This window comes from Ranitomeya imitator, chromosome 3 (genome assembly GCF_032444005.1).
Source record: "Ranitomeya imitator isolate aRanImi1 chromosome 3, aRanImi1.pri, whole genome shotgun sequence".
NCBI classification, from domain to species: Eukaryota; Metazoa; Chordata; class Amphibia; order Anura; family Dendrobatidae; genus Ranitomeya; species Ranitomeya imitator.
In genome coordinates, this window is record NC_091284.1 from 549,483,086 (window position 1) to 549,538,597 (window position 55,512).

The window sequence follows — 55,512 nt, forward strand, 5'->3', positions numbered from 1 at the left end:
TAACCTCTAGCTCTCCAGATTACTCCAAAATCAAACACAATACCATGTGCATACCTAGAATCAGTGTATATATTAGCTGTCTGATTCTCAGCTATTTTTAGAGTTTCAATCAATGCTGTTAGTTCTGCTTCTTGTGCAGATTGTTTCGGTTGAAGCGGTTCTGCTTTGAGAGTTTCAGATTCTGACACAACTGCATACCCTGTATGGAAGTTACCTGTGTCATCTGCAAACCTACTACCATCTATAAACAGCTCTAAATCTGGATTTTGAAGTGGTGTTTCGGATACATTGGGTAAGCCTACCGTTTCTTGTAAAATGAGCTCTGTACAATCATGTGTATCTGTAGGGAAAAAATTTGCGTGTGGATCAGTGTCCTTATTCCCCCCTTTAGACTCGAGAGGTAGCAGTGTAGCTAAATTGAGAGTCTGAAGCCTTGCAAATGTGATAGTAGAGGGGAGCAGCAAAGAACACTGCAGCCGCAAATGTCTGGCCATGGAAATGTGTTTTGGTTGGACCTGGTTTAATATCCCATAAACATCATGTGTAGTTTGAACTGTGAGTGGATGCTCTAGGACAATTTCTGATGCTTTGTCCAACAATAGTGAGACAGCAACAACTACACGTACACAGGTTGGCGCTGCTCTAGCTACGGGATCTAACCTTGCTGAAAGATATGCAATTGGTCTTTGTTTCCCTGCATGCTTCTGGGTAAGAACTCCTGTAGCATGGGAATCAACTTCTGCAGCCATAAGCTGAAATGGTTTGGTGTAGTCTGGTAGCCCTAACGCTGGAGCTGAAACAAGGGCATCTTTTAATTGTTGGAACGAAATCTGACCTTCTTTTGTCAACAAATAAGGTTCACTTTTTACACAGTCATACAGTGGTTGCATTAGTTGACTGGCATGTATAATCCATTGTCTACAATGAGACACTATTCCTAAAAATGCTCGTAGCTGTTTATGATTTCTAGGCTCATTCATCTGTCTTATTGCTTCAGTTCTTTGAGGTGTAAGATGCTTTTTACCTTGAGAAATGCAATGACCTAGAAAGACCACTTTGGTCTGACAAACTTGTAGCTTTTGTCTATTCACTTTACACCCTTCTTTTTCTAGAAAACATAGTAAACTCACAGTGGACCTTTCTGCAGTTTCTAGATCTGGGCAGCAAAGTAGTAGGTCATCCACATACTGCAAAATTACTACCTGTGGTTCGGGTTCAAACCTCTGGAGGACTGTTTGTAGGGCATTTGAATAAAGAGTAGGGGAGTGTATCATTCCCTGTGGAAGGCGTGTCCACGCCAACTGTTTGCCCTTAAATGTAAATGCAAACAAATGCCAACTGTCTTGGTGTAAAGGAACCGAGAAAAATGCATTTGAAAGATCTATTACAGTAAACACTTGAGAACTGGCTGGTATCTGTGATAGTAACGTATGAGGATTGGGTACAACTGGGGTGATTGGATCTAGAACTTTGTTTATTTCTCTTAGATCATGTACCATACGATATTTGGGCATAGAACCCTTATCAAGAGTTCTCTTCTTGACTGGATACAGAGGAGTGTTAGCAGGTGATTGTATCTCTACCAAAACTCCTTTCTCTCTATATCCCTCTATCTGTTTTGTAATCGCTAGTTCCTGCTGGGCACTCACAGGGTATTGTCTGAGCTGTGGGAGAACAGTTCCTGGTTGCACAGATAGTTTTACAGGAGAGATATGCAATAATCCCACATCAGTGTCACCCTGTGCCCACAGTGTTTCTGGGACCGTTGAGAGGTCTAGATCTGTGGTGTACTCTTTTTCTTCAGTATAATCCTCAAAAGCCTGAATTCTGACATATTGTTCTAATGTTTCTGCATCATCAGGGATAGTCAGCATGACTGTGCCATCTTCCCTAAAATTGATGTTAGCTTCTAATTTCTTCAAGACATCAGTTCCCAACAAACATGTTGGGGCACCTCTGGCATACAAAAATCTGGATGCAAAACATTTAGGTCCTAATGAGACCTCTAGGGGCACAGTATATGGTAGTGTTCGAATTACCCCATCATAACCCTCAGCAAAAGTTGTTTGTTGTGAAATATCTTCCGGGTTTGGAAGAAAATCTTGATTCAAAATTGAGGAAGTTGCACCTGTATCTATCAAGAATGGAATCTCTCTCCCCCCTACATTCACCTGTATTATAGGTCTTCTAGCTGGTAGGGAAGTTTGTAACACATTGAGTCAATCTGAATCTGGTATGGGACCATCCACTATGGATGTCTGTTGGATGTCTGAGGGCTTATTCTTTGGTACAAATTTTCCTGATTTTATGTCTGCCTGCTTCTTTCTACATTCTTTCTGGAAATGTCCTGGTTTCTTGCAGTAATGACAGGGAAAATTATGTCTTGCCCTTCCACCTGTTGTGTTTGCTTGCGCTATTCTGACAGGCTTATGATTTTCTCTTAAATCCAACTCTATCCCTACGGCTTTTTGCCTGGCCAAGTGTGGGTCTTCCAAGGTTCTCCAATCAGGAGTTGCAGCCTTAAGTTTTTCCTTTACTTTTGGAGACAATCCATCTATAAAGGTTTTTGTAATTAACCTCATCATTCCTGGAGCGGTTAGATCTATTCCTTCATCTCTAAAATTATTCTCTACCCCTAGATAATATTCATCTACCGATTGTCCAGGTCTCTGAGCCACCACTCCCGTTGTTCCTCTCTGCCTCTGTTTCTGCCTCATGAAAACTATTAAATGGTCTACAAATTGTGTTCCTGATTCTATCGTTTGTAAGGCACCTTGTCCCGCTTGTCCCTCTTGTAGCTCCTGTCCCACCTGTGGCCTGTGTCCCTGTAGATGTGTTAGCAGTTCCTGGAAGAGACCAGGAGTCATTTTCATTCTACATAATTCCTCTCCATCTGCCCAGACTCCTGCATGAGTCTGCATAATTTGCTGTATATACTGTGCGAATCTAACTGGGTACTGGGTAGGATCTGGTGCATTATGTAGAAGAGACATTCCTTCAGCGGGGGACCAAGGGAAGTATTGTCGGGTTTGGTGATATCTAGTTGCCATTGCTCCATCTACACCAGTTTCTCTGAAGGGTTTCGGTACTATCCTAACAGGAGCTAACAATTGATGACCTCTGGGGGCCCCACAGGCAGAACATTCAGTTCTCCAGTCTGGATTCTGCTGGCCACAATTTTTGCACACCCATCCTTCCACCCCATTTAACCCAGGATATAAATTTGGTTTGGTTTGTCCTCCTTCAGAAGGTACAAATGGTTGAACATTCGGATCTAGGTAAGGAGGAGGAACTGAATGAGTCGTGGCACAACATTTTCCCGTACCCATACTCCATTTGGAAGTGTCTGGATCATACTTCCAATTCTCCTCTTTAGCTGTTTTTGAGACCTTTATCATACAGTGTATGATTTCTTCCCACCCATTGTCTTTGATAATTCCACCTCGTTCTTTACTCAGTCTTTCCCATTCAGTGCTAAACATAAGTGCTTCTGAAATTCCCAATTTTTCTCTTACCCTTCTGATCTGCCTTCTGACTGTCTTTCCACATCTTTCCTGTATGATATCTTTTGCTTCTACTTGTCCTAAGACGGATTTTGTCTGTTTATTTCCCATTTTTCTTTTCAATAATAGCTGTATCTACCCTAGGTGACGTTTGGACAACCACCTCTCTGGAGTGATGTCTCGTTGCCTTCTCTCCTAGGGAGCTAAGATATTGAAGGGCTGATCTGCTCCGTTCTTTCTAATGTGCAGAATAAACTTGATTCCTACAATGCACGCAAACAGGATCAGCAACACCAAACAGATCACCAAACTTTCCGTCTCTGTTATCATACTTGTCCCAGGCTCATGGACTCGTGTCCTGGGCTCATTCTATCAAACTCTTATCCAAAAATGAAGGAACAAGTTTCTCAAAGAGAGTCAAGCATGGGCGGAGGTCTCCCCGAAAGGACGCAACCACATGACCCAGTTAGGCTGACTTCACTAATAAGACTTGTCCTAACAATTTCGGCTTATTGTTCTACGTACTTTTATCCTTCTTTCATAACATGCCACAACCTTCACACTTGTTCACACACTGCCAGGGACAGGACTCATAAATCTATACAATATGGTAACCCGAGTTTTATAGGTATCTACTCACTACTAGACTAACCCAGCGTGACACGGCTCGTAGAGATCTTTCGGATAATACAGGGCAGATAAAAGAGAACTAATAATGTCTCTTACCTGGCCAGGTTTTTCAGTTCATTTGCCGTCCATTATCCCAGATCTCCGTTGTCCGTATCCGTAGGTGAATCTCGAGTAGACACTCTCGCCTCGGGTCCCTGTTTCGGGCGCCAAGAAATGTTGAGTCCTCTTCCGTCCCTGGCTTCCTGGATTGAGGAATCCAAGTAAATGACACGCAGCACAAAGGTTGTGTGTTCATAAACAGGGGTAGCCCCGGAGCACGCCTGCCTCACTGGGCGCTGCCCCTTCTTTATATAGTAAGAAGTTAGGCATTTACAGACATGCGCACAAGCGCTCATATTTCATAATCACTTACAAAGCAAATCTATACTAGTGAAAAGTTACAATATCTGGTATGTGGGTGAAAGGCTACAATATCAAGGAGAAATGCGCGCGTGATTACTTCTATAAAAGGAAATGTCAAGTTTGCTGTGCAGAAGCAGATTTCATCTGAGAGACAAAATGGATCCTTTGGTTCAGTCTGGTCTCCACAATTTCTAACCCTACAAAATAGTGTTACAGAAAACAAAGCATCCCCTACATAACAGCAGAGCTCCCCAGGGATTAGGTCCCAGCCTCCCGCCACAAGTTGCTCAGGATCACAACACCCCTTAATATGTTACTTCTATCACCAGAGACCAATACTCTCTATTCAAGCACAATACATACCTTGTCAACTGATTGCCATGGAATCTTCCTCATGCTAGTTCCAGGTTGAACTTAAAGGGGAATCTGTCAGGTGTTTGCTACCTCATTTGAGAGCAGAATATTGTAGGAATAGAGACCCTGATTCCAACAATGCATCACTTAGTTTGCTGGGTGTATCAGTTGTGACACAATCAGAGTTCTTAGATGGAACATGAAGCAGAGCTGAAAAAGCTGCCCCCGCCTCCACTAGACTCTGTATGTACATTTGTGCAGGTTACATAGAATATATTTACCACTCCTTAAATCTCATAGTGGCATAGATGGTAAGTTCAACTTTGCCTATTTGATGCTTCATGATAAAGGGAATCTGTCAGCTGGCTTTTGCTATGTAAACTGACAGCAGCATGAGGTAGAGACAGAGACCCTGATTCCAGTGCTGTGTCAGTTTACTGGGTGCAGTAGTTATTATATAGTCACAGTTTACTCTGCTACAGATCTAGCAGAGCTCAGTTGTTGAGCGGTGTAACGGTGTTGGAGGCAAGGGTAGACTAGGAAGCATGAGGCCAGTTGTCCTATATTGATAATCTACTGCTGATAAAACACTGTGTTAAAACAGCAAAACACAGAACAGTTAGTGACACATCTGGATCGCCCCCAAGGGCCGTGGGGTACTCGGTATAGGGTCCCTCTGTAGTCGATGGGGATGTCACGGCGGCCAACCCGGTCCGTGGTCCTCGGGAGGTCCGTTGATGGAATGGGGAAAGGTCTTTGAAGGGATAATGTCCGTGACTCCACCTGTGGTATTCGGTCAGGGTGACCGACGCTACTTAGGGGTCTGCTGAGGTGATGTTATGGCAGCTAGATGGTATACCTTCCCACAGGTGAAGTATGTCCCCAGGGCTTATTAGTGTGTAGATGGTGGATGGTGTGAGGCGCAGTGAATAACGAGGACACAAGGTTGCAGTCTCTTTACCTTTTACTGAAGGTTCAGCATCCACAGTCCAGGGTAGGGACCACAGGGTAGGCAGAGTCCGGCCGGTCTGAAGGCAAATCCAGAGTCCCCTTGTCCAGGAGGAATTCAATAGCCTTCCCCTTGCGCATAGTAACATAGTAGGTCCCTACTTGCATAAGCTACCATAAGGTCCTCACTGTTGTTACTTCTCTCTCTGTCCCCCAGATGGTACGGATAGGACAAAACCCGTATGACTGATGGCCTGAGGCTTATTTATAGGGACCTTAGAGACGCCCCGACCCCCACAAGTTGCCACCGTGTCTTCTTAGGTATAAAGGTCGGACAGCCAACTTGGAATTAACTGCCCTGCCAGTCTCTGAAGTAATGGCATAGAGCTCTTTACTCCCTCGGTATTCTGGCCACCGGATCTGCGCTTCAGATGGAGGCAGCCTGCTTCTAGCTGGTCTCCCACTGATATTTCACTCCTGTTGCTACGACTTCTTTTCTCACTCACTACAGCACAATTCCTTTCTTGTCCTTTCTTAGGATGCTGCTGCATGGGTTGCAGGTGCAGCTCCATGTCCTTCTTTCCTTCTTCCTCAGACTTCAGTCTGGATCTGACCAGGGATCACCCCAGCCAGCTCGACTGGGAGACCTTTCCTCGTCTGGCCCCAGCCAGGAACTCTCCTCTCCTCCTTCTGATCTCACTAACTTCCTAACCAACCCTCCAGTTTTACCCTATGTGAGGAGTGGCCTAATAGATAGAACCCTTAGCTCCCCCTGGTGGACTGGCGTGTGAAGTGTGTGTGTGGCTGTGATACCTGGACAGCAGATCTCCTTCATTGCCTTCAGACGTAACATCACTCTGGTGGAAGAAAAACATTACTGCAACAAACCAGGACTCTGGGGCGCTGCACATCCATGTAATCAGGCTATCTGCTCCTATATTATGGTGCTCTCAGATTACATAGCAAAAACTTGATGACAGATTCCCTTTAACATCAAGAGTAAATTAACAAAAGGCATGTATTTGTGTCAAAAAGTTTTGTATATATCAATATGTTTTATTTTGCTTTAAATAATGATCTTTATAGAACAGTTAATGTATGATAATGGGAAGGAAACCTCCAGATACTCTTTCCTGGTTTTTCTTTTTAGGGCAAAGAGGTAAAAAAAATATTATTTTTACCGCAAAAGGGAGAGACATCTATGAAACTAGCTGTTACCTGCTGTGATGAAGAGTTTTCCTTAAATGTCTATAGTGTTTGCTGAGCTCATGTATAGGTAAATGTTGAAAACATTCAAGAATTACAATAAACAGGAGCCTAATCCACAAAACTATTTGTAGTTGAAATGGCAATTAAACGGATGTACGTTATTACAGGCTGTTACAATTGACACATTCAATGTTTATAGAACATGTTTGGAGAATATAAAAAACTTGGAAAAGTTGTAGAAATCATCAGTTTGGGATACCTGGAACCTAGACTAAAATGGATTTCCTAACTTTTGGATAACCCTTGTATAATATGGCTAGAAATGAAAAACATTCAACATATAATTGCTATTGAATCCTTCATCGATCTGACTACAACTGTGGCCAAGAAATTGAACACCTGACTCAAGAGATGAGGGTAGGAGAATGGCTTTTCTTTTTTACTTCTCTCACTTGCAATTAGTATATGAAAATATCCTCTCTAGAGAGACAGAGGACTGAGCTCTACCCCCAACTATTGGATAAAGCAAACCTACAAGTCAATACTGACCCTTTCACTAGCCTTGCCACATGGCTTAGGGTAAGAAGTGAAACCAGACATACCATTTGCAGACACGTGTTTCGGGGTGTTTGCCCTTCATCAGTGAAAGGCATAATAGCTGATTTGGTAAGGTATGTAACAGATTTAGCTGGTCTGAATGCAACTCTTCTCCTGAATCTGGTGAGGTTTTTTTTATTATTGAAATTCTCTTTTTTCAAGGTAAGGCACCCTCTTTATTGTAAGTAAATATAGTCTTGGTAGCCAAAGGGTCATGGTCCTCAACATGATGCTTCCTTGGCTAAATAGACTAGATTTACATGCAAAAAAAGGTAGATCTCAGGAGTGGAGGGGTCCAGGAACACAAAAAAACAAAAACAACAGATCCAGGAGTAAAGTGGTACTTAGACCAATTTAAAGGGAACCTGTCACCCCCAAAATCGAGGATGAGCTAAGCCCACCAGCATCAAGGGCTTATCTACAGCATTCTGGAATGCTGTAAATAAGCCCTTGATGTATCCTAAAATATGAGAAAAAGAGGTTAGATTATACTCACCCAGGTGCAGTCCCGGTCCCAGTCCGGTCCGATGGGTGTCGTGGTCCGGTCCGGTGCCTCCCATCTTCATCAGATGATGTCCTCTTCTGGTCTTCGTGCTGCGCCCGCCCAGGTGAGTATAATCTAACCTCTTTCTCTCATCTTTTAGGATACATCGGGGGCTTATCTACAGCATTACAGAATGCTGTAGATAAGCCCCTGATGCCGGTGGGCTTAGCTCACCCTCGATTTTGGGGGTGACAGGTTCCCTTTAAAAATGTACCTATTTTTGCTAAATGACAGGTCCACTTTGAAGGGATAAGTATAATACTTAACCCTTTAAACTAAAATATACAGTACGATTTTCTGCATGTTATATAATATTTTATCCGTAATTCAAATCAGAAGAGGTCAAGATTCATTAGAGCCTCTCAACAGAGTGGTTGCAGGCTCTGGCACTGTAAGTTCAAGCAATCGAACAATATCTCAGCATAGAAGTAATATGTTACATTGTTTTCAGATATTTATGCTGCTAAATAGCTCTTTTTCTCCTGGTAATGGTCAATTAGCTGGAATCTTGCTTCATGTTCTCTGTCAACCAATCTGCATACCGAGATACTCTTGTATACACCCCATAGGTATTTACTTTGGCACACCCCAAGCCCCAACTGACAATGCCAGTTAGATAATAGGTGTCTTTATACTTTGTGGCATAAGGGCCACCACTGTCACCCTTACACGAATCCTTGCTGCCATCAGTGAAGCCGGCACAAAACATATTGGCGGTAATATTCATCTTGGTCTTCTCTATACATTCTTGCGTCATCACGCGGGGCAGGATTACTCTCCTAAGTACGTCTGGTGTTACTCCACCTTCTAGAAGGCGACCCCAGCCGCTCACAACAGAGAAGGAGCTTTGGTGTAACAGCTGATTTTTAGCGAACTGGATGTCGGGCAGGCATAGAGGAACCACGTAATCTGTATAGTTCACTGTACTGTTCAGTCGGAGGAGAGCTATGTCGTTATCGTTGTTTGTTGCAATCCCAACAAACTTTTCGTGAATTATGATTTCAACAACTTTGTGCTCTTTTTCAGTTCCTTCAGCTTTACTAATTCTGTGATCACCTATAAGGTTAAATAACATAATCACCATCATGGTCATCATTAAAATGCTATTGTTTCTTAAATATTTTTTTTTAATAAAAGTAAATGTTCAACTTTTATGGGAAACCTTTCGTGAAGGAGTTGACCAAAATTGAAATATTTTTGTTGGGTCATCATTTTCAGATTGGTGTGGATCTGACGCCCGGAGCCCTCACTGATCTGCTGTTTTCAGCTCACAGTTGCGCTTCAGAGATACTGCATCTCAGCTCAGTGAATGACAACCTAGATGCAATATCCAGTAAAGGCCACAACACGGTGTGTGACGCTCTGTACACTGTGTATACATGGGCACCATTGGAGTTGCAAACAGCTGAATTTCTGGGGTGCTGGACACCCACAGATCTGATATTGATGACCTGGGTCATCAATATGAATAAAGACCTGGCATATTCTTAGAGAGTCGGTGCTCAAGTAGGATTCCACTCCAATAATATGGTAAACAGGGAACCTGGCATGCCAACGTAGATGCGAGCATTACTGTTACTCATAATTTCATAACAGCAATCAATTGTATAAAGAGAATTGACGTTTCACCCTATTTGGCCTTCATAAGAGCTGAAATAGAAAAAAAGAAAAAAAAGACATTTTTTTTGAACAACTATGCTCAAGATCTTAATATCAGAAAAATAATAAATGTACATGCAAAATTCTGAACAAAAAATGCGTCAAGATCCAAAGATAGGATTTATTCCAGATCACGTCTTCTAAATTAGAAACATATTTATGTGAGTATACAGCATAAGATAAATATAAGCATTTTTCTTTATTTAGCAAAATATTTGATTGCTGTTATGAAATAAAATTTCTAAAATCCTCACATCCACATTGGAGTTCCAGGTTCCCTGTTACCATATTACTTGGTCACCAATATGTCAGCGCTGGACGGCCCTCGTGTAGGCCACATTTGCAACCATTTTTTTCTTACCTAAATGCACACATTTTTGACTAAAGGTCATTTTTGTAAAGGTAAGTACAAAAGGTCATGCATGTAAGTAAAAAATAAAACTTGCCCCGAAAGGTGACCACCCCTGTATTAAAAATGGGTTTTCTCGGCTGTCACAAATGACAAGGACAGGAATGAAGAAGATGGAGAATTATTTTTCCATCTTCTCCACATCCAAGAAAATCGGATCACACTGTGATGAAATGCTGATCTGAATGTGATTAGCATAATAGTCCCGAATCTCTCTGATGAGAGAAAATATGGTCATGTGATCCAAGCCGTATTCTTGCACGAATGGGTCCCCGTAGAGATGAACTTCTGCAGATCTAAGTGCAAAGCTGACAAGTAGTTTTGGTGGGTTGTTTTTATTACTGAATTTCGCGAGGCTGGAAGTGATAAGGAATTTGAATTTATAGGATGAATATGTTCCCAAGTTTTTTTGACAACATGACACTAAGTTAAAGCTTTCTATAATTACCGTATATACTCGAGTATAAGCCGACCCGAGTATAAGCCGACCCCCCTAATTTTGCTACAAAAAACTGGGAAAACTTATTGACTCGAGTATAAGCCTAGGGTGGAAATGCAGCATTTACCGGTGAATTTCAAAAATAAAAATAGATCATTATTTCCCCATAGCTGTGCCATATAGTGCTCTGCACCGTTCATATTTCCCCATAGCTGTGCCCCATATAGTGCTCTGCACCGTTCATTTTGTCCCATAGCTGTGCCCCGTATAGTGCTCTGCACCGTTCATTTTGTCCCATAGCTGTGCCCCATACTGTGCTCGGCACCGTTCATTATTGCCCCATATCTGTGCCCCATATACAATGCTCTGCACCGTTCATTATTGTCCCATAGCTGTGCCCCATACTGTGCTCGGCACCGTTCATTTTGTCCCATAGCTGTGCCCCATACTGTGCTCGGCACCGTTCATTATTGCCCCATATCTGTGCCCCATATACAATGCTCTGCACCATTCATTTTGTCCCATAGCTGTGCCCCATACAGTGCTCTGCACCGTTCATTGTGCCCCATATCTGTGCCCCATATAGTGCTCTGCACCGTTCATTGTGCCCCATAGCTGTGCCCCATCTTCGGTGCCGCAGCCTCTTTCTCTATCAGCGGTCACCGGCACCGCTGATTAGAGAAATGAATACGCGGCTCCACCCCTATGGGAGGTGGAGCCGCCTATTTTTTTTTTTTTAATGAGCGGTCCCACGTGACCGCTGAAGAGGGGAAGACGCTGCAGCACAGAAGACCGTGGGACGGCAGGGGGATCGCCAGGACTAGGTAAGTATGCCTCAACGCCCTCACCCCCTCACCCGCCGACCCTGCCACCCACCTTGACTCGAGTATAAGCCGAGAGGGGGCACTTTCAGCCCAAAAATTTGGGCTGAAAATCTCGGCTTATGCTCGAGTATATACGGTATTTCATATTAATCCTTCATCATGAATGCTCCAAGTTCTGCTGCACACGAACACGCACACACATATGTGTATCTGTAGATACTTTCTTCACTTTTCTTTACATGTGTTGTTTTTCTACTTACCAAGGACGACTGTTAATTTATTTTTCAAAGAGGGTTTTAAGCAATGAGCAGCAGTAACCACCCAATTTGGTGCAATTAGTGTCCCACCACAGATTGTCATTAAAGGTTTATCTAAGACGACTCGAGCCTGCAAATATATTTTTAAAAATAACGATTAGTTTTGAATCCCTTATAATAGCAGCGGTTGAGTATTCATTACACTGGTAGACACAAAAAAAATCATCAGCAAAGGTAATATTTCTGTTTTATGGAGTTTGATGTGCTGATTCCAAAAATATGCTTAGTTTTGCTCTATCACATAAAGTTTCTGAGATAGAAGTATTTTTGTTATTACATTATTCCTGCATTTTCAATGTATGTGGTTTTTCCTATGTTATTTCCATTTCTTTGCATGTCTTACTTAATTGTGAATTTTCTTACAGGGACAACATCAGTAAAGGTTTTAGTGAGTTTTATGGGAAGGAGTATTGACAGTGCAGTCAACCAATGACTGATTCTCGGAACGTCACGTGTTATGGGGAGGAGCTAACTGTTATAAGACAGTATGATTTGAGTCAGTCTGAAAGCAGCCAATATCACACTGAGAAACTGCCTGTCTGCAAATGTTTATCTGTAAAGAATAGGCTGACCCATTTACCTCACAACTGTATATAGTTATCTACCAGATTAAATCCAGTAAAATCAGTTCTAAATACAAGCTGCCTCTGTCATCTCTGGGGAAATATCTACATATAGTCGGTTGGCTCATCACATTTTTATTTTTAGTTTGTCAGCACCATTGAACCGAACTTACTCTACTGTTTGATCTGATTTAAAGGAGAAAAATGCCCCGACAGTGTATCAATCATCCGAACAGATTCTGCTATGTGTGTGGTTCTTTAACACCGAAAGGCCAAGTATGTTCAATCACTCATGATATTAAAAGATGTACCAGATGTACTTTAAGTGTCCATTTGGCAATCAAGTCAAAAGCTGGGCCCCTCATGTGATATGCTCAAGTTGTTCAAATGGTCTTCATGACTGGTTGAATATGAGGAAAGTGACTATGCAATTTGCTGTTCCCATGAATTGGACAGAACCCAAAACTCATAGTGCTTTTCTACAAAGAACAAACATAAGATTAATTACCCTGAACTTGAATCTTGGATTAGGCCAGTTCTACATGATGGTACCTTGCCAGGTCCTGTACCACCGTTGTCTGGATTGGATGAAAATGAAGTAGAATATGAAGACTATGGAGCTGAAGCTACTGGCGAAGACATGGAGACCTCAAGTCAAGGTGAGTATGTACCTGATGGAGCAGCCAGAATGCTTTACTCAATATGAATTAAATGATCTCATCAGAGACCTTTCATTGTCAAAAGATAAAGCTGAACTTCTTGCATCTAGGTTGAAACAGAAGAATCTTCTTCATGATGATGTCAAAGTGTGTTATTACTGAAACACCAGTAACATTTAACACAATTTTTCAAAGTTGATGGACCAATAGTGTACTGTAACAATGTGAATAGCCTATTTGAAGAACTGAATCAAGAGTATTTTGTTGCAGATTGAAATGAAACCATCAATCCCTATTGCTCACTCATGTCATCTAAAGGAAAGCTATGAAAATCTGTCAGTTGTTTTGGATGCTATACAATATAAGCATCATCAATGGAGGTTTCACAAAATATTGTTGCTTCTTGTGTTTATGGTACAGTAGAAATACAGTAGAGCATTATGTTCGTCATGATTGGGGACAGAGAAACATCTATGCTCCAGGTAGAGACAATGTTCAGCATAATCCTTAAGTTGCTTCAACAAAAATCTTTCTTCCTCCACTACATATAAAATTGGGATTGATTAAAAACTTTGTGAAAGCCATGGCAAAGACAAATTCACAAGTGTTAGGGCTAGCGGAATGCGCCAAGTATAGATAGGAAGAAACAAAGTGCGTTTGTAGGCCGGGGTCCACCGTGCAGAGATATCTGCTGCAAAGTAATGGCGGATAAACTCTCAGCTCACACTTGGGTTAAGCTTCACCCCATGTGAAGTGAAAGCAATCTCTGTTGCCACACAGAGTCGCGCTGTACACAAAAACTATAGCCCTAATTAGGGTTGTGCTTGCAAGCAAGCCAATGGCTAATTGTCCGCACTGACACTAACTGCCTGCCTGAGTGTACAGTCCCAGTGCTACAGTCTCACAACATATGTATAAAGAGTGGTATAGTATCCACTGGCCTAAGCCATACACATTTGATACTAGTGCATGGCCGTGCGGCCATGCAAATGTTTTATAGTTGCAGCTCTTCAGGACCTTCTTGGAGAACCAATAGGAGCTGCTACAGGGCCTGAGCGTGTGACGCTCGACCTCCAATGAGAGGTCCTCCCGTGGGCATGCTCAGTGTGTGCAAAGCAGGACTTAGTCCCAGAAAAGCACACTCGCCACTGACCAGTTCTGGCTACAAAAGCAGAGCCTGGAAAGGCAGCAGTATCAGGCTGAGCGAGACACTGGGACCGACGTCTCCGCTGAGCAGGCTCCACTGCGGCTGATGTAGAATGGGAGACCGCAGCAGACATGGTTCCAGATTCCCCCTGTGCAGCGGCGGGAACTCAACACCTAACATTACCCCCCTCCTAGGGCCCCCCCTTGGGCCTCGCCATGCTCAAAGGCTGCAATGAGCAGCGAAGCCCAAATGTGCTCCACAGGTTCCTAGGTTCTGTCCTCTGGGCCGTGACCCTTCCAGTCACACGAAGTCGCCAGGCGCAAACCCTGTTTCTCTCCTTGGAGGCCCGGATGGCATCCTGTGTGTGGTCCCAAATGTCATGTGCCTCCACCACCCAGTCTGCCACCCTACAATCGGTGGATGACACGGGCATGGGCACAGGGACACGCGGATGCTGGCCGTAATTATGGAGAAATGGAGTCTGCCCGGTGGAGTCAGCTACGGTGTTGTTCAAAGCAAATTCCGCCCAAGGTAGCAGAGATGCCCAGTCATCCTGCCTAGCAGAGACAAAATGTCGCAAATATGTCACCAGAGTCTGGTTGGCCCTCTCTACCAACCCACTCATCTCGGGATGATATGCAGAAGAGAGATTCAGTTCTATGTTAAGTAAATGGCAGAGCTCTCTCCAAAACCGAAATGCGAACTGGGGACCCCAGTCACTCACAATTTTGTCAGGCATGCCATGTAGACAGAAAATATGTTTTATGAACAACGCCACCAAGGCCCGTGCAGAAGGTAGCTGTGGAAGTGGCACCAAGTGCACCATTTTAGAGAAATGATCGGTGACTACCTAGATAACGGTGCAACTATGAGACTTAGGTAAGCCCACCACGAAGTCCATCCCAACCATCTCCCAAGGCCTGTCTGCCACCGGCAGGGAGTAAAGTAGCCCAGCAGGCCGTTACCGAGGAGACCGATTCTTGGCACAGGAGACACACGCCCGAATATAGTCCCCGACGTCACGGGCCATATGCGGCCACCAGTACGTCCTTGCCAAAAGCTCAGATGTCCCCTTGGTCCCAAAATGTCCACCCACCCTGGACAAATGAGCCCAAGGGAGAACCTCTGGTCGCAAATTAGATGGAACGAAAGTCTTGCCTGGGGGCACAGACTCTAGCGAAACTGGAGCCACAATTCTCAGGCTTTCCGATGGGCCTCTGAAGAGGCTCCTCCTCTTCAGATGACACTACGGAGCGGGAGAGAGCGTCGGCACGAATGTTCTTGTCCCCGGAGAGAAAATGGAGGGTGAAATGGAACCGGGAGAAGAACAGGGACCATCTGGCCTGGCGAGGATTTAGCCGCTGGGCTGTCTGTAAGTAGACCAAATTTTTGTGGTCAGTAAAAACTTGGAAGGGAAAACGAGCCCCCTCCAGGAGGTGTCTCCACTCTGAGAAAGCCAACTTCATAGCTAGCAACTCCCTGTCCTCGATGGAATAATTCCTCTCCGCAGGTGAAAAGGTCTTGGAAAAGAAGAAGCAAGGATGCTTCCGACCTTGCGCATCCTTTTGGAGAGGACTACTCCAGCACCAATGGATGAGGCATCCACCTCTATTATAAACAGCTTATCTACATCAGGGCGATGTAGAATGGGAGCTCTAGCGAAGTGTGACTTAATACAGAGAAAGGCCTTGGAGACCTCCTCCGACCATATTTTGGGATTTGCTCCTTTCTTGGTGAGGGCAACCAAGGGAGCTACTAAAGTTGAGAAGTGGGGAAAGAACTCGTGATAAAATTAATGAACCCCATAAAGCGCTGCACCGCTTTAAGAGAATGGGGTTCCTGCCAGTCAATCACAGCCTGTAGCTTGGCAGGATCCATAGCCAATCCCTGGGCAGAGATGACATAGCCAAGGAAAGGCAAGGACTCCTGCTCAAACACACACTTCTCTAACTTAGTGTAGAGGGAGTTTGCCCGTAAGAGGTCGAAGATTTTGCAAACATCTCTCCGGTTGGAGTCAATATCTGGAGAGTAGATGGGAATATCATCCAGATAGACTACGACCGAGGTGGTGAGCATATCCCGGAAGATGTCGTTCACAAAGCCTTGGTAAACGGAATGAGTATTACAGAGCCCGAAGGGCATCACCAGATATTCATAGTGCCCATCTCTGGTGTTAAAAGCCGTCTTCTATTCGTCCCCCTCACGGATGCGAATCAGGTTGTAAGCACCCCTCAGATCTAATTTAGTAAATACTGTTGCTCCGCGTAGCCTATCAAAGAGCTCAGATATCAGGGGTAGTGGATACTTATTCTTAATGGTGATGGCGTTAAGACCCCTGTAGTCTATGAATGGACGTAGTTCCCCACCCTTCTTCTGCACGAAGAAGAACCCAGCCCCTGCAGGTGTCACTGACTTCCTAATGAATCCTCTTGCCAGATTCTATCGGATGTACTGGGACATTGCCTCCGCCTCCGGAAGAGATAACAGATAGACTGGACCCCGGGGAGGCTCAGTGGCAGGCAAGAGGTCAATAGGACAGTCATAGGGGCGGTGAGGCAGAAGGGTCTCTGCAGTTCTTTTGGAGAACACGTCCGCATAGGGCCAAAAGTGCTTGGGGAGAGAGGAGAGATCTGCGGGTACCTTAGTTGTAGCAACCTGAACTCACTCCCACTGACATCTACCCTCACAGGATTTACTCCATCCCAGAATTCTCCCAGAGGACCACTCTATATGAGGAGAGTGGTAGCGTTGCCATGGTAACCCCAACAGGACCTCATCAATTCCCTCGGGAATGACTAATAGGGAAATAATTTCCTGATGAGATGGAGACATGGAAAGAGAAAATGGAATGATTTAGTGAGTAATCTGTGAGGGTAGTGTCGACCCATTTACCACTCAAACGTTCACTGGTTTGGCGAGCGTCACCAGGGGTAATGCGCGTCGTTGGGCGAAAGCAGATGACATAAAATTGCCCTCCGCACCGGAGTCCACGCAAAACTCTACCATAAGAGTGGATGGACCTATGGTAATTGTCCCCTTGAAGGGCAATTTGGAGGAAAACATCGCCGTGTCTAGTGTACCTCCTCCAACTACCACTAGAAGCTGCCGTTTTCCCGACCGCTGAGAACACCTGGAGGCAAGGTGTCCTGACTGCCGGCAAACATGACAGACCTTAATTGCACGAGTGGTCCGGGATTTAGACCCCGCTCGTGACACCTCCATGGCCTCATGTGACTCGAACTCCTGGACCGGAGATTCCTGAGGTTTGGCGAAGGTGGGAGCCAGCCGAAACCTCTGCCTACACTGGGCTCGCTCCAACCTTCACTCGTTAAAACGAAGGTCAATGCGAATTGATACAGCAATGAGCTCCTCCAGTGTGGAGCGAATCTCCCTAGTGGCCAAAGCGTCCTTCACATGGTCAGCCAGCCCCCTCCAAAATACCGGGATGAGAGCTTTATCTGGCCAATCCAGCTCAGATGCTAAAGTCCGGAAGTGGACGGCAAAATGGCTGACCATGGACATACCCTGAGTCAATGCCATCAGTTGGAGCACCGTATCATGGGTGATTTGAGATCTTAAAAAGACCTGTTTTAGAGTGCTCAAAAACCGAGGAGCACTCTGCATCACATGATTGTCGCGCTCCCACAGCGGCGTAGGCCACTCCAATGCCCTGTCCGACAGAAGAGAAATAATGAATCTCACCTTTGCCCGCTTTGTGGGAAAACGTGCTGCCAGGAGCTCGAGGAGAATACCGCACTGGCTCACGAAACCCCTACATGACTTACTGTCACCAGAGTATTTCCCTGGCAGAGGGAGGTGGGATAAGGTCGGAACAGGGGTGGCAGTGGTTAAAGTTACTGCAGCCACGCTAGCAGCCTGAACAGCTATTGCGGTAACATCCACTGCTGAGGTTGCACGCTCAAGAGCCGCCAACCTGCCCTTCAGCAGCTGGATGTACCCCTGCAATAGCTGTTCATCCGCCATTACTTAGCCAGACCCTGTTGCTAGTATACTGTTAGGGCTAGCGGAACGCAGCGAATATAGGTAGGAAGCAACAAGGTGCGTTTGCAGCCTGGGGTCCACCGTGCAGAGATATCTGCTGCAATGTAATGGCAGATAAAATCTGAGCTCACAAGTGGGTTAAGCTTCACCCTGTGTGAACTGAAAGCGATCTCTGTTGCCACACAGAGTTGTGCTGTACACAAAAACTATAGCCCTAATTAGGGTTGTGCTTGCAAGCAAGCCAACGGCTAATTGCCCCCACTGACGCTAACTGCCTGCCTGAGAGTCCCAGTGCCACAGTCTCACTCCACAAGTATAAAGAGTGATATAGTATCCACTGGCCTAAGCCATACACATTTGATACTAGCGCATGGCCGCCGAACATTTTATAGTTGCAGCTCTTCAGGACCATCCTGGAGAACCAATAGGAGCTGCTACAGGGCCTGAGCATGTGACTCCCAACCTCCAATGAGAGGTCCTCCCGTGGGCATGCTCAGTGTGTGCAAAGCAGGACTTAGTCCCAGAAAAGCCTGCTCGCTACTGACCAGTTCTGGCTACAAAAGCAGAGCCTGGAAAGCCAGCAGTAACCCTTTGCACAGTATCAGGCTGAGCGAGACGCTAGGACCAATGTCTCCGCTGAGCAGGCTCCACTGCAGCTGATGTAGAATGGGAGACCGCAGCAGACATGGTTCGAGATTCCCCTTGTAGAGCGGCGGGAACTCGACACCTAACACATAAGGGTTCCAGTACATTTCATTTTCAATTCTCCGCATTTCACCAACAAAAGTGAAGGAAGGGGTATTTGTTGGTCCTCAGATCTTATGAGAGATGATGTGTTTGAAGGAACTCTAAATGATAAGGAATTGAGATCTTGGAAAAGCTTCAAGTGGATCTGTGAAAACTTCTTAGGAAAACAAAAATCTCCAGAATTTGTTGAAGGTGTTGATGAATTGCTAAATGCATACCAGTGTCTTGGATGTCGCATGTCTCTGAAAATGCACTTTTTGCATTCACATTTAGATTTCTTCCCTCAAAATCTTGGGGATGTAAGCGATAAATAAGGCGAGTGGTTTCACCAGGACATTAAAGTAATGGAACACCGCTACCAGGGTTTTTGGAATGACTCAATGATGGCAGATTACTGTTGAATGTTATATTGGGTCAACCCTGAAAAATCGTATTAACGACAGTCTAATGTCAAGTACTTTTAATTTCTGCTCATATTTTGGTTTCTATTTTGCATGTGAAATTATTTTGATTCAATAAAAAACTGTTTTGTAAGGTGAAGCATTTTTTTCTGATATATAGATTACTGTTCTCTTAATGTCGCCAGTATATTTCATATACCTTATAATAATGATGGTGCTCCATGGAAACTATACGTGCTGCAGAAAAACTATATACATTTTTAAAATCAGGACAAAAAGATGATTCAGAAAAGTACAAAGTCACCTGAGACGATTACTAAAAAAATTTTTTGTAGACCTGTGTTCAAAAGACGGGATGAAGCATTTATGTCATATCCTGTATGAGAAGGGAATATCATCTATATTTCCAATTTAGAGGATGGTGTGAAGCAAATCTCTAAAATGTGGTTACAATTAAACCACCTGCAATCAGATAAAAGTTTTTAGAAATATTCTTTTCTATATTGTATTGATTAGTAGTAATATGGGGTATATATTTAAAGGTGATTTCCTTCAAGATAGTAATCAGTAGATTTCCCTGAGGGGTGTAATTTCAAAATGGTTCACTTGGGGAGAGGGTATTTCTGCTGTTCTGGCATTGGAAATGGTGCATATAAACGCTTTCAGAAAAATGTGCAATTCAAAAAATCAAACAGCAAACCCTAGTTTCCAACCACATATGAGGTACTGAGGCATTTAGAAGAAATTGTATAACAAATAGTAGGGTCCATTTTCCACTATCAAAGCTTGTGAAAATGAAAACTCTGAGGGTAAAACAATATTTTAGTGGAAAACAGGTCATTTTTATCTTTACAGCCTTAAAGAGAACCTGTCAGCAGGATTGTGCACAGTAACCTACAAACACTGTCGGGTTGGCGCCGTTATATTGATAAACATGATACCTTGGTTGATAAAATCCGTTTTGTGGTTGTTGTGTAGTCTTTATTTTCAGTTTTGAATTAGTGATATTCCCGTGCTGAGAAGTGCCCTGAGATGATCTTCATGCGGTGCTCTGATTAGGTATGGCTTCTGACATGTCACTGATCCCTCAGTCTTCTGCCCCGTAGTTTACAATGAATATTATATACACATATTAAAAAAGAAAACTTCTGCAGTCAGGTGCCAGTCGTGGCGACTGAGCTGTGGCATAATCATACGTGTAAGCGTGTAAGGTGCACAATTAATTCACCTGATATTAAAAAAAAATCCATTTGAAAATGGCGGCTGCCACGCCTACAATTACTGATAGCTACTACTGCGCAGGCATTGCTATCTTGCTAGAGAGAAAAAAGTTTCCATCTCCAAGATGGACTGCGCAGTAGCAGCTATCGGATCACTGATAGCTGCTACTGCGCTCGTGCAGTGGGCGCCATTTTCAAACAGATTTATTTTTAATATCAGGAGAACCTCAAACATAATAATTATATGCATATTACACATGCGATTATGCTGCAGTATATCAATAGCTCAAAACTGAAAATAAAGATTAAACAGCAACCACAAGATAGATTTAATCAACCAAGGTATCATTTTAATCAATATAACAGCACCGACGTTACACTGTCTGTAGGTTACTGTGCACAATCCTGCTGACAGGTTCCCTTTAAAGTATAAAATGCTGTGAAAAAACTGTGGTGTCAACATCTCACTACACCCTTAGGTTAATTCACGGAGAAGTGTAGTTTGTAAAGTGGGGTCAAATTTGAGTGAATTCTACTGTTGTGGCACCCCAGGGGTTATGTTAATTTGATGTGACATCCACATACTATTCTGGCAAAATCAGCACTCCAATTTGACCTTCCATTTTTTTTTTTGCCCAGCCATGCGCCAAAACAGTAGTTTCTGACCATATTTGAGGTAACAGCATTCTTAGGAGGAATTGCACAAGCAATTATGAAAATAAAAAACTTGGGACTAAAGCAACATTTTTCTTGGAAGAATATTTCAACCCCAATTCCCCAAAAGTTGGAATATTGTGTAAAATGTAAAGAAAACAAGAATGCAATGATTTGGAATCCTCTTCTAGCCATATTTTATTCACAATAGAACATAGAACACATCACAAATTGTAAGTTACACATTTTCCAACTACATTTGAAAAAATTAACTCATTAAAAAATTGATGGCAGAAACACATCTCAAAAAATTTGAGACTGTGATAACAACAGGCTGGAAATGTGAATGGTACTAATAAAAATAGGACGAGTGTCAATTTTCAACTAACATGAATGCATTTTCTATACAGTGATGTTACTTAATTGAAAATCAGTCCTAAGTCTTTTGGTATGTGTTAGACCTTGTTAGACAAGTAGAGTTTCTCAGAAGCAAAAATTATAATAGCAATCAACAATCTGTAAACAGTAGCATCTAGAAATAGGGAAACAATTTCAGAAAAATGTTCCTCAGTGTAAAATTGCAAAGACTTTGAATATTCCACCATGTACAGTACATAATATCAAAAGGGTCAGAAACTCTGGAGAAATGCATTTCCCCGAAAAGAAGCCGGACAGTCACTATTTCATGCTCATGGGCTCAGTAATACTTCCAGAAATCATCATCTGTGAACACAGTTCTCTGTGCAATCCACAAATGCAAGTTAAAGCTTTAGTATGCAAAGAAGAAGACATGTATCTATACAATCGAGAAACACTTCCATCTTCTCTGGGCCAAAGCTCATTTAAAATGGATTGAGGCAAAATGGAAAACTGTTCAGTTGTCAGATCAATCAGAATTTGAAATTCTTTATGGACACCATAAACGTCTCCTGTGGACTCAAGAGAAAAGGGACCATCTAGCTTGTTAGCAGCAAACAGGTTAAAACATTTGAATCTCTGATGGTATGGGGCTGCATTAGTGACTACAGCATGGGAAGTTTACACATCTTGAAGGGCACCATCTGAGCTTTATATAGAGGTTTTAAAACAACGTATGCTCTCATCCTGTGCTGACAACATCTATATCAGGGGTGGACTTGCATATTTCAGATAGACAATGCTAAACTATATACTGTGTCCATCATCTCAACAGCATGGCTTCACAAAAGAAGAGTTCGAGTGATGAACTGGACACTTGCTTTTCAATCCTTTCACCAATAGAAAACACTTGACGCAAAATAACCAGCAAAGAATACTCAGGACTGTTGAGCAACTAGAATCCTACATCAGACAAGACCTCAAGATCTCAAACCTTCAGCAATTGGCCTCATTCGCTCTCACTTCAAAGACATTTACCGACTGTTGTAAGAGGAAGAAGTGATGCTACACAATGGTAGACCTGGGCCTGTCCCAACTTTTTTGAGAAATGTTGCTGCCATCAATTTTTAAATGAGTTATTTTTAAAAATATTATTAAAAATGAAAAAGGAAAAATGTGTAACTTTCACCTTCTGCTATGTGTTCTAATTTAAACATTGTTTTATTAACACTTTTCATCGTGTCCCAACTTTTTTTTGGAATTGAGGTTGCAATATCCAAAATAGAGTCACTTCTTGGTGGAAATATCGAAGGATTAATATTTTTCTAAGTTCTATAGTTTGTGTAGCATTGATAAGTCTCACAGTCTCATATTATGTTTACTAATTTCTTAAGGTCTAATATTTGGTCTAATATTTTCCTATCTCATATATAATGTTTTGTGTTATGGGTAGTTAGTTAAGAAAAAGACATAATAATAAAAACTCAGAACATGTTTGTCAGAAGGGGGTGGCAAATAGAAATTTCCAATTCGAACCTCGTTTATCTTTAAATAGTATAAGAAAAACTACTTGCAGAAGAATAGACAGAATTGATTTGCTCACAGATCATGTGTGCATTCCTTTCTCCAAGTGATTGCAATGATAAGGATCTTAATTTGGCCTCCCTGGCGATCCCACAAGCTACAACGCGATTTCTGCTGTTTCGCAACCTCCGTAACTCTACAAATGTGACGTGGCGTCCACAATCTATTCCAGCCAAAATCGTGCTCCAAATAGTTGAATAGTGTTCCTTTTCTTCTAAGCTCTGCCATGTTCCCAAAGAGTGGTTTTTTGTACACATATGGGGTATTGCAACGTTTGTGAGTAATTGTACCAAATTGTGGAGTCAATTTTCTCCAATTACACCTCGTAAAAAAATGTATGTACTGATAAAGCAATATTTTAGTAGAAAAGTATATTTTTCCGTTTTCACAGTTAAATGTTATAAAATTCTATGAAGCACCCATGATCTCAAGATGCTCACAACACCTCTAGGTGAATTCCTTAAGACGTATAGTTTTTAAATAGTTCACTTGTTAAAAATATCTGTTGTTTTGGCATCTCAGGGACTCTGAGAATCATGACATGGCATCTGCAAAATTATCCACCAAAAGACAAGTAGCACTCTATTATTGAGCCATGCCATGAGCCCAAACAGTAGTTTCCGATCTCATTGGGATTGCTGCATTTCGGAGACATTACGTAATAAATCGTGAGGTCCAATTTCTTCTACTATCCTTTGTAAAAATTAGAAAATTGAGATTAATGTGTAAAAAATGTTATTTTTAATTTTTTCCATTTCATTTTGTGTTTATTCCAGTGAAGCACCTGAAGGGATAACAAACTTGCTAAATGCAGCATTAAAATCTTTGAGGGGCACAGCTTTTAAAACGGGATATTGGTTGGGGATTTTCTGACATATAGGCCCCTCAATGTCACTTCAAAAGTGAATTGGTCACTAAAAAATAGGGAATAGGGAATAGGTTTTGTACGCTAAATTTTTAAGCTTTCTATCATTGTAACGATTAAAAAATGTTTTAAAAATGATGCTATTGTAAAGTAGTGATATAGGAACTTTTATTTATTAACCATTTTTGTGTGGTATGATGGATGTCAGATTTTAACAATTTGGCCTGAGGAGGAAAGTGAATGGAGTTAAAAGAACTTTATACCTGCCATGGACACTCTCCTTTTGGACACTCTTCACCTCCAACTATTCGCCCTTTTATTATTTTCTTTTTCAACACTGGTATCTGTCCACATGGATATTCCACTGTTAAACAAGCATTGGAAACATACTGGTGAAGTAGAGTAGGAAATATAAATATTTTCAAATATTCCACCAAGAATTTTGTCCCGGAAGACCATAGCTATACTAATTAGCTTTAACATTGGCTTTTTATATGGTATTTGCCATTCTAATCTACCCATCCAAGAGTTGCCCAATAGAAGATGATATTTACGGACCTGTAGGAATGCACGATGTTCCATCTTCCCCTAGAGCATATCCCTCCATACATGAGCAGTGTCGTATGGTGGGAGTGTCATGACATAACTGCTCACATTGTCCATTCTCAAATTCACACCTCAGTGTGCCATTTTTATCTGTAGAAAGGTACAAAATGTTATTCTGATTCAATACACCATCTTTTAAATGTACTATCCTAAGCCTTGGTTAGGTTGAAGTCCTGAGAGGGAGATTCCAACTGAACCATTGTTTGGCCAACAGTTTTCTTATGTCTAGGTCCAGGTTTAGCACTACCAAAGTGAGGAACTCTTTGCTCTCTCCAGCATACTATGTGTTGGTAGGTCAAGACTTCCAAAAGATAACTGAGTTGACTACGGCTCGTCTCTCAAACTACAAGGTGTGGACCACACGGACAGAGACTCTGAAAAAGTGGCAACCACCTCAATAAAACTAACTCTGAATATGTGAAAAAACAAAACAATTTGGGGTAAAGAAGTGAAACAATGGGAGGTAATAAAGTATGTGAAGATAAAATGGGGATCCGTATGTATAAAATGAAAGCAGCAGGAGGCATGCTGTGAGCCTCTCTTGGGGCTTCCATCAAGACTTGATGGCAATAATTGTGTAGCTTGACACCCTATTCTTTCTATAAAAAGATGTAAATCTCAACAGTACCATGATGGATCTCATAATTAGTGAATGTGGATCACACTGGAATTCTTGATATATAGATTTTGCATATTGTCACAGCATCTTTTATAAACCGAAGCAGTGTAGACAGAGCCTAATGAATCATCTATTGAACAAATGACTTACTTGTTTCACAGTTTCTGCCCTCATACCCCTCTGGACATAGACACATATAGAACTGATATTCATCATAGCACGTGCCACCATTTTGACAAGGATTGGAAAGGCATTGGTTTTCATCTGTGAAGAGTTCAGACTTGACATTCTTACCATATAAATATTACAGATGAGATTGGTTGTTAATCAGTTGGTAGTTGACATACCTATGTATAGCCTCCAAAATTCTTTCTAGAGATGAAGAAGAGAATTTTATGTTAGCCCTTTTAAATCGTAATTTTGCACAATCAATGTAACAATATGGAAATTTAGTCAAAAGTCTCACGTGTAGGCCTCACTCAGATGTTTGTGTTTTCCGTACAAGTGCTATTAGTGTTTTTCATGGATAGCACTCGTACTTCTATTAGTGAACGGAGCCATTCACATGTTCGTGATTTTCTGTCGACCGAGGAGTACACGCAAAATTGTGAAGACATGTCCGATTTTGATTTGAGTGTTGGATCAAATGCTTCAATGCAAGTCTATGGCTCCGTGAGAAAATCGGACAGCACTTGGATGCCATCTGAGTGCGGTCCAATTTTCATGAACTGTTAGAAAGGAATATAATAGAGAAACTTTTTTTTCTCATACTAGAAAAACTCATAAAACTAGGACTGAACTCCGACCAAACTCTGATTGAACTCGGATGAAGCTCTAACAAAAATAACTGATGAAACTTGGTCAGTTTTTCTTGTATATGAAAAAAACTAACAAGTGAATAAGGCCTTAGAATGACTGTGCTACCCTTCTACATAAAAAACATCACATTTTTAAATAGGGCGGTTTAGGGATTTCTTGCTATTCTGGTGGCTTAGAAAGGAATACCTAATATCTCAGGTCGTGATAATGTCATTAACCCCTTCACGACATATGACGTATATTTACATCATATGTCGTGTCCCTCCCTATGAGGTGAACTAACACGCCGAGTCCACATCTTTCTCCAGCCATAATGTGCCTTTAACAGCTGCGGGTGGAGTGGATCTCCACCTCTGGCTGTTAACCTGTTAAATCCCGCTGTCAATCTCTGACAGAAGCATTTAACACGGGCCAACATGGACGCATATCATTTCAAGCTCCCATTGACAAGCCGTGATCGAGGGGTGCCAATGGATCATCATGACAGATGGGGGTCTGCTGATGACTCTAGTGCTGTCATTAAGATCCTCTTGTGAATGCCAGACCATGACCAGCATTCATAGGAGATCATAATTTTCACTATACGTAGCAGTGCTGATGCACGGCTATGAATAGCACAAGAGATCAAACTATTGCAGTTTCAAGGCTCCTAAAGGGACTATTCAATACAGTAAAAATATTTTAACCCTTTCATGACCTTGGGATTTTCCGTTTTTCCGTGTTCGTTTTTCGCTCCCCTCCTTCCCAGAGCCATAATTTTTTTATTTTTTCTGTCAATATGGCCATGTGAGGGCGTATTTTTTGCGAAACAAGTTGTACTTTTGTATGACATCATTGGTTTTAGCATGTTGTGTACTAGAAAACGGGAAAAAAATTCCAAGTGCGGTGAAATTGCAAAAAAAGTGCAATCCCACACTTGTTTTTTGATTGGCTTTTTTGCTAGGTTCACTAAATGCTAAAACTGACCTGCCATTATGATTATCCAGGTCATTCCGAGTTCATAGACATCAAACATGTCTAGATTCTCTTTTATCTAAGTGGTGAAAAAAAATGTCAAACTTTGCTAAAAAAAAATGGCGCCATTTTCCGATACCCGTAGCGTCTACATTTTTCATGATCTGGGGTCAGGTGAGGGCTTATTTTTTGCGTGCTGAGCTGGCGTTTTTAATTATAGCATTTTGGTGTAGATACGTTCTTTTGATCGCCCGTTATTGCATTTTAATGCAATGTATTGGCGACCAAAAAAACTGAATTCTGGCATTTAAATTTTTTTTCTTGCTATGCCATTTAGCGATCAGGTTAATAATTTTTTTTATTGGTAGATCAGGCGATTCTGAAAGCGGCGATACCAAATATGTGTAGGTTTGATTTTTTTTTTTTATTGATTTATTTTGAATGGGGCGAAAGGGGGTGATTTAAACTTTTATATTTTTTTTCTCATTTTTTTTTTACTTTTGCCATGCTTCAATAGCCTTCATGGGACGCTAGAAGCTGGCACCACTCAATCGGCTCTGCTACATAGTAGCGATCATCAGATCGCTGCTATGCAGCAGAAATGCAGGTGTGCTATGAGCGCCCACCACAGGGGTCGCTCACAGCAGGCCGGCATCAGTAACCATAGAGGTCTCAAGGACCTCTATGGTTACCATTCTGACGCATCGCTGACCCCCGATCATGTGACGGGGATCGGCCATACGCTCATTAAATGCCGCTGTCAGTGTTTGACAGTGGCATTTAACTAGTTAATAGCAGTGGGTGAATCACAATTTCACCCGCCACTATTGTGGGCACATGTCAGCTGTTCAAAACAGCTGACATGTCCTGGCTTTGATGCGGGCTCACAGCTGGAACCCTGCATCAAAGCGCGGTATCTGACCTTGGACGTACTATCCCGTCCAAGGTCAGAAAGAGGTTACAAAAAGTTTACAAAATAAGGAAAAAAAAAAAAAAAAGTTCAAATCAGCCCTTTTATCTTCATTGAAAATAAATCAATAAAAAAAATTCACAGATTTGGTATAAGAAATCAAATTTGTTCAGAAATATCTGATCTATCAAAAAACGTTTCTAAACATCAGAATTGTTTTTCTAACTGATGCAACATTGCAACAAACTGCAATAAGAGGTGATCAAAACATTGTATCTACCCCAAAATGGTATCAGTAAGGATATGTGCATACGATGCAGATTTTGCTGCGGATCCACAGCATTTCTGCAGCTGCGGGTCCGCAGCAGTTTCCCATGAGTTTACAGTTCAATGTAAACCTATGGGAAACCAAAAACGCTGTGCACATGCTGCGGGAAAAAACACGCGGAAACGCAGCGGTTTACATTCTGCAGCATGCCTCTTCTTTCTGCGGATTCCGCAGCGGTTTTACAGCTGCCCCTATGGAAATCCACAGTTGTAAAACTGCAGTGAAAACCGCAGAAAAAAACACGGTAAATCTGCGATAAATCTGCAGCAAAAACGCAGCGTTTTTGCCCTGCAGATTTATCATATCTGCTGCAGAAAAATCCACAGTGGCCAAGAATATGTGTGCACATACCCTAAAAGCATCAGCTCTGGGCACAAAAAGTCCTCACACAGCCCCAGATCACAAAAAATGAAAAAAACTATGGGTAACGAAAAAAAAGAAAAAATGTTTTTCCATACAAATTTCCAATTTTTTATTCACCACTTAAATAAAATAAAAACTATACATGTTTGGTATCTGCGTACTTGTCCTGACCTGAAGAATCATATTGAAAGGCCAGTTTTACAATATAGCGAACAACGTTAACAGAAGAAAAAAAAACAACTGTGCACTTTTTGCAATTTCACCTCATTTTTTTGTTTTCCAGTACACTATATGGTAAAATGAGTAAGTACAACTCGTCGCACAAAAAACAATCCCTCACACGACCATATTGATGGAAAAATAAGTTATGGCTCTTGTAAGAAGGAGCCGAAAACGAAAATGGGTTAATATTGATATACAGTATAGACCAGAAGTTTGGACACACCTTCTCATTTAAAGATTTTTCTGTATTTTCATGACTATGAAAATTGTAAATTCACACTGAAGGCATCAAAACTATGAATTAACACATGTGGAATTATATACTTAACAAAAAAGTGTGAAACAACTGAAATTATGTCTTATATTCTAGGTTCTTCAAAGTAGCCACCTTTTGCTTTGATGACTGCTTTGCACACTCTTGGCATTCTTTTGATGAGCTTCAAGAAGTAGTCACCGGGAATGGTTTTCACTTCACAGGTGTGCCCTGTCAGGTTTAATAAGTGGGATTTCTTGCCTTAGAAATGGGGTTGGGACCATCAGTTGTGTTGTGCAGAAGTCTGGTGGATACACAGCTGATAGTCCTACTGAATAGACTGTTAGAATTTGTATTATGGCAAGAAAAAAGCAGCTAAGTAAAGAAAAACGAGTGGCCATCATTACTTTAAAAAATGAAGGTCAGTGAGTCCAAAAAATTGGGAAAACTTTAAAAGTGTCCCCAAGTACAGTTGCATAAAACATCAATCACTACAAAGAAACTGGCTCACATGAGGACCGCCCCAAGAAAGGAAGACCAAGAGTCACCTCTGCTTCTGAGGATAAGTTTATCCGAGTCACCAGCCTCAGAAATCGCAGGTTAACAGCAGCTCAGATTAGAGACCAGGTCAATGCCACACAGAGTTCTAGCAGCAGACATCTCTACAACAACTGTTAAGAGGAAACAGAAACACATGGGCTACTTGCACAGTGAACAAGTCTGTAGGAACATGTTCACACGCCACCAAGAAACCTGAAGACACAAAAGAGAATAGTAAAACCAAAAACACTCAGTTTGAAAAAAATTGCAGTAATCTGCAAGTGCTAGTAAAAGATGTAAAAAACAGGGTATTTGGTTGATACGTTTTTTTCAAAAAATGTATACTAAGCTGCTCTACCAAACTTCACAGTATACCCATATCAGAGCAGTCCTAACTAATGTATGCAATCCCTATCTGATGTATTTAAAAACCTGATCATCTGTATATTACCTGTGTGAACAGGGTTCAGAGAGGAAAAATCCATGTGTGCATACAAAGTAGAACAGCTTTTGTGCAGATAGCCCAAGAGGAGTGGTGGTGGATAACTCCCCAGTCTTGTAGACACAAGAGAACAATTATGGAAACAGAAACACATGGACTACTTGCACAGTGAACAAGTCTGTAGGAACATGTTCACACACCACCAAGAAACCTGAAGACACAAAAGAGAATAGTAAAACTAAAAACACTCAGTTTGAAAAAAATTGCAGTAATCCGCAAGTGCTAGTAAAAGATGTAAAAAACAGGGTATTTGGTTGATACGTTTTTTGCAAAAAATGTATACTAAGCTGCTCTACCAAACTTCACGGTATACCCATATCAGAGCAGTCCTAACTAATGTATGCAATCCCTATCTGATGTATTTAAAAACCTGATCATCTGTATATTACCTGTGTGAACAGGGTTTAGAGAGGAAAAATCCATGTGTGCATACAGAGTAGAACAGCTTTTGTGCAGATAGCCCAAGAGGAGTGGTGGTGGATAACTCCCCAGTCTTGTAGACACAAGAGAACAATTATGGAAACAGAAACACATGGGCTACTTGCACAGTGAACAAGTATGTAGGAACATGTTCACACACCACCAAGAAACCTGAAGACACAAAAGAGAATAGTAAAACCAAAAACACTCAGTTTGAAAAAAATTGCAGTAATCCGCAAGTGCTAGTAAAAGATGTAAAAAACAGACAGCGGCTCCAGCCCGGGGTTTGGAGCGGAGCTTCAGGTATGAAACTCCGCTCTGTACCTGAGCGGGCAGGTACGGGCCGGATTGTGGTGAGAATATTCGGTCGGATATTCCGCCGCTAATCCAGCCAGTGTGCACGGACCCTTACAAAACAAAAATTCTAAATATTCATCAACTTTTTTCCAGATATTCCAAGCACATCAACTGGGGATCGGGCTCATGCAGTTATGTTGCCTCGTGACCATCCTCCTGGTCGTGGACAGAAAAAATCAGCAAAACGTCCCAGAAATGAAAGAACAACAGATAACGATGGCGGCGAAGGTAATGCAACAACAAACACCAGAGAAGGCGAATCTGAAGGAATACTAGTTTCAGTGGATGGTATTCAATGGAAACCTGTTGAAATTGGACAACACTTGCCTGGTAGGCGTGACAGCCAAAATATTCTTCGAGAAGCACCTGGCCCTACAGGATACGCCAGAAGAAATATCATTATTGATAGTCCTTTGAGCGCATGGCGTTTATTTTTTGATTCATATATATTGACACATATAAAGAACTGTACGCTTGCAGAAGCATGCAGGAACAATAATTTACAGTTTACTCTATCTGATGAGGAGCTAGATGCATTCATTGCAATATTCTATGCTCGTGGAATATCTGGCACGAACCGTCACTCGATTAGCAGTATTTGGTGTAATGACTGGGGAATACCGTTTTGCAAAGTGACAATGTCTAGGGACCGCTTTGTTGAAATTATGAGGTTTCTCAGATTTGATGAGAAATCTACTCGATCGGAGAGACTGCAAACGGACAAGTTTGCTCTATTTTCTACTGTGTGGGACAGGTTTATTGAAAATTGTATTGCGTGTTACAAACCTGGCCCATACATAACGGTGGATGAGCAACTTTTCCCAAGCAAAACTAGGTGTCCATTCACGCAGTACATGCCTTCCAAACCAGATAAATATGGCCACAAATATTGGCTAGCTGTTGATAAGGAGAGCAAATATCTGGCAAATGGCTTCCCTTATCTAGGCAAAGATGACACACGCCGTGCTGAGGACCGTTTAGCTGACCATGTGGTAATGAAGTAATTGGACCCGTTTTTGAAAAAAGGTCGCAATGTTACAACCGATAATTATTTTACTTCATTAAAATTAGCTAAACAGCTAAAAAGCAAGGGAACAACCATCGTGGGAACACTGAATAAGATAAGGCGAGAAGTGCCTAAAGAAATAAAATCCATGAAAGAGGAATTGTGCAACACTAAAGTGTTTAGAAATGAAGACAATTTTACACTTACAGTATATCAAGGAAAGCCCAACAAAAATGTTGTCATTTTGAGTTCCGTCCATCCAGATGTTGTTGTTGCGTCTGATTCCGCTAAAAAAAACTCCAGAAACGGTAAAGTTTTACATTGAAACAAAATATAGAGTAGATGTAGTGGATCAGATGGCACGAAAATATACCACACGAACATCCACAAGGAGATGGCCTGTTCATGCATTTGAAAATGCCTTAGACTTTGCAGGTATAAATGCATGTATAATATTCAAGGAGATTACCCACCAAAAAATGTCACGCAAGGCATTTTTGCAAACGCTTGTGAGAGAGTTGAGTGGTCCTTATGTCACAGATAGGGAAAAGGGTTCCACGTCCCAAGTTTCTACATGTTCAGAAGTGATGGTTCAAACAAAATTTTGCCAGATCAAAGAAAAGTGCAAGAAAAATAGATCTGTCGGCAATTGTAAGACTTGTGGTAAGTCTTTGTGTGGGCAATGTACTGCCATAAATCAAAGGCAATGCCTAAAATGCGAAACACCAAATGTTTAGAAGGTGAATTATGCGCCATATTTTCATTTTTATGCTCCTCCACCTACATTTTCTCTGCTTTTTGTTCTTCAGTTGTTGTTTATATGTGTGCACTTGAATAAAAAAAAATGTTTGAAAAACGTCTATTATAATTATTGTTATTTTCTGTAGAAAAATAAGAAAAACAGAAAAAAAACAATCAAAAGCATTACTGTTGGATCTCACAATAATAATACATTACAAAAAATATAATTATTAATAAATAACCACAAATGAAACTCTAAAAATAAACGAAAACAAGCAAGGAGTCAAAATGACTCCTTTCAGTAGTTCTAGGCGGGGTCACGAGTCCAGTAGTCCTAGTGTTAATGGCTAACTGAAAAGATGGTAACAAATTGCAAGCTTTCGAGACTACTGAGGTCTCTTCATCAGTGCTGATGAAGAGACCTCAGTAGTCTCGAAAGCTTGCAATTTGTTACCATCTTTTCAGTTAGCTATTAAAAGGTATGAACCACTGAGGACTCTCAATTCTAAATATTTTTCTATCTACTGGCTAACACGGTACCAAGATATATATCTTTCCTGTATATTTTTTGAAGGAATACTAACAGTAACAGAGCGCCCCCAGACACAGGGCCACGAGTTCTCGGTACCGGGCCTCTCTGGTTCAGTTCTGATGCTGCCACGGTGGCTATACCCGGTCCGTGACCCTGCTAAGGGGCGTCCAATAAAGGTGGTACAGTCTATCAGGGATTCGTGACGCCACCTGTAGTGTTCGGTCAGGGTGACCGACGCTGCTGTGGGGTCCGCTGGGGCGATGGAATAGCAGCTGGATGGTATACCTTCCCACAGGTGAAGTATGTCCCCAGGGCTTCCCAGTAAGGTGGATGGTGATGGTGTGAGGTGCAGTCAATAACGAGGACACAAGGTTGCAGTCTCTTTACCTCTTTACTGAAGACTTCAGGATCCACAAGCCAGAGCACGCTTAACAGGGCTATCTGAGACCGGCCGGTCCGATGGGCACTTCCAGAGTTCCCTTTGCAGGTGGAAATCAGTGCCTACCACTAGCGCCTGTGTGTTGTAGTGCTACCTTGCTGAGCATTCGGTATAGTCCAACTGCTGTTCTCGTTCGTTCGTTCTAGTTCTTTCTCTTTCTTTCTATTTCGTTCCAGATGTTACTAGTTTCTCGTCCCCCAGTATGTTATGGCTAGGATGCACCCGTATGACGGGAAGGCTCGGAGCTCTTCCGGGACCCTAGAGACGCCCCTCTCCACGCGTTGCCCCCTATGCCTTCATAGGTAATTTAAGGTAGACAGCCAACCTATAATTAACTGTCCTGCGGAGTTTGAAGTAAGGCATAGAGTCAGTTACTTCCTCGGTGTTCCGGCCACCGACAACGCGCCTCAGTAGGATGTTGCATAGGTCTCACGGCACGACTCCTACTGGCTCTCCTTTGTGCTTGATCTCGTTTCTCACTATTCCACATTATCCTTCGCTTCGTGTCTCTTTGTTAGGATACCGCCGCAAGGTAGTGCAGGCGCGGTTCCGTAACGTGCTGTTCTGTTCGCTAGGCACCTGCCAGGTTCCCACGCCTGACAGGGACCCCCCTGTGTCTTCTCCCTGCAACACCCCCTGCCACGGGATGTTGCCTGAATCCAACCCAGTCAGCTTCTGACTAACCTTCTATCCAACCCCTAGTTTTACCAGTGTGAGGAGGGGCCCAATAAATAAAGCCTTTTGCTCCCCCTAGTGGCCGGAGTGTGAAGTGTAATGTGTGCTGGTGATACCTGGTCAGTAGAATTCCTTCAGTGCCATCAGACGTACCATCACTCCCCTTAGTGGCAGAGTGTCATACTGCAACGACCAGATCTCTGGGGCGCTGCATATGCAAATAATGAGCTGCGGTCTGCAGCAGGCGAGCATGTCATCAGCGTTATCAGTGACAAGCGTACTGCTCTCCCGGGTTGTCTAACTCTGGGAGGAGACATGATCAGGACTTCCTCCCAGCATGTATATCACTACTCCTCATGGCTCCTCCCAGTGTTGGACAAACCGGGAGAGCAGTGTGCACGTCACTGAAAATGCTAATGATATGCTCGCCTGCTGCAGACTGCTGTTCAATATTTGTAAGTAAGAGAGTGCTGTTGCGGCTTGATGGCTTTTTATATCACCACTCTTCGCTGTGTTGAGAAAGCAGGGAGAGTGGTGCAGCTCTTGATAAGGCTAAAACTGAATGGCCGCAGTGCAGCCAATCAGTGTTGGCTTTGTTGTGTCCTCTTCTCCCCAGGCTGTACAGCACAGCTTAGGTAACGAGCTGTGCTGTCATTCATAATACATGCTCCCCCTTACCTCCCCACAGTGAAAGCAGCAGAGGGTAATAAAGGGGGGGACTAAATTACTTAGGGATAAATGAGGGCCCCATTCATCTCTCCTTTCACCCCTGATAGACTGCATCCACTCCCCCTTATCAACCCTGACTGAGACCTTTCTCCCTGACTGCACCCCCTCCCCTGTATCACCCCTGACTGAGCCTCTTCACCTATATCACCCCTGACTGCACCCCCCTGTATCACCCAACTGAGCCTCTTCTCCCTTATCACTACTGACTGCACCCCCTCCCTTATATCAACCCTGACTGCACCCCCTCCCCTGTATCACCCCTGACTGAGCCCCTTCCCCTATGTCACCCCTGACTCCACCCCCTCCCTTGTATCACCTGACTGAGCCCATTCTTCCTTATCATCTTCCTTATCACCCCTGACTGAGCTTCTTCCCCCTATGTCACACCTAACTGCACCATATCCCTGTATCACCTGACTGCACCCTTCCCTCTATATCACACCTGACTGCACCCCCTCCCCTGTATCACCCGACTGAGCTCCTTCCTCCTACATCACCACAAACTGAACTCCCTCCCCATATCACCCCTGATGGCATCCCTTCCCTCATATCTCCGCTTATTGCACCCCCTCCCCATATCATTCCTGACTGAGCTCCCTCTCCCTGTACCACTCCCACTGTCTGAGCCCCATCTCTCTCTATCAATCCCAACTGACTGAACCTCCTCTCCCTGTATCACCCATGACTGACTGTGCCCCCTCCTCATGTGTCACCCATGACTGACTGTGGCCCATCTCCCTGTATCACCCCTGACTGACTGAGCCCCTGCTCCCTGTATCACACCTTACTGTAGCCCCTCCCCATGTATCACCCCTGACTGAACCCCTTCACCCTGTACAGGGCCACCATCAGGGAATTACTGCCCTTACTGCTGTATGGGGCTTGGTGAGCAGCAGTACAGAGGGGGCCCCCTATTGTGCTTCTGCTCACCAGACCCAATCATGAAATTAAGTTCTGTGTGAGGCGCACACCTCAGTGGTGGGAGATTTTCTCTGAGTTGTGCGAGGGCATCAGAAGCATAGCCGTACCTGCAGGGGATCATCAGTGAGGTAAGTATGAAAAACTTTTTTTCTCATCTTTTCTTTATAACATGAATTAAATGGGTGAGAAGTGAGATGGAGGGGGACTTCAAATGATGAAATGGGGGAACTGCAAATGATGAAGTGGGGGGACTGCAAATTGTGAAGTGGGGGACAGCACATGATGAAGTGAGCAGGGGAGGGAGACTGCAAATTATGAGGGGATTGCAAATTATGGATTGAGGGTGGAGGACAGGAGACTGCAAATGATCAATCAAAGGTGGGGAGAGCAAGTGATGAATTTAAGGGGGTGGGGAGAGCAAGTGATGACTTTGGGAAGAGCAAATGATGATGAATTTTGAGGGTGGAGGGAGTAAATGATGATGTATTGAGACTAGTGGATGGGGACAGTAAATGATGAATTGAGGGTGGGGGAAAACAAATGATGAATTGGGTGTGGCAGCAAATAATGAGAAATTGAGGGTGGGGGAGAGTAAATGAGGTATTCAATGTGGGGGAGAGAAGTTGATAATGAATCGAGGGTGGGAAAGAGAGAAGACATAACATAATGAATAGGGGCAGAAGGGGCATGTAGATATAATTAATCAGGGGGCGGGAGGTACATAGTGGGGGATGTTGAAGATGCAGTAACAGGTATTGATTTGGGGGAAAGAGTACAGGGGTAATCAATTTAAATATTTATTAGGTGGAGAAAGTGGCTATTTATAGCTGGTGGGGGCACAGTGGTGGAATATAATTTATATTTGGAATGATGGGTTGCATAATAACTAATTATGTATTAATTATGGTTGCACGTCTGTATTCAGCTGTGTAGTGTAGAAGAAAGGAAAAAAGTGGGGAATGTGCTCTGGAAGTGATGTTATTTTATGTAGAGACGAGTCCTTGCTGTAAGAAGTGATGACAGTCTGTGCTGGATGAAGAAAAAAGATGAAGGACTTTAACTAGAGATGTCACTGGTAAGTCAGTGTGTTACCTGTACACTGACAAAATAAACTGTATACTATATGCAGAGCTCCTGTGTATAATATCACAAATGATCCCTGTACTACTTGTAAACTGACACTATATACGGAGCTCCTGTGTATAATGTCACTGGCGATACCTGTATTACATGTACACTATATACAGAGCTCTTGTGCACAATGTCACCGGTGATCACTGTGTTACCTGTACACTATATACTGTATACTATATACAGAGCTCCTGTGTATAACGTCGCTGGTAATCACTGTATTATGTGTACACTGACATAACATACAGAGCTCCTGTGTATGTTACTGGTAATCACTGTATTACCTGTACACTGACACTATATACAGAACACCTGTGTATATTGTCAACGGTGATCACTGTATTACCTGTACACTATACAATATATACAAGGGTCCTATGCATACCCATTGGTGAGTCATTGAATTATCTGTACACTGACACTATATACAGAGATCCTTGGTATAATGTAACTGGTGATCACTCTATTATCTGTACACTGACACTATATACAGAGCTCCTATGTATAATGTCACTGGTGATCACTATATTACTTGTACACTGACAGTATATACAGAGCTCCTGTGTATAATGGCACTTAGTATTGTGTTTTTTTTTATTAATGATCAGTATTGTAGAATCCGGTCACAATGTGGTGGTAATATGTGGTCTGGTCATGGTGTGGTGGTATTTTTCCCTTGTATGTGGTATTTTTCAATCACTATATGGTGGTAATATATGGTCTGGTCATGGTGTGATGGCATTTGTCCCTTGCAAGTGGCATTATTGGTCATTTTAAAAAATATATGTGACTCATTCCCTTAAAGAAAAATAAAGAAAAATATACTAAAAAGAGTATTGGATTTTGTTTAATAGGTTAGAATAGAGTAGGGTGCTGCCAGAAGAGTCTACATTGTCGTGGTGAATTAAAAAATTTTTGGGGCCAAAACAAGAATTGCTGGCTATGTATGTGATCTGGTGTTAATTGGGAACTGTTAATGTGTGATTGGTGAGGACGTGGTGCAGAAGTGGAGTTTTTCCAAGAGTCAGTGGTGGGACTGTGGAAGATTCAAGTGGTAGAACCAGAGCTGGAGTGGCGCCTTGGTGGAATCTCAAGAAATTCCTAGTGGCAGCACTGCCCTGTAGCATCCATGACTGCCTGAGCACCTCCCTTTCTCTAAAAAAATGCATGGGGGGTGTTTGGGAAAGCTCTTCCGACATCACTGCAATGTCATACATGAAGTTATTTAGGGCCCCCACAACTATTAGTGGGTACATTCACATAATGGATTTGCTGCAGAACTTCTACAATCGAAATCCCACAGCAAATTACCAGCTGTAATATCCACACAGATATTGTGCAGTTATTGCTGCTTTTACTATTATACAATGGTGCAACTTTACCACTGCCTTGATCCTTTGCATTGCAAAGGATGAAATCAGTGGTGAATACCCGCAGCATAAATTGACTTATTGTTCATGTCAAATCCGCAGCGCTGGTCAATTCATCCCAGGAATTTTCTCAGCGTATGGATTAGCTGCCATAAAATCGTATCCATTGCGCTGGTGCTATAAAACATTGGGAACATTTATCATGGAGTTTGCACCAAAATGTCGGCGTCAACCCCTTCCATATCATTAAGAAGTGTACTACCTTACATTATACCAGGAAAATAGTGTGTTTTACCACACAAATGGTGGTCTTGTTTTTATTTCTGTGCAACTACATAGTGGGCCCTAAGAATGATTTTCTATTATTCGTGTACAGTTATTTGAAGTACAGTTTTTTAACTACTGGCAGTTAAACCATGGCAGTTAGACAGGGCAGGAGACAGGTAAGACACTTTAATCTTTCAACTACCTGTTCATTTGGAACAGAACAAATATTCGCCATATGCATTTGCATAATCTATATTCTGGCTGCTGCATTCACTCACATTCACCGCCCTTGCATTTGCTCTTTACACTTCATCCATATCGGCCCCTCTGTCCTTTCCTCTCCTATGTATAGCACTCACGCTCTGCTCACATTGCTTAACAGCACAGATCCATTCAGTCCCACCATCCAACACAAGAGACGCTCTCACAAATCACAACTATCTGCTCACTCTTTCTATCCTCCTTCTCCTAGTCGCTGGAGACATCTCTCCCAACCCCAGCCCCCCATGTTATACCCAGTCAAACCTCCCAACTGTTACACTCAGAAACCCCTCTAACCTTATTAATATTCCATGCATGCCTTCTGCCTCTTTCAATTGTGCCCTTTGGAACTCTCGCTCTTTGTGTAATAGACTCTCATTCATCAATGACTTATTTCTCTCTGATTCTCTTAACTTCCTGGCTCTTACTGAAACCTGGATCCAGCAGTCAGACACCACTGCTGCTGCTACTGTTTAATATGGTGGACTACACTTTTCTCATACCCCAAATCGGACAACAGAGCACGTGGAGGAGTTGGTCTGCTCCTATCGCCCAAATGTACATTCCAAGTTATCCCCCAAGTACCCTCACTTGTCTTCCCTTCCTTTGAAGTCCATGCTGTCAGACTCTAGATCCCCTTCTCCATGCGAGTGGGGTGGTGTATTGTCCTCCTGGCCCCTCTCATCAGTTCCTTGATAACTTTTCCACCTGGCTTCCACACTTTCTCTCCTGTGACATCCCCACCCTCATCATGGGTGACTTCAACATCCCCATTGCATTTCCCCTCTCCCCATCTGCTTCTCACCTTTTATCTCTAACCTCTTCTTTCGGCCTCTCGCAGAATACTAACTCTCCAACGCATGAAGACAGAAACTCCCTCGACTTGGTCTTCTCCCGGCTTTGCACAGTGGACGATTTCAAAAACTCCCCTTTCCCGCACTCTGACCACCACCTTCTTTCACTCTCTATCAAGAACTGCCATCCCTCTCAGGTCACCCCCACTTTCCACACTTATAGAAACATACAGGCCATTAACACCCAGAAACTTATGCAGAGCTTGCAGTCCTCATTAGCCCCTGTCTCCTCCATCTCATGTCCTGATTCTGCAGTGAAGCATTACAATGAAACCCTCCAACGTGCCCTGGATGAAATTGCACCTCCTATACATAGAATAACTCGGCACAGACGGCGACAACCGTAGCACATGCTGCAAACACGTTTCCTACAGCGGTGCTCCAGGTGCGCCGAACGTCTGTGGAGAAAATCTAATCTACCCGAAGATTTCACCCATTATAAGTATATGCTTAAAACATACGACTCTGCCCTTCACCTCTCCAAACAAACCTATTTTAACACCCTCATCACCTCGCTGTCCAATAACCCTAAACGTCTCTTTGACACTTTCCATTCTCTACTCAACCCAAGAGTGCAGGCCCCAACCACGGATCTCCACGCTGACGATCTGGCCAATTACTTCAAAGAAAAAATTTACCAAATTTGACAGGAAATTATCTCCCAATTCCTTCACACCATACACTGTCTTCCCTCCCCCACTGCATCCAGTTCACTCTCTGACTTTGACCTAGTTCCAGAAGAAGAAGTAATCAGGCTCCTTGCATCTTCTCGTCCGACCACTTGCACCAGTGACTCCATTCCGTCACATCTCCTCCAGTCCCTTTCCCCGACTGTCACCTCTCACCTAACAAAAATATTCAACCTTTCTCTCTATTCCAGTATTTTTCCCTCCTCATTTAAGCATGCCATCATACACCCATTACCTAAAAAACCATCCCTTGATCAAAACTGTGCCGCTAATTATAGACCTGTCTCTAATCTTCCCTTCATCTCTAAACTCCTCAAATGCCTGGTCCACTCTCGTCTTATCCGCTATCTCTCAGATAACTCTCTTCTCGACCCTCTTCAATCTGGTTTACGCTCTTTACACTTGACTGAAACTGACCTCACTAAAGTCTCTAATGGTCTACTAACAGCTAAATCTAATGGTCACTACTCCATGCTAATTCTCTTGGATCTCTCTGCAGCATTCGATACTGTGGATCATCAGCTCCTCCTCACTATGCTCCGCTCCATCGGCCTCAATGACACCGTTCTCTCCTGGTTCTCCTCCTATCTCTCTGACTGCTCCTTCAATGTATCTTTTGCTGGTTCCTCCTCCTCTCACCTTCCTCTTACTATTGGGGTTTCTCAAGGATCAGTCCTAGGCCCCCTCCTCTTCTCTTTGTTTGTCCAATAGGGGCAGTATACAATCAGTAGATTTGGTTTCCAGTACCATCTCTATGCTGATGATGCCCAATTATATACTTCTTCTCCTGATATCACACCTGCCTTTTTAGAAAACACCAGTGATTGTCTTACCGCTGTCTCTAACATCATGTCCTCCCTCTATCTGAAACTGAACCTGTCAAAAACTGATCTCGTGTTCTCTCCCTCTACTAACCTACCTTTGCCTGACATTGCCATCTCCGTGTGTGGTTCCACCATTACTCCCAAGCAATATGCCCGCTGCCTTGGGGTCATCCTTGATTCTGAGCTTTCCTTCACCCCCCCCACATCCTATCATTGGCTCGCTCTTCTTATCTGCATCTCAAAAACATTTCTAGAATTTGCCCTTTTCTTACTTTCGACACTGCAAAAATTCTTAAGGTACCTTCACACTCAGCGACGCTGCAGCGATACCGACAACGATGTCGATCGCTGCAGCGTCGCTGTTTGGTCGCTGGAGAGCTGTCACACCGGCAGCTCTCCAGCGACCAACGATGCCGAGGTCCCCTGGTAACCAGGGTAAACATCGGGTTACTAAGTGCAGGGCCGCGCTTAGTAACCCGATGTTTACCCTGGTAACCAGCGTAAATGTAAAAAAAACAAACACTACATACTTACCTTCTGCAGTCTGTCCCCGGCGCTCTGCTTTCCTGCACTGACTGTGAGCACAGCGGCCGGAAAGCAGAGCGGTGACGTCACCGCTGTGCTTTCCGGCTGGCCGGCGCTCACAGCCAGTGCAGAGAAGCACAGCACCGAGGACAGACAGCGGAAGGTAAGTATGTAGTGTTTGTTTTTTTTACGTTTACGCTGGTAACCAGGGTAAACATCGGGTTACTAAGCGCGGCCCTGCACTTAGTAACCCGATGTTTACCCTGGTTACCAGTGAAGACATTGCTGAATCGGCGTCACACGCGCCGATTCAGCGATGTCTGCAGGAAGTCCAGCGACGAAATAAAGTTCTGGACTTTCTGCAGCGACCAACGACATCACAGCAGGATCCTGATCGCTGCTGCGTGTCAAACTGAACGATATCGCTAGCCAGGACGCTGCAACTTCACGGATCGCTAGCGATATCGTTCAGTGTGAAGGTACCTTTACTGTTTCACTCATTCATTCTTGTCTGGACTATTGTAACTCTCTCTTAATTGGCCTCCCTCTTACCAAACTCTCCCCACTCCAATCTGTCCTGAATGCTGCTGCCAGGATTATATTCCTCACCAACAGTTACACCGATGCCTCTACCCTGTGACAGTCATTACAATGGTTACCCATCCACTCAAGAATCCAGTACAAAACTATTATCCTCATCCACAAAGCACTCCATGGCTCAGCACCCCCTACATCTCCTCCCTGGTCTCAGTCTACCACCCTACCCGTGCTCTCCATTCTGCTAATGACCTGAGGTTAACATCCTCAATAATCAGAACCTCCCACTCCTTTCTCCAAAACTTTTCACGTGCTTCACCAATTCTTTGGAATGCACTACCCAGGTTAATAAGATTAATCACCAATCCCCACAGTTTTAAGTGTGCCCTAAAAACGCATTTGTTCAGACTGGCCTACCGCCTCAACGCATTAACCTAACTATCCCTGTGTGGCCCAAAAAAAAAAAAAAACTTAATCTGGTTCCTCACATCATGTTCTCATATATTTCATGCAGTTAATAGCCTTCTGTGTCTGTACTGTTACATACTTAGGCTGGTTTCACATTTGCGTTTAAATCCGCAGCGTTTAAAATGCATTCGCAAGTGGTGAAAAAACGCATGTAAACGCGTACAAACGCTGCGTTTTTTAGACGCATTGTCGCATGCGGTTAAAAAAATGCCGCGTTTGTACGCGCTTACATGCGTTTTTTCCAGCGTTTGCGCTTTTGGTACACATGATGAGAAATTTCACAAGCAATCAAAAATGTCATGTGCCCGAAAATGTTACCAATAAAAATGTCAACTCGTGCCGCAAAAAACAAGACCTCACATGACTCTGTGGACCAAAATATGGAAAAATTGTAGCTCTCAAAATGTGGTAACGCAAAAAATATTTTTTGGAATAAGAAGCGTCTTTCAGTGTGACAGCTGCCAATCATAAAAATCCACTAAAAAACCCCTTATAAATAGAAATCAAAACCCCTTCATCAACTCCTTAGTTAGGGAAAAATTAAAAAAATTAAAAAAATGTATTTATTTCCATTTTCCCATTAGGGTTACGGTTAGGGTTAAGGCTAGGGTTAGGGTTAGGGCTAGGGTTAGGGTTAGGGTTAGGGCTAGGGTTATGGTTAGGGCTAGGGTTAGGGTTATGGCTAGGGTTAGGGTTAGGGTTAGGGCTAGGGTTAGGGTTTGGGCTAGGGTTAGGGTTTGGATCCCTTTATCACCTTGATGGTGGCTTAGGGTTAGGGTTTGGATCCCTTTATCACCTTGATGGTGGCATAGGGTTAGGGTTAGGGTTTGGATCCCTTTACCACCTTGATGGTGGGGGGTGGCTTATCAGTGTCTAGACTTGTTTTTCTCTATTGAAACGCATGCGTTCAAAAACGCAACCAAACGCATGTGTTTACATAGACAGCAATACCTTTTTTGACGCAATTGAACGCATGTGTTTTTTTGCGGCAAAAAAACTCCTCTAGAACATATTGCATTTCCACGCCAAGACGCAAGCATCGAAAAGACGCATGCGTCGTCAAACGCGGCCAAATGCGTACAAAAAAAACGCATCCGTGTACCAACTCAATTTAAGCTCAATTCTGTGTTTTTTTTTCTCTGTATTGTTGCATTCTGTGCAAGCCGGTGTGTGGCTCCCTGTTTCTGAGCTAGAGACTATATAAGGCTTCCCCAGTCTAGTGTTTCACTGGTTGGGCCCAGTCCTTTTGTCTGCCCTTATTCACACTGAGGTCAACATTGACACAATGTAAGGTTTTAATATTAGACAGTGTAGGACTGTCCTGATCAGAGTTACCATGACGAGGTGGGATGGCTTTTGTGCTATTTTTTGATCAAAAAACAGTATTACTAAAAACTCTTGTGTTATTTAAATGTACTTTTGCTTTTTTACTTAGTTACATCAGGGTTTTCGTTTACTTTTTTCTCGTGTAGGTTTCAATGTTTTGTGGCCAATGTGAACATGCGTTTAACCTCTGCATGTGTACCAACTCAATTTAAGCTCAATTTTGTGTTTTTTTTTTCCCTGTATTGTTGCATTCTGTGCAAGCCGGGGTGTGGCCTCCCTGTTTCTGAGCTAGAGACTATATAAGGCTTCCCCAGTCTAGTGTTTCACTGGTTGGGCCCAGTCCTTTTGTCTGCCCTTATTCACACTGAAGTCAACATTGACACAATGTAAGGTTTTAATATTAGACAGTGTAGGACTGTCCCGATCAGAGTTACCATGACGAGGTGGGATGGCTTTTGTGCTATTTTTTTTATCAAAAAACAGTGTTACTAAAAACTCTGTGTTATTTAAATGCACTTTTGCTTTTTTACTTAGTTACATCAGGGTTTTCGTTTACTTTTTTCTCTTGTAGGTTTCAATGTTTTGTGGCCAATGTGAACATGTGTTTCACCTCTGCATGTGTACCATCTCAATTTAAGCTCAATTTTGTGTGTTTTTTTAAAATCTACATTGGTCTGATGACAAGAGCCCTAAAAGTAAGAGACAGGGAACATATAAGGGATATACTAGCGGCCAAAGAGGAGGACAACATTGATACACTTAAAGGTATACCCAGGCACTTTAAACAATATCATTCGTGTGACCCTACTGGCCTTCAAGTTAAGGGTATTGATTGTGTCCATATGGATCTTCAGGGTGGGAATGTAGGTCGTCTCCTAGCCCAGAAGGAATCCGGTTGGATTTGGGAACTACATACACTGCATCCGCATGGCTTGAATGAAATGCTAAGCTATGCTCAATTTCTCTGAATTGACCGACACATCCAAACATAGCCACATTAAGGCATCTCTCGTATACCAGGACCTAGACTTTCCTTTCCTAAAATCTCTCTCTCTGTGGAGAGATGCCTTAATGTGGCTACCAGGTAGATATGAATTGGCCAATTTATGCGCTAAACACTCTCATTTTTTCATATTTCTAATGCAGTAATGCAGTTCCATTTTCATGTTTCATGTTTGCATGTTTTGGCGCCGCAGTGTGCTGCCTTATTTATTTATCTGTATACGAGTTGGTGACTCTAGGTTCAGCACCTGTTCACACTTAGTCTATGTTTGGATGTGACGGTCAGTTTTTTGAAATTTGTATTCATTAGCCATCTGACTGAGCACTCCACCTCTTAGCCACAGGTGTTTTAATCGCAGCAGGACCATTACCCCTCCACAGAGAGAAAGAGATTTAGTTCAAGAAGAAGATTCACAGTAGGTTCCCATTCAGATGAAGACGTTTACTCTCAGCGAGGAAAGGAAATTCTAGGTACTGGTATAGAAGAGATGCCTTAATGTGGCTACCAGGTACACATGAATTGGCCAATTTATGCTCTAAACGCTCTCATTTTTTCATATTTCTAATGCAGTAATGCAGTTCAATTTTCATGTTTGCATGTTTTGGCGCCGCAGTGTGCTGCCTTATTTATTTAACTGTATACGAGTTGGTGACTCTAGGTTCAGCATCTGTTCATACTTAGTCTATGTTTGGATGTGATGGTCAGTTTTTTGAAATTTGTATTCATTAGCCTTCTGACTGAGCACTCTACCTCTTAGCCATAGATGTTTTTATCGCAGCAGGACCATTACCCCTCCACAGAGAGAGATAGATTTTAGTCTAAGAGGATTCACAGTAGGTTCCCATTCAGATGAAGATGTTTATTCTCAGCGAGGAAAGGAAATTCTAGGTCCTGGTATACAAGAGATGCCTTAAAGTGGTGATGGGGATATCATGGACCACCTTGATATATTCTTATAATTCATACATATATATATTTCTTGGTTTAGCAGGATATGTCTAAACATGTTCAAGCTTTGCTAAGTCATTACTATTGATTATCAATTAGAATTGCTGGTGAGGGTGAGGTTAATTAGATGAACTTTAGAATCGTACGTGCCTGTCCGCAGGTTAAACAGCTGATTCATGCACGAACATAATGTATAAGCCTACTCAAAAGTGTATATAACTGAATATGACCAGTAAAATTTATGGCATCTGAAACAGATTACATCTGTCTCTGTCCATCATTGCTCAAGCACCCTCACATCTGGCAGCCATCCAATATCGCTGTCTGACTAGAGACATCACTGGTGGGTCAGTGTGTTACCTATACACTGACACTATACACTGTATACTATATAAAGAGGTCCTGTGTATAATGTCACAAGTGATCACTGTATTACCTATACATTATGTACAGAGCTCCTGTGTATAATACCACCAGTGATTACTATTACCTGTACACAGACACTGCATACTAAGTACAGAACTCCTGTGTATAATGGCACTTATGGTGATAGTATTGTGTTTTTTTTTAATTACTGATCAGTATTGTAGTATTCAGTCACTATGTGGTGGTAATATGTGGTCTGGTCATGGTGTAGTGGTATTTGTCCCTTGTATGTGCTATTTGGTCACTTTGTGGTGGTAATATGTGGTCTGGTCATGGTGCGGTGGTATTTGTTCTTTGTATTATGTGATTGACGAACTGCAGAATTCCTTATGTTTATTTTCTTTATATATAGTATTTTATGTACGTATAATAAAACAATATATATATTTATATACATTGCGTATCACTATTGTACAAATGCACTTTTGCACCTTAAAGCCCTTAATTATGATTATTACGGTAGTTTTTGTTATACATTAAGTATTTTTCTTTATGGGCATCTATAATGTAATTATTTTGTGAATTTGACTCATTATATTTTTTTCACTTCAGCTTTTACATATAAACAGTGATTTTCTGCATGATATGTATTGCACTTTCATATGTTTTATATTGGCGCTGTTCTGCGAATCTCAATATACCAGTCTTCTGCCTCTATCCTCTTCATCTTTGGCCAGAGCGCATGCACGCTGCTCATGGGTTGCCAAGCACCGCCGACGGCGTTTGTATCGGATCTACTTTTGGTACAGACAAGGACCTGCCCACATGATTTGTGGGTGGTTTCCTTTCTCTGATACCGGCACACATACCGATGATGCACTTGGTGACGCGGACATCCTGGATTTCAGCGGTGCATGCGCCAGTATATGGCCGACGTACATTTTCATTCTGATGCTATAATTTGATTGGGTGGCCTGAGTATTTAGCTGCCACAAGACCTGACGATGCCTCTCCCCCAGAAGAAGGCACACAGGCCGAAACGCGCGTAAGGGTTGTGGCACCGCAGGTCTGAGTTAAATATATTGAACTATACTCTGCAGTTTCCTTTCTAACCTTTACTATACTTTCTACTGGATGCTATTTACCAGTCTAGTGTGTTCTACCATATATTGAATTGGCTATGTATATGATTGATGGTTGTTGGAGGGTGCTGGAATGACAATTCATATGGATTTGCCTTTGATCTGTGGTTCCATTGTAGTTTTATCCATCTCAGAATCCCACAATAGTGTTATATGTTATGAATTTTTATACCATAGTGTGTAATAAAATAATTGTTTTACATTTCAATGTGATCCTTTATGTGCAATTCTTTCTTTATATAGGGTAACTGTATTTTTGCACTGGATTTTTTAGTTAGTACGGTAATTCCCTGTATGGGCACAGGTGCTACATGCATTAATACTGTGCATTGTTATCTAAATCTGTTTACAACTTTCATACTTGTAGAGATTGTTTTAAATGTCAAACATACAGAAAGTCAACTACAAAACTGAATAAAAATGACAACTAGGATTACCGTACGTCTGTCGTCCTTATAAAATTCTCTGGCTTCTTCATATGAACATTTTTCTTCATAGCACTCTCGTTCCAAGGATGCTTGCCTGAACTCCTCAAATATACTGTTAGCTCTCCTTATTCGACTCTTTAATACTGTATTGGCCTCTTTGTTCTGTATGAATACTATAAAGGACAGTGTTAAGCCCACTATTCATACTCAAGTAGCTGGCAAAAGATGGATAAAATGCAATCTAAGGTATGGATTTTGGTGGGAAAGGTTGACAATTTAAAGGCAACATGTCACAACAAAGAGGATTAAAGAGGATCTTTCACCAGTTTTTCACATATTAAACTGGCCACATTCTTGAATAGTAGCTGTAGAACTCAAGAAATTGTACTTTTTATAGTTAATTTCTCCTCTCCATTGCAGAGATATTAACTTGTAAGGTTTAGATTATATAATAATAATTTAAGAGAAGTTCAACTGGGTGTTAAAGGAGATTCTTCTCTGGGGGCGTGTACTTCTTCCCCTGTGTGACATTAACTGATCATATGCAGGCAGCAACATAGAGGGGGTAAAAAGAACACACCACAACAATAGTTTAGAACAACTTACTGTATACTGCCATAAGGTAAAAGCTGAAGGAGTTTTAGTAATTAATTACATTCATCTCTGCTCTTCTCCAACCACTCATAATTGCAGTGAGACTTGTGAGTAGAGCAGACTGTCTCTCATTATATGTCTCACACAGAAGAAAGTCTGTTCTAAGCTGTTATGTAAATGTCATACAGGGGAAGAAGTACACACCTCTGGTAATACTCCATTGTGCTTTTCATAACTTATAACCTACATTTTACAGGCTAATATCTCTGTAAACCAGAGAAGAAATTAATAAATAAAAACTAAGCTTAATTCAATTCTCCAGCCACTATGCCAGTTCAACATGCTCAAACTGGTGAAAGATCGTCTTTAACAAGCAGTCTAATTAACCAGCAGCAAGAAATGAAACAGAAGTATCTATGCAACCCAAAAAAAATATTTAGGTTTGTGGATTCATGTAAATTTCTGCATGTTCTGGGTTTAGGAATCTAGTGGATAGTCTTATCTGAGTTTGACTACTATCCCTTTTTATATTCTCATACAGGGTAGTTTGTCATTTACAAAATAGGACCTCCCACTGGACTACAAATGAGCAGAGAAGTACTTGACTAAAATAAAGATTATCTTGTCCCTTCTTTACATCATATATCAATAAATTCCTCTCTTTCTGCTCTACATAATGAGAAAAATAACATACATTTTTATTGTCATGATTCAAACCAACAATAAATTAATTATATGATATGTTTGATCTAATGTTGGTTTTATTAATGCCTCATATGGTTTGTTATACACGGCAATTGATTTGGAAACTGTCTTTCTCTTACTCTTTAGTATTTCCTGTGATAATGAAGAAACTACTAAATCACAAAATATTCCTTTCTTTATGTACTATATAGCACCATGAAAGCATAATTGTTCACGCCAGTCTTGATGAAGGCCATGTTGGAGTCAGGGGGCACGCCTCTTAATAAATCCGGCAGATCTTAAATGTGGAGTGTGGCTTTGTGCGTATCGCCACAAATTTTAGTAAGATTTGTGGCATAATGTACAGTACAGAAGTACCATATCATTAGAGCACCGACTAATCTATATATGTTCAATTAAAGGAAAACAGTTATCAGGAATAACAATGTTAACCTGCAGATATGCTGTTAATCTGCAGGTTAACGGCGTTATTATGCTGCCTGGTGCCAGTAAGTAGCCGAATGCAGCAGAGACAAAATGATCTTTATTTTCCCCGCCAGCATTCGTCAGTCATTGGGGCGGGGGTGGTGCTGGTTCAGTCACCGCTCTGAGAATACAGAGCGGCCACTGTAACCGCGCCCCAGGCCCTGACTGACACTGGCTTTACATTAAGGCTGGCTGTCAGTCAAGGCCCTGGGGGCCCAGTTACGGCGCCGCTCTGTACAGTGCGACAGCGTCACTGAACTGCCCTTATGACTGAACCCGAATGCTGCCGGGGGCAGAATAAAGATAATTTTCTCCCCACTGTATTCAGCTAAGTGCAGGTACCGGACAGCATTAATCCTGCAGATTAACCCCATATCTGGAGGATAACAGCGTTATTCCTGATGACAGGTTTCCTTTAACTTATATCCTAAACTGAACTTGGCCTTCAGATAGTTACTTCCGAATGTATTAGCTCACTGATAATTCTGATTGCTCACATGTATATAGTACATAGTTATATAGTATAGCTTAGTTAAAAAAAAGTATTAACCAATTTCACATGAATAAAGATCATACAAGCTGTGTAATCATGGTGCCCTAATGATATGTGAATTTTTCTTTATTTCCAGTTGTATAAGATGATTACAACTTGCAAATTGCAACCACTTTACTTAATAAAATTTCTGGTGGACTATGACAGCACTTTTCAGCACAAGCAAGCACCTAAAAGTACAGAACAGGTATTTTTTTAAATGTTACACATAAAACACGATGTTACGTGCACTGTTCTTGTCAAGTATGACAAGAAACATTTTTTCTCCATTAAATATTATTTAACATCACTTACCATACACCATATCAAACCTGTAAATCAGTATACAGTGGCTTGCAAAAGTATTCCCCCCCACCCCCTGGTATTTTTCATGTTTTTCTACCTCACAACTTGGAATTTCATGGTTTTCTTTTTGACAATTTGCATCAGTTCATGTAAAGAACACGCCTACAACTTTGAACATTTGTTTTTCTTTTTATTGTGAAGCAAACAAGAAATAGGACAAAATAGCTGAAAACCACATTATGCATAACTATTCACCTTCTTAAAGTCAGTAGTTTGCAGAGCCTACTTTTGTGACAATTACAGCTGCAAGTCATTTTGGATAAGTCTCTATGAGCTTTCCACATCTTGCCACTGGGATTTTTGCCCATTCCTAAAGATAAAACTGCTCCAGATCTTTCAAGTTAAAAGGTGAAAGGAATATTCAGATTCTCAGTTGAACTAAGGCCTGGGCTTTGACTAGGCCACGCTAAAAGATTTACATGTTTCCCCTTAAACCACTCGTGTACTGCTTTAGCAGTATGCTTTGGGTCATTGTCTTGTTGGAAGGTGACCCTCCATCCCAGTCTCAGTTCACTGACAGACTTTAGGTTTTGCTCAAGAATATCTGTGATTTCACACCATCCATGTTCATCTCGACATGGACCATTTTCTCTGTCCCTGCTGCCAAAAAACATCCCCACAGCATGATGCTGCCACTACCATGTTTCACTGTGGGGATCGTGCTCTCGGGGTCATGAGCTGTGTTGGTTTGGCCAGACATAACATTTACCTTAGGGGACAAAAACTTAAATTTTGGTCTCATCTGACCACAGCCCTTTCCTCCATACCTTTGAGGATTCTCCCACACGTTTTTTCAAGCTCAAAAGGAGCCTTACAATTTTTGTGTGTTAGTAAAAGCTTATTTCTGCCTACTCTTCCATAAATGCCACCTCTATGGATTTTATAGCTTATTGTCGTCATATAGACAGATACTCCAGTCTCTGCTTGGGAACTCTGCAGCTCCTCAGGGTTACCTTTGGTCTCTGCACTGCCTCTCTCATTAATGTCCTTTGTGCACAGGCTGAGACTTTTGGTGGGTGGGCCTTTCTTGGCAGGTTTTTTGTGGTACAATGTTCTTTCCATTTGATGATAATGGATTTGATGGAGCTCCAGGGATCATCAGAGATTGAGATATTGTTATGATTCCTGCAGTGGACCCACTGGATCGCTGTGACGACCGTTCCCAGGCGAGCTGACCATGTGGAACGGACTCCTTATACAGGGACTGTTAGGGGCAAGCCTAGGAGGGAGATACACCGCGATAGCTTGTGCCAGAGGGGTGGCTCGAGGACAACAAGGAGAATCTGGGTACTCACTGAGGACCAGATGGGTGGACCAGCCACAGAGAAGACCCGGGACTCAGGACACGGCAGGGTTCCCACAGAGGGTAACGGATACTGGACAAAGCAGAGCACGCACTGGAAGCGTACAGGAATTGAGCAGAACACGCATGCACTGGAAGCATACAGGGACTAAGCAGAGCATGCAAGCAGGCACTGGAAGCGTACAGGGACTGAGCAGAGCACGCACACACTGGAAGCATTCAGGGACTGAGCAGACCAAGCACTGGAAACGTACAGGGACTGAGCAGAGCACGCCTGCATGCACTGGAAGCGTAAAGGGACTGGGCAGAGCACGCACACATCTGGAAGCGTACAGGGACTGGGCTGAGCATGAACGCACTGGATGTGTACAGGGACTGAGCAAAGCACGCACGCGCTGGAAGTGTATAGGGACTGAGCAGAGCACGCATGCACTGGAAACATACAGGGACCTGACATACTGAAACCTAAGTGGACCTGGTGGGAGCACGGAAGGGCCCAAAAATAATAAGGCGCTTCCTCTAGGAGGAAGCGACCTGATATACCCGGGGGCCGCTGCCCAGGCAGGACAGCGCTTCCGGGTCAGTACAACCCGGCATCATAAAGAAGCCAGGAGTGTGCAACCGTGACCTAAGCGGCCTAGCGCGCATGCGTGGGGAATGGGATCCCCAGCACGGCCGAGGACCCGGAAGAGGAGGAACGTGGCATGGGACCCGGGAAGCTAGGTGAGTATCACACTGCGCCGTAATAGATTTTTTTTTTTTTATAACCCAACTCTGACTTGTACTTCTCAACAACTTTGTCCCTGTCTTGTTTAGAGATTCCCTTGGTCTTCATAGTGTTGTTTGGTTAGTGATGCCTCTTGCTTAATGGTGTTGCAGCCTCTTTGGCCATTCCGAAAAAGTGTGTGCAGACTCACAAATGTGACAGATTACACACAGGTGGATTTCGCTTCACAAAGCATCTGATTTATGAAGGAAATTGCTTGCACCAGAAATGTTTAGAGGCTTCATAGAAAAAGGGGTGAATACATATGCAAATTTTTAGTTATTTAATCCTACAAATTTAATTTATGCCTATATTTTTCTCACTTCACTAAGGCCGGGTTCACAGTTGCGTTTGGCTGGTCTGCATATGGCTGCGTACGTCCTCCTTTAAGCTCCGCCTACTTTCGCATGCATCCTGCGTCCCTATCTTTAACATTGGGTACGCAGGGATATGCGTTGTATGCGGATGCGTCCGCATTGGGTGTTTTGACGTACCCGCCGACCGCACGTGAACGCAACATGGACGAGGACGTACGCAGCCATATGCAGACCAGCCAAACGCAAGTGTGAACTTAGCCTAAAGGTACCGTTACACTAAACGACTTACCAATGATCACGACCAGCGATACGACCTGGCCGTGATCGTTGGTAAGTCGTTGTGTGGTCACTGGGGAGCTGTCACACAGACAGCTCTCTCCAGCGACCAACAATCAGGGGAAAGACTTCGGCATCGTTGAAACTGTCTTCAACGATGCCAAAGTCCCCGGGTAACCAGGGTAAATATCAGGTTACTAAGTGCAGGGCCACGCTTAGTAACCCGATATTTACCCTGGTTACCATTGTAAAAGTTACAAAAAAAAAACAGTACATACTCACATTCCGATGTCTGTCACGTCCCCCGGCATCAGCTTCCCGCACTGACTGTGTCAGCGCCGGCCAGCCGTAAAGCAGAGCACAGCGGTGACGTCACCGCTGTGCTCTGCTTTACGGTCAGCGCTCACAGTCAGTGCAGGGAAGCAGACGCCGGGGGACGTGACAGACATCGGAATGTGAGTATGTACTGTTTTTTTTTTTTTACTTTTACAATGGTAACCAGGGTAAATATCGGGTTACTAAGCGCGGCCCTGCGCTTAGTAACCCGATATTTACCCTGGTTACCAGTGAACACATCGCTGGATCGGCGTCACACACGCCGATTCAGCGATGACAGCGGGCGATCAGCGACCAAAAAAAAGTCCTGATCATTCCCAGCGACCAACGATCTCCCAGCAGGGGCCTGATCGTTGGTCGCTGTCACGCATAACGATTTCGTTAACGATATTGTTGCTACGTCACAAAAAGCGTGACGTTGCAACGATATTGTTAACGAAATCGTTGTGTGAAGGTACCTTAACTTACACTATTTAGTGCTGATGCATCACACACAAATCAGAATACAAAAACAGGTAAAAAGCCAAAGGGAGGGATGGGTATGTGTGAATACTTTTGCAAGTCATTGTAGATAAATTTTGCCCTGTCTGGTCTGTAAATGGTCATTCATGTTCAATTTCCAAATTAAGAAACTATAAAATGTATAGATATGTATTTATAATTATAAAAGAAAAAAAGACGAATTCACACTAAGAATCTGTATAAATTAATATGCAGAGGTATTCTTTATTCTTGGCCATGAATATTATGTGTATTGCTTTTGCCATTTTCTATCATTAATTCAAGGTATTAATTATTCCCCTGTATTTCATATTACTGCGCCCTGGAAGAAAATAACGCCACAATATACATTATAAGTAGAATACTATCACATTGTATCACTTACCAGCAGAAGATGAGAGAGGCAAAAGTATCACAATAATCCAGAGACATGTCATTTTATTTCCTTCTAACCGCATGATGGGAAGACTTTGCTATTCCACCACTATCTGTATTCAAGGGAACACGGCTGGTCCAAGGTTCATTGTTTAAATATTTGGATATGGGGGAGGGCACAGGCTACATGGGATCAAAGAAACAGACATGACAAATCAATGCTGGAGAGTGATTTTTTGGTTGACAACATTTTAGGTTTTTCAGTGTAACTTTCACTTTACTATATTAGCTGCTTATCATTAGGATGTTATACAAAGAGCAAAGTAGAATAATTAAGTTGTGTGTGAAAAAATTACTGGAGGACTTAGTACCCTGTGCCTAATGATTTATTTGTAATTATTTATTTGCTATACCCAACAATCTAATGAACAATTTAATGATGATTAGTGTTGAGCGATACCTTCCGATATCGGAAAGTATCGGTATCGGATTGGATCGGCCGATATTCAAAAAATATCGGATATCGCCGATACCGATACCCGATCCCAATGCAAGTCAATGGGACCAAAATATCGGAATTAAAATAAACCCTTTCTTTCCTTGTAGGTTCATTCTACAAGGAAAACAACTAAGAATAATGCAGGATGTATTTGGGGAGGTGGCGGAGACATTAAAGGCATAGAGGTTTAGCCCAATCAAATAGAATAGCAGGAATTTTAATTTTTTTTAAGACGTTCGGAGTTACAAAGATATTGACTATGTTAAGATTTTTTTTATTTTGTCAGATATTGATGTTTCACTATTCCACGCCCTTCACCTTTTTTTTTACTTTTCCCACACTTTCATCTTCATCATCATCAGCATCTT

At 42.5% G+C, this 55,512-nt stretch overlaps 1 protein-coding gene across 1 annotated transcript; it reads right to left on the bottom strand.

The window, feature by feature from the left end:
* Positions 1 to 6,865: 6,865 nt before the first annotated feature.
* LOC138670495 (coagulation factor VII-like) lies at positions 6,866 to 54,774 on the bottom strand. Its single transcript, XM_069757891.1, has 8 exons — positions 54,656 to 54,774; positions 48,119 to 48,282; positions 25,607 to 25,631; positions 25,410 to 25,523; positions 24,593 to 24,730; positions 24,298 to 24,398; positions 11,779 to 11,905; positions 6,866 to 9,243 (listed from the first exon to the last, which is right to left on the bottom strand). Exons 1-8 carry the CDS (start codon positions 54,726 to 54,728, stop codon positions 8,684 to 8,686), a joined length of 1,302 nt encoding a protein of 433 aa, XP_069613992.1. The 5' UTR covers positions 54,729 to 54,774; the 3' UTR covers positions 6,866 to 8,683.
* Between the last annotated feature and the right edge of the window lie 738 nt (positions 54,775 to 55,512).

Excerpts from the sequence above, each read along its gene's own strand:
- LOC138670495 (XM_069757891.1), bottom strand. The coding sequence starts at position 54,728 with ATGCGGTTAGAAGGAAATAAAATGACATGTCTCTGGATTATTGTGATA. Across the intron at positions 24,731-25,409 it reads GGGCAGAAACTGTGAAACAA|ATAAAAATGGCACACTGAGG; the intron begins GTAAGTCATTTG and ends ACCTTTCTACAG. Across the intron at positions 9,244-11,778 it reads TAAATTAACAGTCGTCCTTG|GTGATCACAGAATTAGTAAA; the intron begins GTAAGTAGAAAA and ends TTAACCTTATAG.